The 71,857-nt window shown below is 44.3% G+C and overlaps 3 protein-coding genes across 4 annotated transcripts; all 3 read right to left on the bottom strand.

Moving 5' to 3' along the window:
• Positions 1-12,620: 12,620 nt before the first annotated feature.
• Positions 12,621-20,421, bottom strand: LOC142558450 (putative serine carboxypeptidase CPVL). Its single transcript, XM_075670585.1, has 3 exons — positions 20,221-20,421; positions 17,285-17,615; positions 12,621-13,453 (listed from the first exon to the last, which is right to left on the bottom strand). Exons 1-3 carry the CDS (start codon positions 20,419-20,421, stop codon positions 12,621-12,623), a joined length of 1,365 nt encoding a protein of 454 aa, XP_075526700.1.
• A 6,673-nt stretch (positions 20,422-27,094) lies between these two features.
• LOC142558095 (putative serine carboxypeptidase CPVL) lies at positions 27,095-40,740 on the bottom strand. 2 transcript variants are annotated; one of them, XM_075670256.1, is made up of 4 exons: positions 40,403-40,740; positions 37,728-37,911; positions 33,367-33,697; positions 27,095-27,181 (listed from the first exon to the last, which is right to left on the bottom strand). In XM_075670256.1, the coding sequence occupies exons 1-4, from the start codon at positions 40,462-40,464 to the stop codon at positions 27,105-27,107; spliced, it is 654 nt and encodes a 217-aa protein (XP_075526371.1). In that variant the 5' UTR covers positions 40,465-40,740; the 3' UTR covers positions 27,095-27,104. The 2 variants fall into 2 exon arrangements, with proteins under 2 accessions (XP_075526371.1, XP_075526370.1); XM_075670255.1 differs by lacking the exon at positions 27,095-27,181 and adding an exon at positions 29,905-31,124.
• A 10,643-nt stretch (positions 40,741-51,383) lies between these two features.
• Positions 51,384-60,799, bottom strand: LOC142558449 (putative serine carboxypeptidase CPVL). The gene is made up of 3 exons (XM_075670584.1): positions 60,596-60,799; positions 55,759-56,050; positions 51,384-52,186 (listed from the first exon to the last, which is right to left on the bottom strand). The coding sequence occupies exons 1-3, from the start codon at positions 60,797-60,799 to the stop codon at positions 51,384-51,386; spliced, it is 1,299 nt and encodes a 432-aa protein (XP_075526699.1).
• Between the last annotated feature and the right edge of the window lie 11,058 nt (positions 60,800-71,857).

The raw sequence follows: 71,857 nt of genomic DNA, 5'->3' as shown, positions 1-71,857 counted from the left end.
AAGGGGCTTATACTTTACTCCCTACATGTACGAGCCAAATGCGAAGAGCCGGCCTCTCCAAGAAGCAAAAAAATGCTGGTGCAAGCACTGCTTTCCACGCGAACGAAGGCAAAGTGTTAGAATCTCCTTGTGTTGGAAATGTTCTTTGGCGAGTATGTTTTTTGCTAAGCTGCACTCAGCGTTCCGGTGAGTACGTTTCCGGGCAAACAACTGTAGTGTTATGTTCCTGCATGCCTCCTCGTAGAACGTGGGCGGTGATGCGATCTTCGGCATTTGTGCGCTGCCCCAAAGCTGTCGGCAATCTACACAGACGGTTTAAACGCGGGAAAAGTTTACCGGCTGTTGTAGCACGTGTAGTATAGAACCTTCATCAGCGCGCCATGCGCACGCTACTCGTAACCGGCGAATTCCGTCAGCTACGTGAGATGGTCGGTTTCTCTATGTGTGCGAGAGAAGGGGGAGCGCAGCGTCCTGGCTTGAGTAGGCTTTCCAACACATGCAAACTTTACGCTTGTACTGCGTTATGGTAGCTGCATGAAGGCTGTTTCACAACACACGTGCGAATAGAAAATTCGCGGCGCTTGGCGATGAAACCTGCGTCAAGGGTGGGAGATAAACATGCACCTTCCGTTCAGCGTTCTAACACGAAGGAGAACCCAAAACACGCATTATTGATAAACTCCGGTAGTAATCGTCACGGAAGTGGTTAGAGCATAACACTGTTGTTCTTGAGCGCTTGAAGTTATTTCGGTTCACAGCAGCCGCCCACTTAGCTGAAAGCTTCTTGCCTTGTAGGAACTAATGGAACATCGAAACATCGTCGCGGCCGCTGGTGTTCGTGCAAGCGTATTAGGCTGCACAGAACGCCGGCATGATCGGCCTACAAGTTCAATTGATGCTGCGCACGTCAACTACCACTCCTATATACACGCAAACAAAGAAATGTAGGGTCGAGCGAAGCAGATTAGGACGGCACGCACGCAGAAATAAGCCCGGTCAGGCACGGTCGCGGAGACTGCGAAGGAGCGGAACACCAGTGTTGACGTCACTACGCCGCGGTTTCCGGTCTCCACTCGCATCGTCAGCGTCAACAGCAGCGCGCGGCGCTCGATGGGGGGCGGAGCTACAGCGCAATTTTAACCGACGATTGCATCGCTCCTTAGTGAAAAATCCCCCCAAAATTTTACCTTCATGGTTTATAAGGTTCCCGCATCCGTATATGAGCGTCTTATTGAATTCGACAGACTCTTCAGGTTCCCTTTAAAGAGACTCAGATATGGCGAGGCTGGTTGAATATTAATGAACAATGGTTAAATAGATGCAACAAATTCGCATATAGGTTCTGGTGTTAACAGCGCGAAACGTAGACGGGAGACGAGAAGACGCCCCACGAGCGCTGTCGCCTTCACGTCTCATGTCCCCTTCTACGTCCTGCGCTGTTAACACCAGGACGGAAAACCAACAAGCCCAAGCTGCTGTTATAGCATATAGGTTGCCTCGAAGCGAGAAATGTTTTTTCCGTGGCTGCAAATTATTGATGAGAAGTTACTTGCCATGTGCGTTCTATCACAAACTGGGTGCCTCTGCTCAACGATCGCTGCTCTCCTACAGCAGAATCGTTCGAAAAAGTCCTCAGTTTCGTGATCAGACTTTCTCCTTCGAGACCCTCAAAAGTGTTGTTATTAGCTACGTTTGAACTGTAATAAATATTCGTCACTTTACAATAGTGAATTCTCGATTTCAGTATACGATTCGAAGAGCAATAACTATTCGATTCGAACTCGAAATTGTGACCATTCTCCCAGGCATAACATTAAGCGAACCGAAAGTAGATTGACAGGCGGTGGCGCCCCCGGGAGCCGACTGCTTCCAAACCGAAATCGCGGTGACTGACCGACTGACAGAACGACCGACCGATAGAAACTATCGAATTACGTCACCGAATCGATTGCGTCACTTCGACAAGGGCATCAACATCAGCACAGAGCCTTGTGCGCGTTGGGCGTATGTATCTCAGTGGTATCAAAATGGAAAATAGTGTGCCATCAGGTCGCTGACGTTATTTTGGTGGTGTTGTGATTTTATCATCGGTTTCTATGACTTCGAACGGTCGCATTGCTGGGCGAGGAGCCAGGCACGCCAGGAGATTATGCAGCACTTCAGAAGCAGCCTAACTGGTGAGCATTATTTTTAGCCTTCTTTTGTCGTCCCGTAAAAGCACCGGCCTTGCCTTGCACCGGCATTGCTCCGCCGGCTTGGCGTTAGCGTGAGACAGAAATACCATCGTAAAAAGACCTAACGCTTCGCACTCTGCCGTATGGTAACTCATCCGCGCTGTAAGGCGTTTCTAAGCAAAGCAGCTAGTAGCTCGGCTAAGCTTGCGTCGTCGCACCATGATTCGAAGAGTTGAGGCCAGCTGGAAGCATGGAACTTCGATAACAGGTTGTCGCCGTCGGGAATGGATGCTTCGCTGTAGCTTTGTTCAGCTGCTAGATGCATCACCTTTGGGCAACGGAAGACAATGGGTTTCACCAGCATATGTGCATGCATGCACTCGATCTACGCTTGAGACTTCGCCTGCCACCCGGTCCCTTTGGTCACGAAAAAAACTTTGTGTCGTTGCATGTGGTCGGCCTTACGAAGCTCATTCATTTGAACAATTTCTCACTCGAGTGGTCAACAGCGTTATGCATATTTGTAGTTCAATGAAACTTGTTGTTGGGCTAGTTGGTCTATACTGCCGAGGAAATAACAATGCGCACAGCAGACGCGGACGAGATGACAGACACACGGACTATAGCGTTTGTTCGTGTCTTTGTTCTATCGTCTTTGTCTGTTTTGCGAATTATCCTCTTCTTAAATATACATGCAATTGTTCCGATTTTCAGGAAACTATACAACGCATCTTGCGCCACGGCACGTCATCCGACGATCAACGAGGTTCTTTGCTTGCTAGTCTCAGTTGCTTAGGTGTAGACCGTTACCCGCCACGGTGGCCTAGTGGCTATGCCGTTGCGCTGCTGAGCACGAGGTCACTGGTTCGACCCTGAAGGGATCGGAATTAATCCGCAGTCTCTTGCTGCGCCGTGCCTCATAATTAGATTATAGTGCCGGAGCGTAAAACCTCAGTGTCTATATTAATCCATTTTTTTATGACAGACCGCTTTTGAAAGACGACCCTTTGGCCGAAGATGCCATCTTGGCCGATGCCACCGTGCATGCGTTTGGCTACTACAGAGCTCTACTGCGCTTGTTGAAGGCGACTAGGCGATACGACCACCTGTGATTCTCAGGGAGATCAACGGTTACAGCGAGCCCACGATGCGGCCAGGGAGTTACAACTCCCGGTCTCAACGTGGGAATAGCCCGCTCTATGGGACCTTGCGTCCCGTAGCTCGCAGGACCTTTCATTAAAGTTATTCCGTCCATCCATCCATCTATCCATGTGCATGTGCCGACTAACATTTTTGTATCGTTACTTTTCTCTTTCCGATGTGCAAGGTAGCTACCAAGGCACGACCATAGTTAACCTTTCTGCCTTTCCGTGGTGCTCGACAATGATAGCGCTCGACATAGCGCTCGACAATGATAGCGGGCTATCTTTGATTGAAGCAGCACACTACATAGAATTTTATGATTGTTTATGTTTTCGTTTTCATTAACGTCTGATACATTAATTAGCGAACGAATTTATCTTATGTTCTAGAGATAAGGGATGCTGTCTTGTCTGTTTCAATTGAGTTTACATTGGAGCGTCTTACTCACGTTGGCTCTGCTTTCGAGACTACAGGGACTAATATAGTCGAATAATACTGTTATTCTTAGAAGCTGCACACCAAATAAGGGCGAGTTGTCGAGCTACTGTAGTGTCTGACGTATATATGAGTGATTGAATCATACCGTAAAAGAGAGAAAGGATGCACACAAAGGCAGGGAGGTTAACCAGAGGTTGTTTCGGTTGGCTGCCGTAACTGTTATGTATCAGTACGGGCCTCACTGAAATACAATGGGCGGGTTCAGGACCTCGAAAAGGAAAATAATAAAATTATCAGTATATTGTCAAACAAAAAATCACTTCATATTTAGTAAAAGCCCTCAAAAGCCTAAAAATATGCGTAGCCCAATGTTTTGCGAGAAGCGAATTTGATGTGCTAGAGCCACAAAAGAAGGGAAAGAAATCGTAGTGTGTGCAGGGCTTTAGGGCATGCTTGCAGTGAAATCAAATACCCGGCGTGTCATCGCAGTGTGCGTGCGCAAATGCGTTAACTGCAACGCGGCCGTCTTGCGGAAATTCAATACTCTAACGTCTGACGTCATCTTTTTGAGCTGCTGCACATACCTTAACAACGACCCTTACACTGCACGTCACTCTTGCTTTTTCAATGACATAAACGTAGAAGCAGGCATGCACAGTATATATGTTGAACACTCTTCTAAAAAAAGGGGCGAACATAGCTGCACCATTCTACTATTTATTCGTGCGCTTTCTTGCCAGAAAAGAATTGAGACCACTCACGATTCCCTCTGCAAATTGCCGGCTTAGCCTAGATATGTTGTTTCACCCAGTATGCTCTTGAGAAATTCCCAAGGAGAGACCAAGAGACCGGCAGGTCTTGATCTTGCTGCAGACACTGAGTGATGCTTTTTGCATGCTCTTCGCATGTTTTTCATTCATCTGCAGTCACCATTAGTTCCAAGCGCCTTACAAGTTCCGTACGCCTTGCTTCCTGTGCTGACATGCCTTTACTCACTAGGCATCATGGTTTTTCGTAAACCAAGATCGTTGAACCATGCCCGTGCGCTTCGCTGGCGCAGAAAGCAACTAGAAATTTCCTGCAAAACCTCGAGTCGGCAAGTCTCTGCGAGTATTTATGCACTAGCTTGGCTTCTTGACGTTTGCGCGCAACCAGTGCCCTTTCTCTTCTCCTCTTTTTATTTCTGTATCTTGCATCTCTCTCTCCCAGCACAGGGTACGAAACCGGACGTGTGCCTAGTTAATCTCCTTGACTTTGCTCTCTTTCATATATATATATATATATATATATATATATATATATATATATATATATATATATATATATATATATATATATATATATATATATATATATATATATATATATATATATATATAGGCATTTTGGGTTACATACTTGTGTCCCGAATATGATCACAGTAATTGTGCTAATCAGGACTTGTATCTCAAAATGTGCACATCGATTGCGTGGTTCGACTTATTCGCCAATGAGGCTCCGCGTCCCTGCATATAATTGCGCTCGCTCAAAACGCGGAGCCTTGCTCGTTTCTGTGAAACACTCAGGTGACAGACAACACGTGCCGACTCGCGATGTATGCTTTGTCTTGGCTGGCTTGGATTCACGATTTGTTCCGAGCCGTGTAGCTGGGCTAGGAAGAAAAAAAAAGTAGCAGTTTCTCACGAAAGGTGAAGCATCGATTGCGATGGCAAATTACTAGACAGCTCTACGAAGTTATGATAGTAGCTTTGTCGGCCGTATAAACTTGGAAACATTCGCTTACTAACTGAAATGACAAGCTTGGTGTCCGCGCGCTGAAGCATGACAAACACATTACACTAGCTGTCAAAATGCTGGTGTGAGCAAGCGCGGCAACAGCAGCGAGTGAAGTGACCTTCGTGTGGTGCATCGGCTTCATCGGAAGAACGGCGAATACACAGCGCGAACAGAGGTATGAGCCGTATGCAGATCCCTTTCAAGATACGGCGCCGTGCGCGGCTGTTCAAAGTACGCACACGTGTTCAATATGGTACGCATTTAGTGGCGAAGTCGAAGCCGCACCCCTCCCGCACAGTCTACCCGCTTTTCTCCATATATAGCGCGCGAGATTGAGCAGCGATCGTCAGTTCTCCTTGCTCCCGGTCGCGAAATACGCAGTTGCTGCCGGAGCCCCCTCTCCCTTCATCTCAACCCCCTCCTCCTTCACGGCCTTTCGCGCGACGGAAGACGGCGCGTTTGCTCTCCGCTTGCTTCCTTTGCGCGCGCCAGGTTGAGCCGCGATCGTCGGCTTCCCTCGTGTGCTTTCACTCGCACATACAGCATACGACAGCTTATTACGTGCACCAGAAATCCAAGCTATTCAACTAAATAAAAAAGACCCCTAATTGTGAATTATTTACTTTACGGCGCATATTGCAATTTACGGATTGTAGCCGGTGGGATCGCAAGGCGTATGCACTTGGAATTAATTTCCATAATGACACCAGTCCGCAGCTACGTGCTATCAAACTCGCCGAAGAAATGAACTGTTGTTCCACTTATGTTTTTAACAAAATGACCTTTTATGTTTTGAACCGCAAACGTAAACGGCACGCCCATATACAGGGTGATTATATTTAAGTTTTATGGAATCTATAAAAATTGCTTGTGGCAGACAGCATCATTCTTGTCCTTGAGCTGGATTATACGAAGAGGCGGACATTGCTAAACAAGAAATCGAAACACTTATTCAATTAATGAACACAAATTCACTAATTAACTTCTGAAATAATTACGAACTGTAGCCAGTGAGCTTATAAGACGTGTCCACTTGAAATGAATTTCCAAGATGACGCCAGTTTCGAGATATAATTTCCCAAATTGTGGAACGAAATACATGGGCGTTCCAGTTAGTTTTGTGCTTCAATGCATAAGAGAGCGTTTCGTTGAAAAAAATTTCATATTGATGGCAAGTTTGATGGTCCATATCTCGAAACGCGCCAATCTGGAAATTCATCCTAAGTGGATACATCATGCAGTATCACCGGCTACAATTCGTGAATTGCAATATGTTCCATTAAGTACGAAATTGGAAATATTATTAGTGGATTTTCTTAATTAGTTTAATGTGAGCTTTGATTTCTTGTGCAAGTAATTCCCACCTGTCTGAATAATCCTGCTCAAGAACTAGAATTATGTTATCCGCAACAGGCTATATTTATAAATTCCGTATGACTTAAAAAATGATCACCCTGTATTTCTTACTACATTTCTGGAAATAATATCTCGAAACTGATGTCATCCGGGAGACTAAAGTGGATAGATCTTGCGATCTCACCTGCTACCGTTCGTAAATTGCAATACGCGCCATAGAGTAAATTAATTAGTGGAAAATGTTTGTATTTCTTGTGCTCGTAACGTCCGCCTCCTCGAAAAACTCGGCCCAAGGACAAGAATTATGCTATCTGTCACAGGCGATTCCTAAAATTATGGAAAACTTAGACGGTCACCCCGTAGGAACACGTGCACTATTACCCGTTTTAATGTGAGCGGGTTGCATTGAGGTTCTTAATTCCCTGCGACTTCCCTTTGCAGCACGTGGTGTGGGAAGACGTGCTGCCGATCAGGCCAGCCGTGCCATAGGCACTCTGAACATAAGTATCCCGCAGGATTGAGAACTGCATGCACCATTATGTGTCAAAGACATGTGCCAAAGACATTATGTGTCAAAGACATGTCAAAGACGCAGCGATTACGTTCTGTAGTCGTTTAAAAATCTTCGGGGGCATGCTCACCGCTTTCACTTTTATACTGTGGAAAGACGTGCTGTCGGCCATGCCGGCCGTGCCATAAGCACCATGAACTTAAGTACCCCGCAAGACTGACAACTACATATACCATTCTGTGTGTGTGGGCCGCGGGGGGTGGGGGCGGGGGGGCTGTCCAAGAGTACGGCGCTACCTGAAAGACGCAACCATTACGTTCTGCAGTCGTTTAAAAACCTTCGTGGGCATGCTCCCGGCTTTGGCCTTTATACAAAAGAACTTGTTTTTCCATTAATACGACGACGACGACGACGACAACGACGACGACGACGACGACGACGACGACGACGACGACGACGACGACGACGACGACGACGACGACGACGACGACGACGACGACGACAACAGCGAACTAGCGCTAATTCAGGCAAGCGGACATAGTGACGCGTTTTGAAATTTTTAACGGGGTTCTGAATATTGACGCACTTTGTTTGCTCGAATATGCATACTGCCTTACTAGAGTTGTGCAACAAACGGCACTGGGATGCGTGAAATGATTTGGCAACAAGCAGGTGAAAATTTCCTTTTAAGTGTTAATTATGTTGTCGCACGAGCCTAACGCATGTGCAGATTTGCGCTGAGGTCTCGTTGGTACAACTTGAGAAGACCTACGCTTTTCTTACTGCGACAGTCGCGCTCGTGCTTGTTTGCCTAGCCTGTTGGACGCAGGCTGTACCGTCCCGACGTATCGGTGCGGGCGGATTCCGTACGCAGTAAAATTCAAAAAGAGCCGTTCGAGCAATAACAACAAAATATTTGCCGCGCGCTTTCCGTTACAACAGCACGGGCTGAAGTTCTTTCGCAGCTTTGACGCGCCAACCATAAGTATGTATTTTAATTGCTTCGCAAACTCTAGAACGGAGGGGAAGCGATGGGACCATTGCAAGTAGTCACATAAATTTGATTCTTGTCGACAAGCACTTTAGAAGCGTGCATATTTGCCGCTCCTTCTGCAGCGGTAGCGAGAAAAGCCAAGAACGCTTCAAGTTGCACCATCATATGTTTGCTGCTCCACCAGCTGAGCTGTCAAGGAGAGAGCGTCAATGTCTGAGTGTTCAAGTTTTCTTGCTTTTCAATCATTCATACGTCAATTGCGGTTCTTCGGGAACTATTCCAATCAAATTCTAAATATACGGCTAGCATTTCGAATATGCTCTCTACTGATGTGTGGACCGAATCGCATAACTGCCGTATTCGTTTCGCACGTTCGAAAACTTCACGTGTTCGCAACGACCCGGCGTTATCTACATCAAGGCTGCAGGTGTCAGGTATGCTGCCGAAGTTTTACGAAGCGATCAACATGGTAGCCCTTCAACCTCTTCTCAGAAGGGAATAAGAGTTACTCCCAAGCGATTTTACTCCTGTTACGTGCAAAAATCGACTACGTCTTCAATAATCAGCTGGAAACGCTACCATACCGTCAATAAGCGACCGCCGAAGGCACTTTCGTTCGGGGACGCGTGCAGCAGCGCGTCTGGCCAGGTGGCGGTAACAACTTTATTGAGATTCTGCTCAGTTATGATCTGGCAGGCCCGAGTCCTAGGATTGCCCCTCACGAGGAGCTACCCTTTCGCCCCAGGCAACGAGGGCTTTTTGTAGTTTTTCATCCGGCGTTCTGAGCAGCTCCTTTCACGTCTGTTGTGAGGGAGCAGGCAGGAGCGACCTGGGAGGGGGTAAGCCCTCGCACCCCCAAGGAATGTGATTTTGGGTAGCCAATGTTTGATTTGTGCAGTTTTGACATATTTGGGCTCCATTTCCCGTTGGTAATTGTGGCCAGCCAATGTGGGCTGGGGAACGACTTAGTTTAGATTCGACGCAGGATCGAGGATTGCGCTCGCGTGAGGCTTGCGTTTGGAGGCGGGTAGATTCGTCTTTTTTGCTTGTAGTAGTTTGTTATCTCGTAGTATGTGGTCGGTGCCTCATCCATGGCATCCGAGTCTGAGGGGTACACCTCCCGGTTGATTAGACCTCGGGCTACCCAGTGTGCCTCCTGATTCCCTCGATTCCCCGAATGGGCAGGGACGCATACGAGTCCAACAGTATTTTCATTTGTAAAGTCCCGTTGGAATCGCGCGGCACAGACGCCTATGCTGCCTCTCGAAAAGTTGACGATTTCCCTTTTGGGCATTCCTGTTTGACCTGGAATGGCCTGGAGTGGGCGAGCAGTGGACGAGGCCCTAGAATGGCCCCGTCTGCACTTCTTCGAGGGACGATAAACTGCCCGTGCGCCCAGGGAAACGAATAGCTCGCTTTGATTTATTGCGCACGGTTCGTTTTATTTCGCACACAAAGAGGAAACGCGTGTTTTCCGCGTGTACAGCGAAGAGGAAAAAAAAAGAAGCAGCGAAAGTAAGAACAAGGAGTCGAACAGAGTTTTCGCTTATCTGCACACGTCGCCCTTCAAAATCCGTTCCTTCACCGTGGCGCGCAACTCGACGAACCGCATGTTCTAACGCGAGTGTTCTGAACTGCGTGTACGCAGCGGTAAGGCGTCGTACATAAAATTTTATTTCGAGGGCCTTAAGCATGTGTAAGCGACACAAGGATGAGACGACAGTGGCATAGCCTACTGGATCTTCAAGGCTTGATCTTCGGTTCCCTCCAAATGTTTACTGTGTTGTGTAGAATGCAAAACACGCGTAAAAAAAGAAGAAAGAGCCATTGGATAGAAAGAAGCGTCTGGCAAAGACAATACGAGGTCCGTTGACGTTTCCCTGCGCATTCTTGCGTTCAAAAGGTACTACAGTATGTAACGTTGTTCTGGACAGAGGGAGTATTAGTATAACGTCACGTATGTCATATTGTAGTCATATTCACCGCTTTCATAGGGCGGCTGAAGATTAGCGGATCCAGATAACGCGCACCTTTCCGCCATGTGGGCTGCACTACAACATGGCGACTTTCGATGACGTCATCGCATGTCCCTATACACGCGGACAACTCTCTGTGACAATGAAGGGAAAGCTATGATTACTGAGCTGCTGCGTTACAATGCCAAGTAGCGCCCTTTCTTTCTTTTTTTGAACAGGTGCTGAATCAGCGTAGCTTCCACCAGTGACGGTTTCACATTTGCCTCAAGGCAGAAGAAAAAAGCAATAAAAGAATGGTAGGTGACCCCAATCTTCGACTTAATGTCTCTTAGTGGCACTCGAACTTCGGCGTTGGTGTTCTTTAGGTTAACTTTAGGCGAACGCAACGCACGAACCGAGCTTAGAGCAACTGTTTTCCTTAATTAGTCAGTTAAATATCATGTCACCTTCTTGTGTGTGACGTCATTAGTGACGTCAGTACTTCCGCTTTCTACTTCTGCGTTTCCAGGAATTTCGCCAAAATCTTGCGCATGTGGCGGCTCTCTAAAGTTGACAATTCTGTGCTCTGGTGTGCAGTAATCAGTCATCTCTCATTAATTCTCTTTATTCCAGACACTTCAATAACGTAGTTTGTAACTCATGCTCTGATATCATATCTAAAACGGAACCCGAGAATTTTGGACTGTACTATTTTTTCTTTTCTTCCTCGTTTATTTTGAATTTCGTCCCCAGTCGTCTCAGAGATTTCTAATTATTTCTAATTATTCTAGACACTTCAGTACCTCAAATTGTAACTGAACTTGTGCTCTGATATATCTATAATGAAACCCATGAATTTTGTACTGTACTATTTTTTCTGTTTTTTTTTCTGATTTATATTCAATTTCATCCCCGCTCGTCTTCAGAGGTGAAGCGGAAGTGCTGCGCAAGGAACAAGCGTGTCACTCGATGCTCGTGCCATTAATAAGTCAAATTTTATTCTCAGTGGTGCACTTTATCTCATTTCGCTGTTGTATATAAAATGTTAATGTGGGACTATATTCAGGAGCTCCCTTAGAGGCGTGCGCTTTGTCTGCGTTGCTTTCGCATCGTTGCCACAGTAATTTGTCCGCAAGTATACTGTATACGTGCGTGAAATTGTCTACCGTATTTGCATGAGTCTACCGCGCCACCGATTGTAACGCGCAGTTATATCACTGCCCAAATATATAAAAAAAATAATTTGGTGTCTATTCTAACGCGCACATCAAGTAACGCAACCTCAGTTTATGCGTACCGTGTTGAAACACAGCTTCACCTTAGCGGCTAGTGGCAATCAGAGTCCGACGAGGTCTCCTTTTCGTTGCCGACCGACCGCGGAAAGGTCATTTTCACTTCCATTTAATGCATTAGGAATGCCACACTTCTGGAGGCTCGCGCAACCACCGTCTGCGGGAGGGCATTTCAAGCACCATGGACCCACCTCGCGATGTCTCCGGGCGTGTTTTTCTTTAGGTGGGTAAAACTGCGGCTTTCTTTCGTTATGATTGACCTTTTAGTATTTCAAAGCACTCGTCATTATCTAAATGCAGTTCAGTGTACGTATTCGACTTTCTTTTTTTCACAAGGTTTAACGCACTTGTTCCAGTCTTTATTTCCCCTGGAAAATAAGCTTTATTGGTGAATATATTTCCCCAAATTTGCCTTCACCGACCGTATGGTAACCCCTGAATCGATGGTAGCGTACCACACAGTGCAGCGACCTGTTTGTTTAGAAAATGTGGTCGATCCTCTTTCTTAGGGAGAGGAGATATAAAAGCTGCCTCAGCATTGATTACGTAATACGACATCATTTATTTCTTATTAAGTAATACCACTTAACGTCGGTGCATCTACCTGTATATCAAGTGATTCTGCGAACTTGGAACGTTCCGTGCTATTTTCTGTATACACAGGCTCATATTTTCTGAAGCGTGCGCGCAACTCCCGGGCTCTTCTGATCCAATGCGTCAATAATTGTCGTGCAAAAAAAAAAAGAAATGGGAAAGGAAAAGTAGGAACAGTAAAAGGAAAACACCATTATGGTAGAAGCAAGAGCCTTTTATTAAAATTGCTTCGCTGTTGCGCTTAGTATATGTGTTTAATATGGTAAAGATAGGGAGCCCGCATTAAATTTTCAGATACAGGTGTTCGGGATGAATGGAGAGCACCAAGCCACGCAAATAACCACGGATTAATTTAGCGCTACACGCACGCCACCCGGAATACCAACTTTAGGGAACGAGTGGGCACGCTGATGTTGGCTTATGAAACCTAGAACTTGAACTAATGAAATTGTTTATGAGATAGTTGACCTCATCAGATTTGTCTAGCGCAGCGTAGTGACCCGCTCCGAGTACCACTGCCTCCGCCAAATTGCGGGCTCGAACTATGTAGCCACTTAAGCCGTCGGAACCACTGCTCGCCGTCCACCCATCTCGAGGTGCACTTCGGTATTCCGAAGCACCACTCCAGTCCAGGCTACGCAAGTAGGCTCGCTGATTGGTTGGAGGAAACAGAGTGTCCAGCTGACCCATGTAGACCAGCATCTTACTCGCACTGAGGAGCAGCTCCACTTCAGCAGTGATGTCTCTAAGGAAATCAAATGCCAGGCTTGTCAGGAGGTCTTGGTTGGTCGCTTGAAAATTGGCGTCGAGCCCTACGTGAATTGCTTCCCTCAGTCCCGTAGAGTTGGCGTATTGGTAGAATTCAATCATGATTGCCGGTATCTCGGAGTACAGAGCGCTCGCTTGTTGGTTATACAACGTGAGATTTTGAAACAAGGTGGGCTCGGTGGGGTTAGCGAAGGTGGTTTGGGACAAGATTTGCAAGGCTTCCGGACCCTTGTCTTCGGCCAAGAGGCTCCTCATGGTTGAGAACTGTTTCGCGAATTCATCGCCGCCTTCCCGTGTGAGCATTGAAACTTGGTGCAGGAATTCGCTGGAGTCGGCCACGTCGAAGAAAGATCCCATGAATCCGTCTCCGACAGCTGCTCCTTGAAGATTCAGGGGCACACGCTTGACTTGGTCGGTGAGCAGCCGGTAAGCGATTGCAACGGTGTATCTCACTGTAAAAACACGATTACGGAATTAGTTTGTAACATTCTGTTACAAGGCTTTTCCCCTACCTTGTGCAATATATATAAATCATTTGAATAATTAGTTATGCACTTTCTATTATTCGACTTCATCAAGCATCCGCCTTCGGGCTGCTGCTCTTGCTGTTGTGGCTATTGTCGCGGATGGGGAAGATTATTCAGTGGAAGATTCCTTTCCCAATAATCCTTAAGAACTTTATTCAGTCGCATGGAAAGATCTTGCTTAAGTGAACTGGCTTAATTTACAACTGCGTTGTGGTCTTTTGCGGAACCGGTTTAATAGAAAACGATGCCGTGTTATACCACGACAGAAAAAGAAAATTAAATTATGGGGTTTAACTTACCAAAACCACTTTCTGATTATGAGGCACGCCGTAGTGGGGGACTCTGGAAATTTCTACCATCTGGGGTTCTTTGACGTGCACCTAAATCTAAGTACACGGGTGTTTTCGCATTTCACCCCCATCGAAATGCGGCCGCCGTGGCCGGGATTCGATCCCGCGACCTCGTGCTCAGCAGCTCAACACCCTAGCCACTGAGCAACCACGGCGGGTATACCACGACAGAGCTGTTCCTGTGCGATTCCCGTACCTCCATCGGAACTGACGTTGACGCATGAGGTGTGCACGTCGATGTGATATTTAAAGACACGACCATGCGTGCGGCTTATAACTCCTCGAATGCTTGGCAAGTTGCCCACCGCATCATATGCACAGTCATTGATAAAAGTGACTTTAGTAAGGCAAACACTCTCAAGACAATGACATTTAAAATACAACATAGACGCGAAAACAGGTGGGCATGCAAAAACAGTTGATTATATCATCGAGTTAAACATCATGTTGCAATGTGTGTCGGTACAATCTGCGTGTCTGACCACGAGGCAGCCAGATAAGGCGCAGGGTGGAGTAGAAATGCTAAAAGGATAATTTTACATAGGGGGCAGCTAAAACATGGTTTACGTGCTTCATAACATATACATCATAGAAGAATTCTGAAGTGTTTAGATTCGGTTATACTCCAGCAACATCTCGAACATCCGCAAATGCTGAACTGCCAACAATGCTTGATTCGCCACCTTTCGCTCGGTCATAGGCCTCCAACACATTATGTAGTACATCACACCCAAGAAGGCAGCTTTGGAAGGAAACCTTTTACTGAAGAATGAGGTTTAAGAACTAGTGCACTCTATGTATACGACAGATTTTTCTCGGTAGTGCTGTCTCCTCTCGCTGTTTGCGTTTTTACCTTTTTCCTATAATTCTAATGCATGTTGTATAAGGACAGCTGCTACCACTGAGCAGGAAAAGAGGGTATACGATGCGCTGATTTCCGACCCCCTGTGTAACGCATCAAAGCGAATAGCTTTCTTTCTTTTTTTTTTTGCTCTTTCACCTGTTTTCATGGTTGGTGGTCGGGCTTTCACCGCTGCTACATACGAAGGCGCCGATGCTAAAGTGCACATGCGCAGGCGCAACCCAGTTGTGCGTGTGTTTCCGAACGTCGACAGTCAATATATCAGATTAAGACACCTTCGATGTGAACGTTGTTCTCATAAACTTAACAATCTTATGTCATTTGGGAGGATAAAATAAATGTTTCCTCAATATCGCTAAACCATCAAGGCTGTCGCGAAGGTTGTAAAAATAGGCGATGGGCTACAATGCGAATGTAGAATTCTGCTGCGTTGCAGACATGCCTTCGTAACACCGTTCGCAATTGTACATGTGAGAGAATAGCTGGATCTGCCGGCACATACTGTCGCGCGAGAGCTCGGAGGCACCTGAAGCTCGGCAACTAGGGTGGAGCGCTCGGTTTGACCAGCCTTCCCTTCTTTTTTAACGCCTTCGCTCCATGTGGCAGCTGCGAGCGACGTCTCCAGCACCACTATACAGATGGGCCGGTTAGCGACTCTGTTCGCTACAGAATTACGCTACGAAACAACAAATGCTACCTACCTAAATGTTCTCAATACAGCAAATATGTGCCTTCAGTCGCGTCATTCCTTTAATTAAACGAATAACCTCCTGGCTGCTTATACTTACATTCAAAACCATCGTTGGTGCTTCCTGCGTATATGTGTTCTCTCGTGCCTATCTGATTTTGCTATGTATGTACAAAGCAAAAGGCAACTAAAGAAAATGTCGTTTTCGAGAATGACCGGCCTTTTGCCTTGCTCGCAGGGGGCTTTGGAAACGTACGTCATAAACGGCAAGGGTTAAGTGGCCGTGAAGTTACACCACTGAGCTCGGTGCGTTGGTTTGGATTCCATGCTGTTGCGGCAGCATCGTAATGGCAGTCAGACGTGGAAACGACAGTTGACTTGGGCATTGCTGCAATTTAGATAACTCCAGCTGATGGAAATTAACACACGTGGTCTTAACGTCGATTATTACATAAACTACATCGAGGCTCTAAATCTATGCGAAGCACTATATGTGAAGCAAAGCTTAAGTCGAGCAATGTGCATTGAATTCCATACATTGATTATGTGCACTGTAGTGTTTAATCCGACGCAGCTTGCAACTTAATTCAGTGTTTGTGCTTATCCAGTACAAACGTCGCAACATTTATCTGAAGTAGGTTTCATGTTTACATGCGCATCACTGTTCTCAAGCTAGGTCGAAATAAAAACACCTGATCAGGTGAATGCACAGTGTGAGACGTCTGCGCAGGCACGTTATGAAGACGAAAGCGACGTATGATGATTGTCGAGGAAAGAATTGTTTCTGTACTTCTCATGTCAGAGTAGCACACGCCCATTCTGTAGGATCGGGTAAAAGAAATGGGCATGGCCGGTGGCCCCTACCGAATGGCAGATGAAAGAAAATCGAGCAGGTTTAATAATTACCCGCCGTGATTGCTCAGTGGTTTTGTTCTTGGGCTGCTGAACACGAGGCCGCGGGACCAAATCCCGGCCACGGCGGCCGCATTTCGGTGGGGGCGAAATGAGAACACATCCGTGTACTTAGATTTAGGTGCGCGTTACAGATCCCCAGGTGGTCGAAATTTGTGGAGTCCTCCACTACGGCGTGCCTCAAAATCAGAAAGTCGTTTTGGCACGTAAAACCTATAATTTAACTTAAATTTAAGTCTAATAATTCGCGAAATTTAATTCGTTATTCAGTCAACACATCGGTGAGCTTTATAGACACCTTTGGGTCGACATTATACGCATGTCTACAGGTTTATTTTGCACGAATTAAATTTTTTTTACATGCTTGCTAGTACTTACGCTGTAATATACGCGTAAGCTAGGCAGGCGTACTGAAACTACTTTGTCGGTCAGCCGTACGAGGGCCATATAAGCCAGTTCGCTGCCGCTTGCATTCGGCACGCATATTATATTTGTAAATATATTTGAAAACATGTTCACCGAGATACGAACCGACGCAACAGCAGAAGCTGCCACCAAACCCGAGAGAACAGGCAAGGAAAGATTCGCTGCAAACAAGGCTCAATTGTCTTTAGACGAAGAAATGAGAGTCTGAGCCACTGCTCTTTCAAAAATATTAAAATTAAATTAGGCGATTTACGTGCCAAAACCAATTTCTGATTATGATGCAAGCCTTAGTGCAGGACTCCGGAAATTTCGACCACTTGGTGTTTTTAACGAACACCTAAATCTAAGTACACCGGTGTTTTCGCACTTCGCCCCCATCGAAATGCGGCCGCCGCGGCCGGGAATCGATCCCGCGACCTCGTGCTCTACAGCCCGACACCATAGAGAGCAACCACGGCGGGTTTTCAAAAATATTCACGACCGCGATAACGAGCACGGTATCTGACACCGATGCCCACCTCCGTACGACTCTCCGGCGACGTAGAAATCTCGATCCGTGTACTCAGAGAAAAGCGCCAGAAATTGTCCCAGGAATTCGGCGATCTCCGCGGCGATGTCCTCGAGGTTGTGCGGGTAACCAGAGGTGTCTTTCGTGAAGCTGTAGCCAGCTCCAACGGGAACGTCGAGGTAGATGACGCTCACGTCACTTTGCATAGTGTGGAGCCGCTTGTAAAGCTTTCCATCGGCGTCGAGGGCCAACGGTCCGAACTCGAGGAACTGGCCGAACAGGGAGGAAATACCTGGACCGCCTTGCATCCATAGCATCAGTGGCGCGGTTGACGGGTCTTCCTGAAATAGTTGCCATTTATAAGGTGGCGCAGTGTAATATATTTTCATACGCGGAATCGATAACGTTTAATTATATTTTTGTTTTTACACTTGTGACCACCAAACAGAGTGAGAAAGCGATGCGAATGCCACAGCGATAGCGAGATGTATGCATAGAGGGTAATTTATGTAAGAAACGGCGTACTGTTGCTTCAGAGGAAGTCTCCTGCCACCTTCTACTCGGCGCAGCGGAAAAGTAAAGGGAGTGAAAGGGCGTTATGAGGGGGAAGGCAGTGCGGGTAAATAAACGCAGTGACTAGTGAGGAGAACACTGCGATGACCACTTCGGCGATACGAGCCAACAAGCTGACCTGAATTTGCTCGACCAGCCAATCAGCGCGCGCCTGACGGCCATACTATCGCCGAAAGTGATCGTCGCGAAATATACGTCCACAGATGAACTTATCCCAGCCGCTATTCAAGCAAAACCTGCGCTCAGCAAATAATGCAAGCAAGGCTCAAGTTGCAGGACGGGACACGGGGTTACAACATGTAGCGCGCCATCTTGGCCTCTTGGTGATCGTTAATATACGGTGACTCTGTAGTTAAGCGCATCAGTGAGACATAAGGCCAACACTGGACCTTAGTCCAGTTTTGGCGGTACGCGCAGGATAGAGGTAATTGGAGATCCCAGGGAGAGGCCTTCGTCCTGCAGTGGACATAAAATAGGCTGCTGCTGCTGAAGATGATGATGATTCCCGCCCATGCAAGTGCTCCGATAAAGTGCGCCTGTGTACGTAAGCTTATGGTGAGGTAAGGCCCTAGCATTTATTAAGGAATGTTTCTTTCTGACCGTCGTGCCTAGGGATACGAAGCTATTTTAATGGACCATAATAGCCGCACGGCCTAATCGTGTCCGAAATGCGACCTTGGTGCGCGAACCTGGAAATGGTGTGGAATCTCAGCCAGCGTGGAGAATGCCACCGAGAAAAGAACAATTTTCATCGAACAGTTTGCAAGCTACTTTGCTACTGACAAGCGTTTTGACAGGCAGCTACGTAGCACCTCTGATGATCGTAAATTTGTCAGGTTTAGAAGCACTTTGCCTCTCAGTTTATGATGCTCTAATATAATACAACTTCTCCAGGGCGGATGGCAGACAGGAAAAGTAAGAGTAAAATAAGTTACTTCGAACGATATCTCTTTATTTTTGTTTTTGGCAGCCGCATCTGAAGGAGACCTCATGTTTACAAGCTTGAGGTCGGAGACGGCAGGTCAATATGAGGTCAGAGAACAGAAAGGGCAATACTTACGAGCAGTGAATCGTAATCACTTACAACAATCCAAAGTACAGGAATATAGGAGAACGACATACATTGACAAAGAAATGTAAAAGTGAAGAAGCTTTTCTGTAGTAAATTTCGAACTACTATGCAAATTGTTTGCCTATTGTGGAGAGCCGCAACATTTAATAATTCTGGGAGTGCTAGTCATGAGAACTTTTCGAGAGCGAACTGCCGCACGAAAAAATTGTAAAAAAAGCAAAAGAAAAACGAAGTTAATTGGAGTCGTTTTACTGGCAGCGGCAACTTTGTCTTTCGTGACATTTACAAGTAGGAAAACGGTGATTTATTTGAAGGCGCAAGAAAGGTTGCGAGATAGATCGGAACGACATGCGTTGACAACAAAAGGGATTATCGAAGAGACGCCTCTGTATACTACATAATCAACTACTGCAGGAGATTCAGGGCAACACTGGAGCATGGCAGCATTTAATAACACTGGGTGTAATATCAGCAGAATTTATTCGCGGAAAGGTAGAGAAGTCCGATGGAGGATGAAGATGACAATAATATTGTACGATTTGATGCTAGTGGTCTACGGCAGTGTATTTGAAGTCGGTCTATAGTCCTCTCTCGTGAGAAATTCGTATAGAGTGGACCCTTACTGTGGGAGTAGTACGTTTGAGTTGGTGTTCGGGACCCAAAAGAAAGTCCTTTGGGTATGGTCTGGCGTCATGAGAGGGTAAAGCTCGTCGTTCCTGTCTTCACGCTGAGCGAGTGCAGCATATACTCGTTAGCGCTTCGGGTACATGATAGAAACCGCAATTAGGATTAGCTCCCACGGCTGCTGAGGTGAATGTAACACCGAGATGTCGTATCTTGCACACCAAGTCCAAGCTTTTTGTGGCAAGCGAAACTTAATTTGGTGACGATATTGTGGAGGCGCCTGTGATGAGCCAGATTAAGCAAAGTTATCGAATGTGGAATTTTCGTATGACATGAAGCGGTGTGCGCTGGATGCATGAAAGAAGACGAAGAAGTGGACTAGGGGAGAAGTGAGGACGAAGAAGTTGGAATAAAATGGCGGACGACACCCGCCTCACTGAGATTATGTCATTTCTGCTGCCGTTCTATGACATATGCGAATTGAGAATTTACAGCGGATCAGGAATAAACAATGCGAACTTTGTAGTTATCACACAAGAAACGGCTTTCCCGACAGCATGTACCGAGTTTGCCAATAAAATTTTATTTCGTGACCCTATTGCGCCCGTGAAGCCCATATGCTGGGCGTGCTGCACATAAACCTTTGGAACGAGGTATAAATCAACGTAAAGACTTACCTGTGCCTGGACGTAGAGGAAGAACATGTTGCTTCCGAGTGTTTTGTTCACAGTGATGAAACCAGAGTGAGCTGTGGCGTTTGCCTCTTTAGCGAACAAGTCCACTCTGCTTTTGGCCCTAGCTTCGTCGTATTTCTTTTGCTCGATTAAGGGCGTCAGAAACAGTGGTCCCGAATCTGTAGAACTAAACGAGAATGGCATTTGTTGGTTATTCGGCTAGGTAAAACTTTGTGTGTTCATTGCTTGGTATTGTAGGGAAGAGTCCGTTTCATTTGCAAAAGAAAAACGTGGAAGAATGCTCCTGTGTGTTTCTAAAAAAAGAAGACCATTGTGGGCACCGAGGAAGAGGAAAGCCTTTAGAAACACGAGACTCAATATATTTAGTGGTAGCGTAGCTCTGACGATATTTGAATTGTCACCAAAGAGAAAGTACCAGACAAAGCAAGCAGACGAAATAGAAGAAAAATCACCAGGTGTAATGTCTTCTCTAGTCGTGTACCTGTGTGTGTGCGCACGCGCGTCTGTCATTTATCCTATTTTGCTGCAGCCTAAGCTGAACGACAACAGAAAGGCCCATTTGACACACACGCAACGCTACCGTACCTTTCTGTTGTTTTTGTCGTTCAGCTTGCGCTACAACAAAATAAGATATGTCGTACCAAGAAGCCCTATAGCTATCTTCGTCGTCTGTCATTTACTTTAATTTCTGCAGTTGAAACAAAGTAGTAAATATGACGCTCAAATATATGATGCGCTTCCATTCAGCATTTGTGACGGCCTCTTAGCTTACCAGTAAGATATACCAATTCGTTTTATAAACGTTGTAAGATCTTAAGCCATTGACGGTGCCTTTGATCGTGCCTGCTTGTTGCATACACATTCTTATTTTCGTGGTTTTACTGGTGCGCAAACACTTTTTCGTCACAGAGTATATCGTATTTGCTCATGCATAAGGGACACAGTAATTGTTAACCTCTAGTGAATTAATTAAATCTGTGGGGCCAAGATATATCAGGACCGACAGGGCCGCGATATTGTTAACGATGGCTTTTCCGATGCTATTCCTTTTTGCACTTAATCAGTGGTCAAAGCAGCGCTCCGCCAATGTTATCAACTTGGATCTGCCGGACGTCAAAATCGCGCCCCTGATGGTGTAGTACTGAAATCAGAGTTTATAAAATAGAATTAAGAGCGTTGTTAAGGACAGTGCACTAGCCGGGTAAAAAGTTTATAGCTTTTTGCATTGCTTACAATGATACATCACATTTCATACATACGATTTGCCTAAAGAACCCTCTTTTGTATGATCGTGCTGACAGTTTACAAAATATATAGATTTGGCGCGAACTACTGATATGCAAAAAAATTAAATATAGATTGTTGGGTTTTACTGATACGCAAGAAAGATAGGCTGGTGAGTCACACAATCTTGACCATCCACATTACCATAAGGCGAAGTGGCTAGCCAGCATGAATTATTATTTAGAAAATATAATTAGAAGACGTCAGGACACGCCGAACTTTAGGATCATGGTTAACAAGCGTTTTCGCTCGTAAGTGGTGCCTGTCGTTGATCAACTACCGTCGGTGACGATTGCTGCACGGTATCTGCCCAAGGAGAATTGTAGCTTAAGAACGTTTTCTAAACACGGATTTAGATTCAAGCAGCGTTATACTGCAAGCGTTCTTAAAGCTTTGAAGAAAGCGCAGGGTTTCATATACCAAGGTATCGCGGTTTTAAACGAAAATATAACCGTTTAGTTGTCATGAATTCAACTGTACACACCAGCAAACGAAGTCTAGAGAAGTTACGACCAGCAGGAGTGTCCAGGCGCTGGCGGGCTTCATTTTGCTTTGACGTTCAAATGACTTGGCTTCCCTGATGTGGCACCAGCTGGAAGGCCTCGAGCACTGCACGTGTAGGGAGCTTTTTATTTCATGGGGGCGCTTTTAGGTGGCGAATACGGCACAAGGGCAACTCCGACGTCGGTGTTGTGTTCTTCAAACTTCTATGCGTTTGGTTCGTTGCACTCATAGAATACCGCCTGCGCAAAGCGGATTTATTTATTTTTATATTTAGCTTCTCGGTGTTTCCGAACGCCCGGCGAAGTATACGATCGTGCTCAGCTGAACTGCCGCGGGCACTTTCATCGTGAGGCAAGCGAGGCTTCGATCTGCAATAAATTGAGCGAGGAGTATGTAAAAAATCGTGCGTGAAAGACGTATGCTGGTAGGGTCGGATGCGGGATGCGGGTCACCATTTACGGCATCGATGCAAGTAAACAACCTTTTGTTTTGTTACTGCTGTGCTTCCTGGCCTATTGGCATAGACTAAAAGGGACTGACCGAGACTCGAGGGAATGATACAGAATGTTTGGATGGATCACGTCAGGAGTAACCTATTTATTTATTTATTTTTTCCAAACGCCTTTAAACGCAAATGAATTGTAGAGGGGAGTGGTTTCAAAGGGACGGTAAGTCCTACAATGTTATACAAGAGAAACGGTAATACAAAAACAAATTAGGCAGAATGCAAGAAATTACAGCAAAACAAAAAGAAAACAAACAGCGTGACACAAAGAAAATTTCTTGCAAATTGGCAGAGTTATTTACAATGAAAAAATGTAAATAAGAATTTTCTGAACAAAGCATGATCCGTGATGGAAACAAGATTGGCAGGAAGGTGCTTCCAGTCACGTGAGGTGTTTGGTATGAAAGGCTGTAGAAATGTGTTTGTGCGAGAAGATGTACACCCTACTATACTAACGTGGTCAACCCGCGATGAAAGTTATGTAGGTGAAGGGAAGAGGTCAGCGTGTAGATGATGATAGACTGTTTCAAATAAACGTAAGCGAAAAGTTTTTCTTCGTAGCGATAACTGAGACAACGCTAAACTGACTTTCATTGCTGTTATGCTGGACGTAGGAAAATAATTGGCTAGTATGAAACGTGTGGCGTTATTCTGAATCAGTTCAAGCAAATTAATGAGGTTATCACGGTCAGGATCCCAAACAGCAGCGGCGTATTCTAATTTCGGGCGCACAAGGGTTTTATAACGAAGCAATTTTAGTTCTGTTGGAGGTTTGCTGAAATTTAGACGTAAGTATCCTAGCATTCGATTTGCGTTAATAATTATTACGGTTACATCAGAAGTTGTACTGATTCCTAGATAAAAGCATGAAGTTTGTTCAAGCGTACTACGTTTATGTTTATAATTTGGGCGACCTTCGTTTGTGCGAGAAACACGCATTAATTTTCATTTATTAATGTGTAATTCCATAAGCCACTTATCGCACTAGCCGATTATGGAATCTAAGTCGGATTGTAATATGTGTTCATCGTGGTCACTGCTCATTTCGCGATATATAACACCATCAACGGCGTAAAGGTGAATGTTAGAGGAAACACAACTTCTTAGATCATTAATATAAATTAAGAAAAGCAATGGGCCTAAAACTGAGCCCTGAGGCACGCCAGATGGAACATATGATGGTGAGGAATCGTGGTCGTTAACCGTGGCATACTGAAGTCGATTGGCAAGAAGGTATTCTAGCCATGCGAGTAAATTATGACCCAAGTTCAATGCTGAAAGTGTGACCCTAAGAAGTGCGTGGCATACCTTATCGAACGCTTTGCCGAAGTCTAAATATATGCAGTCAGCTTGGGAACTTCTGTCCGGTATGGTGTGCAAGCGATGTGTGAAAAGTAGTAGTTGTGTGTCACATGAGTAAGATCGCCAGAAACCGTGTTGAGCACCCGTGAAGAAGTTATTTGACTTTAATAAGTTAAAGATTTTAGAATATAGTCTATGCTCCGTAATTTTACAAGGAATGCTCGTTAATGAAATTGGGTGGTAGTTAAGAGGACCGTGCGTGCTACCAGATTTATGAATAAGAACCACCTTTTCAATCTTCCACTCCGATGGTAAGGAACCATGATCAAGTGATTGTTGAAAAATCTCAGTAAGGAAGAGAGCTGAGCACATCTTTGTTTGTTTTAGAAATTTTGAGTTGATGTTATCTACGCCACAAGAGGAAGACAATTTCAGAGAGATGATTACCTTTACTATACTAGCATATTCTATCGTAACAGCAGACACAGGGGGAAGAGTTCTATGAGAAAAAGTGCGAAGCTCGTCTGGATCATGAGAGGAAACATAACTAGTGAACGCTCTAATAAATATGAGAGGGCAATCAGCTAATGATATGAGTTCGCCTGAATCATCATTTAAAGATGTCAGCTAACTTTCATCGCCGTTAACAATGCTCCAGAATTTCTTCGGGTTATTACACAGTAAGTTAGGTAAAGTAGAGTCATAGAAATATTTCTTAGTTGCGCGAACAATATTTAGGTAATCTTCTGCGGCTTTAAAGTACACTTCCCAGCGTTCAGCAGCGTTCCGGAGCTTTGCCGAACGAAACAGCCTCTGCTTTTTATTACAAAAACGTTTAAGCATATTAGTAAATCACAGTGCATTAATGTGCGGTACCACTTTTCTAGCAGGTACATAAAATGTCAATAAATGTCAATGAGTTGGTTTACTTTCATAGTAAATATATTGTAGTTTTCTTGAATATCTCGAAGGTCATAGTTCTGGAGATAAATGTCCAGGAATTCACTCAATTTTTCATTGATAAGGTCAATGGGGTATAAATAACTTCAATTAGGTGCCATGAAAAAGCATGAATATATGATAGTAAGAAGTGTGCGCCAAGGCGAAATAAGAGAGCAACAAGTGCTGATGTACAGGTGAACTTGTTCAAAAAACAATATTCGACAGTCAATAGAGAGAGATTTTATTTCAGGGAAAGTGGTCAGGTTGAAGTGGCCTCCGTATCTGCACAGGAGGAAGAGAAGTGAAAGAGGGTAAGGGGGAGTGATGATGAGTACAAATTAGGGAAAGGGTAGATTTACCACCGTGCAACACTGCTGATGGCGCGAGCTCGAACTCATTTTTGGGGAGTGTTCCAGGATATCCGTGTATTGAACTTGTTGCACATTTTGGTAAGTGACCACTGGCCGAACGGGAGGCCCATAACACGAAGGTTAAGCTGGGGGTAAACTTCGAATTTCATATTCAAATGTTTAAAACGTAAAACTTCACATGCTTTGATGAAATAGCCGCTTGACCGATTATAATATAATCTCATACATTTGAGAAGTAGAGAAAAATTCTAGTAGCTCTAGGAAGCCGAATTTTGATTGACAATGTGTAATTCACAAGCCTTTCTGAAAATTGGTAAGTTATAGCGAATCGGAGTACGAAGTTTGCAAACCTTTAAATCTGCGTCACAAACAAATATCGCAGTTCTGTAAACAGTATTTGTCAAATACGTAAAACGGACAAATTTGGTGTATGAATTTGCAGCTGACGTGACATCGTTACGTAGGTTACGACGGTTTTTCAAGAGTCCTACTCCAAAATAAGCGGCATATTTCGGAGTGATATAAAACAAATAAGTTTTGTCCGCTTTAAACGAAATTTCTAAGCAGTTCACAGAAGTGTGATATCGTTTCTTTATTGCTGAGTAAGAGTTGTAAATTTAATGGTTAAGTTTATAAAATTTTGCAGAGTTCTCGAATTGTTTTTAATAAATCTACGGCGCAAATGAAAAAAAAAATCTGCTGGCTACAGTCTCTAGATCATACCTTCACTTAAATGCCATAAACCTAATAAAATTCGGACCATTGGCTGCGGAGAAGCAAGACTTCTTCGCTGTGTACCTTTAAGAATTTTTTCCCCAATGTGTAAAACATCAATTAATGCCGTTCAATACACCGTTGCGAGCAGTTTGTTTCATTGACGTTGTCTGTCAGCTGCTCCACAGCCAGCAGTACGGCACGCGCATATAGTTGGGACTGCCGTATCGTTGTTGCTGATGAAAAACTGACTCCGTCAGGTGTCCTTATCATTCTCGCTGTATTGCCTCCCGTATAGCGTGTCACACCTACAGGTCACGCAGAAGAGAAAAGAAATGTTCGGACGAATTGTGAGTGCATTCAGGCAGGAATTTATATCCTAAAGTGTGTAATATTTTAATGCGCCATAAGTGTTCATCAGTTGTTTAATTAAATATTTTCTAAAGGCCTTTATAAGACACACGCATGTCTCACATTGTAGTTCGTTCATAGAGCTATGTGAGTCTAATCTTTCTTCCCTTGTGATTTGCACGGTTTGCTTGATTCGTTTAAAAGGGTACCCTTTCTATCCTTTCTTGCAGCGCTGTGACCTCATTATGCTCTTGTATGTGTGGTATGACCTTAAACCATACATGTAGACTTTGAAGTTGTCTGTGAGGCTTCGCCCAGCAAGGCCCAGTATAGGACCGTTGAGAGAATTGTGACATGCTTGGCAGAATTCGAGAGATGTTGGATGTTTCTTGTAAGAAACTAGCGATTGAACCTTATTAGATGCAGTACATACATTGCATAATCGCCTTTCACGCATTGCCGTCGCAATTGTTTTTGTGGTTGTTGCTGTCGACTTTAGCATATGGGACTGTGCCTGCGAGGGGGGATTGGCCAATGTCCGTAATGGGACTATATTAGAACTCCTTGCTTCCCGTTAACTTAGTGGTCCGTACTACCTATAAGTAACTAATAATGATTATGAATTCGTAATATTTGAACTGCATTGACCCTCCGCTTTTCTTCCCTCTTGTTCTCCTCCATCACGCTATCTTTAAGATGACAGTGCCTTACGCGTCAGGACATCTTGTTTTTATTCCCAACAAATACTTTGTCTCGTTAAAGGCAGGAATTCTCAGTGTCTTTTGAAAATGTGACTTATGAATAAGGGCGGTCTGATGTACAATTTCTAAGTGTTGAGACATAATAAGGATGAGATAGAACACATAATAAAGAAGAAAAAACCCTTCAATAAATTACCTTTGTTTTGGAGCAGATAGAATTGCTTTTCCATCGCAGTTATTACGCTTCTTTTGATGACACATCAGAGAACCTGCAATAAGTGAGGAGTGCTAGAAACTGTTTTTAATGCATGGAATTTGGGAGATGTTGGCACCTTTAGACCGGGCGGACTGGTCCTTTTCACGTAGACATATAAAAAATGAAATCGGAAGCCGATGCTGAACAATATAAAGACCACAAGAACAGTAAGAGTGAGCCAGAGAATCGGGTTATTTTGTTCTCTAAAAATAATTAACAACATAAATAAAATAGACCACACTGGAACGTAATTATGTCACGTAAATATAGAAACTACAATTCGTAAAACAGGCCGCAGACCACCACAGGCCACCAGAGCTTAAACTCAGCTCACATTCATGCAGAAAGACAGTTTGCAACAGAGGTCACAAAAGTCACACTGGAAAGAAAGTCAGCTCTTATGGTTACACTAAATACAGTAAAACATGAAGCGAGCTCACAGAAATTCACAATAAGTTTGGCACATAAAGTAATAAAAACTGCAATAAGAACACGTCACAATATTGCCCCCTTCCAGAAATATCTGGAGGTCCACTAGCACTCGTCCTTGTATGCCTGTGATCTTTTTAACGCCTATTTGAAGCCATGGGCCTATTACCTTTTAAAGCTTACGGGCCTATGGTCTATTGCCAAGACAGTGCGCATTAAATGGCGCATTTAAATACCATGACGTGGGCATTCTAGTAACACATGATGCATCCATTCATCTGGATGACTAGAAAAGGTTTGTGGTCTAGCAGTGGGATAAATTTTGTGCAGAAGATAGTTTGTAAATGCTGTAGCAAGCATTAGGCGATAAACTACTCTTTAGAAAGGTGTACTATTCTTTAATATGCGTGAGATATGATTTTCGAAGCAAGGGTTAATAGTAAGTATTACCGAAAATTTTCATTTTTGATAAAGGCCTGTTTGTCTGCAATAACGGGCTGAAGTTCTTGCGGAAATATTGCTCCAAGGCACCTTCTCACAGAGTAAGTCAGGTTTTTACATTGCCCTGATGTCCTTGTTGTGGGTCCTCTTCAGAGGCAACATTGTTAGAAACTCTGTTATGTGAAGTTCTTTCACGGCTTCTGTAAGCACCTTTAGAGTTTCAGAAACGAAACCCGAGTACTATGAACCGATGACATAATCAAGAGATGATAGCGCCACCTGATAATGCCTTTCTTCATTCTTTTACTGTATTTGTTTTGTACCTTAGCACTGATAAGACAAGAAGTTAGGCTGCAGTCGATGTCGCGTGAAATAGCTTATACATCTGCTTATGGTTTCATTCTAGAAGGACATGTGCGGAAGTAGGCCAATTACCTTGATAAGAACCATTTGTATCCATTTGAGTGTAGCCTGGGAATCTGAAATACATCCGGCGGCATGCCAGTTGTGCTTCAAACATGAACATGTCTCTTGTGCGAATTATTCTTTCACCAAAAAGCAAAAATTTTGGGTCCATGGTCGCCGTATAGGATATGAAACATCTGCGCCGTAAAATTAGTGATTTGGCAATATATTTTCGCATGTCAGAATAACGATATTATTGGGAGTCCTGTCTCTGTCATCAAGTGCTATAGCTAGTGAATGTCTGTCAGTGTGCGCCGAAATGAGAAAAAGATGTCTGCGTGTTTCTACCATCCTCATAATAATGGATGGAGGGAGGCGTGCTTCTGCAAATTACTAAAAAACTGTATGAAAGTTACCCGAAGAACATCCAAACATACTTGAATGCTCCTGGGTATTAACCGCTGAAGCCGTACCTAAGATGCGCCGGAGAGGCCGCGTATAACTGGCGAGGAATGTGCTATTTTTGTTTTATAAGCTTGTTATGGTACCTCTAGCATTGCTGAAGGTGAACATCCCCGTCTCGTACTTGCAATTTAATATTGAATACACTTTTTCATGTGCTTTATTGTGACGATTTCAAAAGAGTTGTCGGTCGAGTATAACACCAAACAATCTGTGTTGTTTTGCTATGACCGAAGGCTGTCCTTCGCGGCGAAGCTTAAAGTATTTCAGGTGTCGTCGATGAATGGTAGCACAGATGTTTTAATGTGGGAAAGGAATGGTCTCATTCCTTCTTCCTGAGAAATTAATCCACAGTGCTATTGTCGTCCTGTAACGTTGACTGAACAAGGCTGGTGCGTGAAGTGGGAGCCGAACTAGAGAGGTCACCTGCGTATAAAAAGTAATGTAGTCCAGATAGTGGCCTTCGTAGTAAGTCGACCTTCACACATTTAAAAAGAAACGGACCCGGCACACTGCTTTCCGGGACTGCTTGGCTGAGATTATGGTGAAAACTTTTCCTCTTCTTCGATGAATAAAAAAAATTCGGCAGAACACATCTCAAGATGACGGTCGACGGCAGTGCGTTTAGCATTGAATCAATATAGCGCCACGACGTATTGCCACCGTCGAAACGAATTATGTATGAGACGTGTTCTGCCGCCGGACCTGTCTATCGCGCTTCCCTAAGAACACCCAGCGCCATCTAGCGGTGCCGCCGCGAAGCGTGCACGTGGCTTCCGACATGCACGGCGTGCCAGTGCGTAGAAACGCCTATAGCAACGCGTCATCTGGCAGCTGAGCTCCTCTGACGTGCTTCTTTCTGGGCACGCTGCGCCGTCTAGTGGCGCAGACGAAAAGTACGCACGTGCTCTCTGAGAAGCGAAGCGTAATGCGCTGGTGCGTGTGAATGCTCGGAATTGTTCCCTCGCTTGCCGCAGACTCAGTGACACATATAGAGGCACCCAAGTTGGCGAGATGTTTATTGGAGAGTTGCACATCGCAAGTGCATTTATGGCACAGCTCACTAACGCGCTGACGTGAAAGACGTTCGCTGAAAAGCGACACATACCCAGTGCATTTCTGGCGAAAACGAAGACTAAAAAAGAAGACGAAGACGATAGCAGCGGCTGCTTTATTAAACCAGAATTGTTTTTGGGCCTTTTCATTTTCTTGCTTACAAAAAACTAACGAAGCCTGCAATGTCGTTTTTCTGCAGCAATAATTATTCGTATGAAAGCCACGTATCTATTTAAAGAAACCCTTTTAGGTTTGCAATTCGAGTTGGCGTGCTTTGCAGTTTTCGGAGAGCCGGAACCAACTCACATTGTCTTATGTTGAAGAATATGGCCGCATGACACTGCTAGCCTTGCGTGCGCGTTGTGCTAACGTCGAACTTGAACTAATAAAATTCTTTATGAGATAATTAGCTTCATCTGGTTTGTCTACAGCAGCGTAGTGACCCGCTCCAAGTATCACTGCCTCGGTGAAATTGCGGACCCGAACTATGTAGCCACTTATTCCATCGGAACCTCCGTGTGTCTTCCAGACATCTCGAGGTGCACTTCGGTATTCTGCAGCACCAGTCCAGTTCAAGCTACGGATGTAGGCTCGCAGATTGCTTGAAGGAAACAGCGTGTCCACTTGGCCCGCGTAGTACAGCACTTTACTCGTATTCAGTAGCAGCTCTACTTCAGCGCTAATGTCTGTGACGTAGTCAGGGGCTAGGCTGGCCAAGAGAACTTTGTTGTTCTGTTGAAACTCGACGTTGAACCCGACGTGAATCGCTTCTCTGAATCCTGTCGTGTTGACGTACTGATAGTATTTACGCATGTTTGCCGGCATCTCGGAGTACAGAGCGCTCGCTTGGTTGTTGTACAGGGTGAGGTTTTGAAACAAGGTAGGGTTGGTGTCATCAGTGAATATTGTATGCAGTAAAAGTAGCAAGGCTTCCGGCGCCTTGCGGTCTGCCAAGAGGCTCCTCATGATGGAAAACTGCTTCGCGAAAACATCGCGACCTTTCTGAGTGACCATTGAAGCATGATAAAGAAATTCGCTGGAGTCCGCTATGTTCACGATAGGTCCCAGGAAACCGTCTCCGGCAACTGCTCCTCGAAATTTGAGAGGCACGTGTTTGCCTTGTGCAGTGAGCAGTTGGTAAGCGATTCCAACGCCGTACCTTGCTGTAAAAGAATTATTGAACGATTAGTTCTGAACCTTTCATTACAAGACTGTTCTCCTACCTTGCAATCTTATACAGAAACCTCTTGATTAATTTTCCATGCTCTATTCGTTAACTGCGACATAGATCTGCCTTCGAGCAGCCGCTGCTGCTCTTCGGCCTCTGTTCGACTCAACGCGGATTCCACTCACTTGCCTAAACGAACATTGGTGAATTCAAGCTTTCTTCCCGAAGAATTCTAAGGAATTTTGTTGCAGTAGGCTTTAGTACGTCGGATGTCAGCATTCTCGCAAAGTAAGTCGACCAAATTTACGTCTGCTTTGTTGGTTTTATGCAGAAGCATTTTGATAAAACATTTGCCTCAGTTTATCGGGAGAGAAGGATCATAGTGCAATTCCGTTAGCGCCATCGGTACTGATGCCTGCATGTCAACGTAAAATGATGATGTTTCCATGTCAGCTTGAAATGTAAGGATACGGCAACGCGCTGGGTTTAACTTACACTTCGAACGCTGGGCCATTTGGCCACCGCATCATGCGCGACGCTATTAATACAGGTAATTCAGTTATTCAATTAATTTCAACAAATTGACACACACAAGTTACCATACCAGTAAGAACAAGTATTTAAAGACACTTGACTGTATTTTCGAGCAAAGATTCTGCCGTAACGCGTACCGTCACAATGGTTTTTATCTAATCAGAAGACAGATTACGCAGGGCCACATGTGGAATGGTACAGTGAACAGTTTAGAGGAGCTGCAGCTATGAGTGCATGTTTCAGAAAAAGGGGCATACGAATAGTGTCTAAGTTCAATAGTACTCCAACATCGTCTCAAACGTTAATACGGAACTGTCACCGATGCTTGCCTCGCCGCCTTTATCTCACTTATCTCTCTCTTAATCTGCAGTACGGGCCTCCGGCACATTCTAGTACATTTTTGCAATACATATTTGGAATAAAATCTGTCACGGCAAAGTTACAGGAGGGGCGCTCATTGCGCACAAAGCGTTGTTTCTGTTAAGTTCTTCCTCCTGTCCTGTTTATCCGTGTATTCACTTATTGCTAAAATTCTAATGCATATTGCATTACCACAGCTGCTCCTGTCAAGTATAGGAATAGGTGTTCAAAGTTATTTGCTGTTACGTGCTTCTGCATTTTCCATGTATGCATCAAGCAGCCGGCTGTCACAAAGGTGCTGTATTCGTAAACGAATGTGCCTTTGCCTTGCTTGCATACAGCGCTCCAGACCTGCGTCCTAAATTATGAACGACCATGAGGTTACACGCTGAGCTCAATACCCTCGGTTGCATTTCACGTCGCATTCTTTCCTTCCCTCCTCTCTCTCCCTGTGATCTTTGCTTTCCCCTTTCCCATTCCCCCGGTGTAGGGTAGCCAACCGGACGTTATTCTGGTTAACCTCCCTGCCTTCTTCTTTTCTCTTTCCTCCTCCACGTCGCGGTTGCTGCATTCTAATCAAACTCAAACGGGAAAACACCAACTCACTATGATTACGCGGCAGGTTAGATAGCCACAGCTGATCTCATATAAACCAATGTGCCGCACCGTGCATTTTGCGATAGGATATACGTCTAGGGTATATGCGTAAAATCCCATCAGTAGCTACTGTTGAACTTCATTACGACAATTCGTGTGCTTATTTCAGAATGTTTATCAAATAGGGTGAGAAAAGAAAAGAAAAACACTCGAATTTTCGCCCGAAGGGCGAAGCATCGATTGCGATAGCAAATTAGAATACAGCTATACGAAGTAAGCATATTAGTTTTATGGGCCGTATAAACTTGAACACATTCGCTTACGAACTAAATTAACAAGCACGGTGTCGCGCGCGCACATGTAAACATGAACACATTTCGTTCAATGACCGCCGAAAATCGCTGTCAGGACGCTGGAGTGAGTAAGCGCGGCAGCAGCAGCGATCGAATTGACCTTCGTGCTGCCAAAGCGCAATTTGGGTTCTTGAGTATATGCGCAAGCTGCTCGTGCCCCTACTTTTAAGCTCTCTATTACATGTGCGACCTGTGTTGAGCTATTCGACTAGGCAGCGACGCCGAGCAGCAGCAGCGGTCAGACTAATCGGGGGGAACTCGCGAAGAAGATTTACCGTTAAAAAGGAAACTCACTTCTACAGAATGAAGCAATGCGATTCTCAACCAGTGCACTGTGAATACACATTCAAGAACGTGCAGATAATAAGCGCGGTACTTGACGGCAATGCCCACCTCCATACGATTCTCCGGCGACGTAGAAATCTCGCTCCTTGTATTCCGGGAAGAGCACCAAGAACTGTCTCAGGAATTCTATTACCACTGCGCCGATGTCCCCGAGGTTTCGCGAGTAAGCCGAGGGGTCTTTCGTGAAGCTGTAGCCAGCCCCGACGGGAACGTCGAGGTAGATGACGCTCACGTCTTTTTGCATTGTTTCGAGCCGCTTGTGTAGCCTTCCGTCGGCGCCGATGGCGAGGGGTCCGATCTCGAGAAATTCGCCGAATAAGGAGGACAGACCTGGACCGCCTTGTGTCCAAAGCATCAGTGGTGCATCCAATGGGTTTTCCTGGAATATTTTTGCTCTTTGTAAGACACCAAAGTGCAGGGCAAATTTGTACAGGGAAATTATTACGTTGAATTTACGTTTTCTGTTTATAGTAAACCTGTTTATTTTCTGTTTCTAGTCTATAGTGATTGTTAGGCGATGTGAGGCATTTGCACGGCTGCCACAGCGAAAGAAACTAATAAGTGACATATACAGGCGCATACAGGGGGTATCGGTAGGGTCATCTAGCCTGCTACTCAGAGCCAGCAAAAGAAAGGGGCGAAAGAGGGTCCTCTGTGAGTAGTTACGATAAAGAGGACGTGATTGAATACAATCACTTTCCATTTCCATTCCAAACTTAAGATATTTGCTAGTTAATGAAGACATCTGATCTCTGCTGCTCAACAATGGCACGGATTGCTGAAAGGGACAGGTTTTAGAATCGGTAACGCAATACAATTGCCCCTTGCGCTTGATGCAGTACAGCATCCTTATATATAAGGACGTAAGGGCGATACTGGAATTTTCGTATTCCTTTCTTGTAAGTTTTCTGACCGAGTGTCCTCGGGTATCTTTTGCATTATGATTGATTGCATTATGTATGAATGGGTCATTAGATATGACAACCTTATCATCAGGAGTAGCGGGCTCATCTTGCGGCCAGATAAACCTCTGGCATCTCATTAAAGAATGTAATCTGTTTACCTCTGCAGGGATATAGAATACCGTAAGTTTTTAACCATTTTTTTTAATCTAGTGGCCAGCAAGTTATTTTAGCGACATGACAGTACCGTTTAGCATAACATTGTCCGAGATCAGGCTAGTTGGTATTCGATTATAAAACTTCTTGGCACCGAAACAATGGAAAATACAGAGGGGGAAACGATATACACTATCTTTTAACTAAAGCTTTATTTCTGGTAACCTGCTATTTTTGCATAAGAAGAACGCAGGAAACTTATTTCATTTGCATAAAGCACGAAAAAAAAGGGCACCAGCAGTAAGCTATACCGATAGACACCCCCCTACAATTAATATTCCTGGTAATACTGCAGCGGACGCAGCTGCGAATCGAGCGCACAATAACGCAGAGACAACCAATCTTCCCCTATTGCGTAGTGAAGTCCGTCTGATCCAGAGACAGATTTCTTGTCGTCTCAGCAAAACTACCTGGTTTGACCAGCAAACTAAGAACTCGGAGTTATACTCAATAGACGCATGTATAAACTTATCAATGCCGGAAACTCTAAGAGACAACAGAAAATTTGAAACTTTGGTACACCGGCTGCGTCTTGGTACTGCATTTACGAGACACTTCTTGTACAGAATAAAACGTGTCTCTAGTCCGCAGTGTTCTTGTGGCCATCCAGACGAAGATGCGCATCATCTTCTTCCCGAGTGCTCGAAATACGATACACAAAGAACGGTACTGCAAGCTAATTTGTTTATATTAGACAGAAGACCATTCACTCTGAAAAAGATACTCGGCCCATGGCCAACTGCGGGCCTTCAAAAAAGAGCGCTTCTTGCTCTGAAAAAGTTTTTAGAGGAGACCAACATATTGGGGAAATATTAAGTATTGGATGATGCGAATACGCTAAATGAGTTACATAAACGTTGTTCGTGGTGCGTAGTTGGTTTATGTCGGGATCGCAACTTTTACGCAATACGTATAATTCTGTCCTGTACTTGGAGTGTATTACAAGTGTTGTGTGTTTTGGCTGTTCATAACATCGGACTTCATATATGCGTACGTGGGCTGAACTCATGCACAGAACTTTGCGGCTCATGTACTGTTGGACTGTATATTTTTTATTGATCCGGTGTTCTACTGAGTCTTATATTTAGTGTCGCTATTCTCCCTTTTTGCGCAAATTTGTTTCGTCAGCCAAGTGACAAGGAGTAGCCGGTGCCACCACACAAAGGCGCCAACCTCTCCTAACATTCACTTCAATAAAAAAAAAGTGCCAAAAACAGCAACCATCACAATTTTGCGACATATTAGAGACTTCGAATTTAAGAAAGTTGATTCGAAAGTGGCTTGCTAGACCCGACTTCATTATTCACAAATTGCAAGTTGGTGGCTGAAATTGTTTCTGTGGTGTGTGGGCTCTGTGCCACAAAGATACAACAGTGGCCTTTAGTCACCGAGGGTATAAACCGCGGTTGATCGCACTGAGAGAAACATGGCTTCACATAATCCTGCAGAGATTGTGTTTCTTTATTCTTTATAAATATCGTTATAGTACGTCACACAGCTGCGGATTGTAGAATTTTACTAAGTATGTTTGATTGGTGGAATTCGCAAGCGGAGAAATAAATTAAGTTACCAAAGTTATTGAAGTAAAGATAATGATGAGATCTGGAATGCCACAGCTGAAAAACGAGACAACAAATGTAGCTCGTCATTCCCTTGTAAGCTTCCTGACTTTGATTTTAGGTGGGCATACGTTTGACTGCGCCTGGGCTGAAGTTCTCCTGAATCTGAACGCACCGCATCTATTTCACCAGGCTTTCGGTCAAATCAATGCAATACAGTTTTCAGGCGGATGAAGGGATGGGGACACAGTAATTAGCTTGCATAAGTCACGCCATTTTCAGTGCGACATTAATGTCCTGATCAAGCGTATTTCGCAGAATTGTGGTCTCGTTTTACGAATCCTGAACACTAGAAAATTAGCAGGCACCTCCTTGACTAAGCTGCCTTTTTGTGCTGAAAAAAAAAAAAACGATCTGTTTTTTCTTGTTAGTTGTGCTGAATTCGTCGCGTTAAATTCTAAACGTAAACTAAGAATTTCCGCTGTGGCCATGTGTTGTTTGTACGTTAGTGCAAACTGAAAGCCCTCTAGACCCTTCTGGTAAATACCTGTTTATTCCTCGCCGGCGCCGGAAATATACCGAAAGTCTTCACGTTCGTCTAGATACTTATACGGCAAGTCCGCCTTTGTTAGACTGCTTCAAAGCAGCTACGCCGTTTAATTTTAATTGACAGCTTTAGCGACTTCTTTGTCTCAGTTTGGGGTCACGCCCAAGAAAAATATTTGCTATCATCTTCCCAAGTTTATAAGAAGAAGTACTTTTCCACTCAGTTTATGATGCTATCAAAGAAAAAAAAGTTCGCTTCAAATGACCCAATTGCCAGCCGCAACTGAGGCAGCCACTGTCTTATACCATATTTACAAACAGAAAGAATGTAAGGTATGCGCGAGGCAGTAATAGATCTCGGAAGGGATCAGATATACGTTGGCAGTAATACAAATTAGCGAAAAGCCTCCTTTGCAGCACTCAGTGAAATGCTGCAGCCAGTTTTGTGAGTATAATAGAACTGCGCAACACCTAATAATGCTAGGTGACATAAAGTTTAATTGGTTTAATATTGGGGCGAAGGTGCTAGTGGTCACCACTTAAGCGTGTTCAAATTCTTGAGGCTATAGTCCTGTATCGTGTCCCTTACTGTTATGTAGTGCATCGCAGTCAGAGCCAGGGACAAAGAGCATTGTCCTCTTCAGATGACCCAGCGCCGATTTGTCGCCAAAGAAGAGGAGGAAGACTGTCGTTGCAGTGTACACGTTGGGCTGGCATAATATTAATTAGTTAGCGTCTCTGGTACATGGCAGCAGTGACAATAAGGTCTGTTATTGCGATTGTTCAGGTGCGCATAGGCCCGGGTGAATGCGACACCAAGCCGTATCGCGTACAGCGATTTTCTGCCGCAGCGTCCGAATTTCGATCGCATGCAAAACTACATTTTGTTGTTGAATTTGTTCAGCTGCCTGTGTAAAGCCTGGTTGGACAAGTTGATGTAATGTGAAGGTCCGTAATACATACGCGAGCACGAACATATTATCGCGCGCAAAAAAAGGACAATGCCCACTATGTTGCTATCATGAAAGCATCTCTGGCTTTGATGATATTACGTTTGCCTTTAACAACGTAGTGCTGAAGTAGCAACGTAAATTTAATCTTGTAACTCTTGCTGTGCGATGCCCACAGGCAAGGTATGCGGCCCAATAAAGCTTGGGGCCATCTATAAATTGATATAAACATTTACCTGCGCCTGTACGTAAAGAAAGAACAGGTTGCTTCCAGCTGTCTTGTTCACAGTGATGAAACCAGAATGAGCTGTGGCATTTGCCTCTTTTGCGAACAAGCCCACTCTGCTTTTGGTCCTTGCTTCGTCGTACCTGTTCTGCTCGATTAAGGGCGTCAAAAACAGTGGTCCTGAATCTGTAGAACTGAAGGAGAATGGCATTCGCTGGTTAATAGGCTAATTAATGGGCTAGTTAATAGTTCTAGTTATTCCGTCGAAGTGAAAGAAATAGAAACACGGGGCTAAACATATTTTGTGATAACAATGCACATAATAAATGCGGCTGTATGCCATTTGAACCACAGCATAACAAAGCAGACCAACTAGAAAAAAAGAAGGAGAAAATTCATGCCGCGCGCACGCACTGTCAAAATCTATGCGAAGCAAAACTTAAGTAAAGCGGTTAATTAAATGCTTTGCACCTAATGGCGATGCATACGATTCGGTGAGGAGAGATGGACGCACAGAAATGTACAACGCGTATTAAGCGTCATTTAGGAATTCTGCACTTCTTGCGTCAGAGTGAGACATGCCAATTCTGGAGGATTGGCCAAGAAAAGGCAAACCCTTAGTGGAAAATACCGAATGGCTTAAAGAAAATAAAGTAAGGCAAAGAATCCGTAAAATATCATTACGCGTTCTGTTATCAGATTGGTGTGCCTCAGAGATGCTTGTGAGGCGATAAATGTTATTTCGTGTAGAAATTTTACATACTAATGCACGCCCATTGTGGAGGATCGGCCGAGAGCGCAGTGGCACATAATCAGCGGCAAAATAAAATAAAATAAGGTAAATCAAGAAAACCGTTAAATATATTTAACTATTCTAATAACACAGAGGTGTGCTTTAAGGATGCCGGTGAATATGACAATCAGCATCAAATATGCATGAAAGGTTTCTACACACCAAAACATAACGTGCAAGGCAGAAAATAATAGCAGGAGTTATGGCAGTTCAAACCATAGTAAGTTTTACACAGACAGTGTAACCAAGAGAAAATCAGGAATGTCATTCTCTTCAAGAGGGCAAGAAACAAAAATGTGTCATATGACTCAATACCGATGACCTCAGCAGATAATCTTTCGCTTTCTTGAATAGTTTCCGAAAAAGAAAGGATTTTAGGCAAATCTGTCTTGCAGGTTATTTGGCATGTTTTTAACTCGTGGTCTACGCGTTGGAACCAGTAATCAGGCTGTTCATTTGTGTAGCCAAGGCACCACGGTAAATCGAATGAAAAAAGCCTTAGGCGTAACCTTCTCCGTCGTCCTTCTAATTTCTCTCATCTGGAGCTTTCTCTGGCGTTCGTAGCACTGAAATTGACACCGTGCGCATTTTAATCTTACCGTACGCCTAAAATCTCTACCATCTCAAGTTTATAGTGGCCGCGCCCTGTCAGAGGGTACGACACCACTGGCACAACCAAGAGCGTGCCTCACATAACCTTTATATTGTATTTCTCGTGCGGACTGAATAAATGCTCTAAAGCTTCAACGCAAAAAAAAAAACCCAAACGTTTTTCCGGCTTCACCGGTTACATAGATAACTTGTCACTGGCTTGATAATTATGGAGTGTACCAAACGGCTAAATATTTAAACTTTGTAACTATCTTTACTGCACAATCATCTACAGTGCCAGAAAAGTTGAAGGTGTGACTTTTTTGAGTATATGTAACTTATTTTCTCCTATTCAAAGGCGGTCGTAAAGTACAGGGGTCAGATATAGAGGGAGCATTCTTTTAGCGTTGTTCACGGCCATCTTTCCGGGCTTACAAGAGAAATTGAATTATACCTTTTTTTCACACATTACTAAATGCGTAATTCCACGTGTGACTGTGTCCTCACTTGTGGCTGTCTATTGCGTAGGAATTGCTAATTTTACGTTTCCTACTGCACTTATACTTTCTTGTCACGAAATAGAGTATATTTTCCCCGAAATAAATAGCAGAATAACATCGCACTCTATTTGAATGGATTAAATCTTAGGCATCGACGGTCACGGTGCAGGGTCGTGTCTCTGTTAGAAAAACGTTCTCCTGGAATTAGGGTCGCTAAATTGAATTTGAAGTATTATGAATGACAGTCCGTTATCTTGAGAAAAAAGAAAACTTTAACTCTCCTTGTGTCGTATATGGTTAGGCGGCACACTTCATGGGTAGTCTACATAAAGAACCTAATTTAAGGTGGTTGTGCTGAAGGGATAAGAAAATGTATACATTTCGTGCCAATTACTCGCGCAAGAAAAAGAGGACCGATGAAACACACTCATGACTAACCACGTCACCCGAAAAATTAAACCAACTAGCCAACATGAATTTTATCACAGAGTATGGTTAGAAGACGTCAATATTCCTGAACTTTAGGGGTAGGATTCGCAGAGGTTTTTCGCTCCTAAGTGCTGCTTGCCGTTGGCAAAGCGCCATCACCAACAAAATGCCCACCGTCCCGAGTGGCTGACAGGGACTCTTCCGAACAATTGCGGCGCAAGAAATTTTGTGAACACATGTCCAGATTTCAGCAGCGCTGTAACACCAGCGTTTTTAAAGGTGTGCAGGGGTTGCAGCGTTTACAGTTCCGTGAATTCACGATGTCAAACGAAAACATGATGATTAAGTTGTAAGGAATACAACTGGACTCACCAGCAAACAAAGTCTAGAAAAGCTACGGACAGCAGGAGGGTCCAGGTGTTGCTAGGCTTCATTTCAGTGTGATGAATAAGCTGCCTTGCTTACTTGATGTGGGACCTCTTATATAGGTCTGTTGTTGTAAACGGGGATTGCGGAAGTTCCGCGACCAGCAGAGGAAAACCGATACCGCGGTGCACATTGACCATATCGTAATGGTAGTATCTGCATAATATGCGAAAGTAGTGGGCCTCTCAACAGATACGATGCGTTTGTTGTAGCTGTTCTGCTCTTAAAACTGCATACGACTGCAGTATCTATGCACTAAACAGTATCCTTCCTCCTGTAAGGGCTTGATGAATGGCCGCGAACTCTACTTGTATAGAGAGTTTTTATCTTATCTGGACACTCGGATTTTTGGCGAATGCAGCGCATAACGGCGAGATCCGTCGTCTGTGCTATGTTTTATAGGTTTCTATTCGTTAGTTCCTTTGCAGTGCTGGAACTTCGCTTGCGAAAGTTTTTTTTTTTATGATATCCAGCTTTGGGGGGCAGCGTCTGGGAACGCCCGGCTACCTACGCTGGTTTTCAGAACAGCTGTGTTGGGCGCTTCCAGCATGACGGGAGGCATTTATCCTAAATAAGTTAACTACGCAGGTTACGGAACTCGACTCCGGTCTGCAACTTGCTTTATAGCTGAGAGGGTTCCTATGCTGATCTCTACAGCGATATCATGTGATGCAGATGCCGGTACCATTCATGCACGTTTGGGCGCTTCCAACACGACGGGAGGCATATATCTCAAACTTCGCAGCTTGCGGAATTAGACACCCGTCTGGAACATTTATTTTAGATGAGAGCGTTCTTATTCTGATTTCTACAGTGATATTGTGTGTTGCAGCTGCCAGTACCATTCGTGCACATTTGGATGACTAAGGAGAATGTAAAATAAATGAAAGTGTGCGAAAGAGACAGGTTAGAAACGGGATACGGGTCACCATGCGCTGTATATCGATCCCAGCAACCATTTTTTTGGCGCAGTGATTGTTGAACGTTAAACCTATTGTTCATATCTACTTTCCCGAGTGGCCAAAACGCGAGTTAAATATTCAGAGTGTTAGGAGAAATTAAGTAAAGAATAACGAAGATGTAAATATTTGAAAATTATGTAGCATGTAACAGTATGAAAGTGCATTAGTACAAACTGCACGATATGGCGAAATACAAGAAAAACAAGCACTGTATCGCATGTGGGTCTGTCAGAAAAAAAAAAGAAAAAGCAGAACGCTTGTTCAACGGTTAATAGAGACTTGGATATTATTGAAGGAAATGCTGACACCCTGAGCTAGTCTACTCTGCACAGCTACTCTGCACCTACTCTGCACAAGAGAAAAAGGGAAAGGTGAAGAGGTGGTGTGATGATGAAGAGAGATTATAGGGATGCGAAGTGTACAATTGCGCAGCATTGCTGATTGCGGTGATCCACTTAGATGTTGCGTAAATTTTCCAGAGCATCTCTCAATGCAGATTGTTGTACATCTCGGCAAGCGAACACTGACGCCAGGGAATAAGCTTAAAAGACGTGCTCGATATCGATGCGCACGAAAAATATAGACCAGGACACTTATTTGCGGGCATATAAGAGGCGCATAAAATTCGAGTTTTGTAATGCTATGCTTAGGATGCGGTCGTCACGTTGGCAGAGCAGGTATTTGTAGTGTTTACCACATTAGGCGTGGCGCTACGACTGTAAACGCTGTTGATCGTTCATATTGGCAATCGCATAATCTACGCATATTATGCACGGTCAGTCAAAATTCCAGGTGTCTAATCGACGTTTGTCCAGTCAGAGAGGTCACACAAATACAATCGTCAACGCAACGCGTGACCGTAAAACGCGACGCAACCGAAAGCGCGCAGTGCCGGTGCTCTGAAAAGATCACATGCATCTCTTATAACCGCCGGTTGTTGTAAGCGGGGATGCCGGAAGTTCCGCGAACAGAAAAGGAAAACCGATACTGCGGTGCTCATCTACCATATTGTAATGATCGTATCAGCATAACACTCGGAAATAGTGGGTCTCCCAATGTATACGACGCTGCTGTTCGAGCTGTTTTGTTCTTGAAACTGCATACGACTGCAGTATCTATGAACAAAACAGTAGCCTTCCTTCTCCTGTACGGAATTCCGTTTGTTGCAGAACATCTCCTCATTTCGCACATAGTCTGAACGTAGCTTAAGCTGTTACTGAAAAGTTTCATTGAGAGGTTCTGGTACGACAGAAACCTCTACAGTGGGCTTATCAGCCAGCGTTTTAAAATCGAAAAGCATAACGCGCCTAGTTCATTATGTCTCACTTAATGTTATCTTTCTCGCTACATTGAAGCCCTCTATGCCCGACAGCGCCACTTGATTCGTCAGCTTGTTTGTTTCATTTTGCGCTAAGATGAAACGGTAAACAATGGCGTATTATATACGGGTTCGTATGGTAGAAAAGGCCATTCGACGTTCGCAGCAGAAGTTACGAACAATGACAGCCTCGCGGTCTCATGGTAAGAAAAGGGGTCGAATTAGGTATAGCTTTTTACCTGATTGACAAAACGTCACGTGGTAGATGGGGATGCTGGTCTGGAAGGAACCCATTTCAATAAATAATTTCAATAAAACATGTTACGTGCCTGTTGGTGTCTGTGTATTGTATGGCGACTACGGTGGTGGAGAGCTGTTACAGCTTCCCCGTGCCTAGAGTGGTTTGGAATCACTTTCCGAAACTGTCAATTACATGTTTATTCTTCGTTAAGTCGCTTTATCTTGCTTCATTGTTGCCGGAGTAACTTGCTCACTTCACAGCGCCTTTGCAGCGCTTGCCTTCATGGCCAATGAATACGATGACAACAGGCTGGTGAAAGTAACAAAGAAACCTTCGCTTTAAAAGCTCATGAATGTCGGGTAAGCAAGGGTTTAGAGAAGGCACCAGCTTTATAGCTATATATGAGCTGTCGATGTATCTTGCATCATTGATAGTAGCTACATCGTTGCATTGCCATTCTGTGGCGCTGCGCATGTCGGTAGAAAAGGACAGACAAGGATGATCGAAAAGATGAAAAGGATGAAAAGGATGATCGGAACAGACAGAAAAGGATGATCATAAGTCGGCCTACCATTGAAACGCTATTTTAAGCCGATAGTTTCGTTGAATCTTCCCCCACACTTCGTGATTTGTATGCCGTTGGCCGCTTATGTGACCTTGAGGGTCACCCTCGAGCGCACACGCACTCACATGCACACAAACACGCCCACGCATATGCGCACGCAGACAAGCGCACGCATACTAACACACGCGCACACGCAGGCGCACGCAGATTCATGTACGTGCACAGATGTGCAACACACACGTACATGCGTAGAGTACGGTCCACTCTTAGGAAGAACCCACATGGGCGTGGTCGGTGTTTCGCTGCCCTTCCGCTGTTCCATTCGGCTTTTTTTTATATGTGAAAGCATTATATGCCCCACTACACGAAAATCCGGCGTTGTCGGAGGTGCGACCGAAAGATGATACCGAAAATTGCCGACGGCGCGATGAATGAGAACACTTCAAAAAAATGCTCGGATTGACGTCAAATTTGTCAGGCAGGTTTCTGTAAACAAAGTACATTAATGCCTTTGAAAAGAAACTAAGTAAATTTCGGTCTGGCTGGGAATGGAAACCGGGCCTTCGGGGTGAGAGACGAGCACGCTTCCCCAACGCTACTGTCTCTGCATGGTTGAGTAAAGTTGCGCCTAGTGCGTGCGTCATTGCACACGCCACGTCACTGCCTCCCACGCGTCACTTGCTCTTCGGATTTCATCGGGGCTGTCTACTGCGGTGCACTCAGAGGAATCAATCAATCAATCAGTCAGTCTGTCTGTCTGTCTGTCTGTCTGTCAATCAATCAATTTTATTTCACAGCTGTTCCTCTTACAAAAACAGGGGGAAAATGTTTGAACAGGAACAAAAAGCTGCAGCAAAGTAGCTGTCATTTCTTTATTTACTCTCAAGGCCGTATATATAATATAATTTATAATATTTGGGGTTTTACGTGCCAAAACCACTTTCTGATTATGAGGCACGCCGTAGTGGAGGACTCCGGAAATTTTGACCACCTGGGGTTCTTTAACGTGCACCTAAATCTAAGACCACGGGTGTTTTCGCATTTCGCCCCCATCGAAATGCGGCCGCCGTGGCCGGGATTCGATCCCGCGACCTCGTGCTCAGCAGCCCAACACCATAGCCATTGAGCAACCACGGCGGGTACTTTCAAGGCCGTACAGGCTTTACAGAGAGAACTGGCAATAGTAAAAAAAAAGAAAATGAATGGCTAATGAGGCAGCACATGATCACAGATAGCCGACTTGAACACATCATGATCTGTGATAGCGACAATGAATGTGGGTAGACGATTCCAGTCTTGATTTATTTTCGGAAAGAAGTGCTTCGAGGTATGCATTGCTTTTCCACTGACGCACCGCAACTTTGATTCGATGATCCAGGTTCCTTGACGAGCTTTCTGCCCACGTCTTGGGATAGAGGATAACAAGCAAACCGTACAATTTATACAATGAACATAATGAGTACTGATGAGCAGCGCATATAAAAGTGTAGTTATATACATTCTCACACAGGACATTACACCAACAGAACACATTCATGATAGAATCAATTCACATACACAGTAAGGGTATACATAGTGGAACGCGTAATGACGTTAAACTTAAATACATTCGTACAAGCAATGCAATTATGGAATTATTTAAAAACATATATAATAGGTGTATTAGAGTCAAACATATGGGGATATTAGTTGAACGAAATTAATATCGTACATGACAGTTTAATAAGTGCGACATTTGAGATGTAAAACTTGAGCGCAATCAATTTCTCTTCAAAACAAGAAATCTCTTAAACTCTGTCCTAGTAATGCTGCACAAATCAATTCCTTGGTAATGTAGCTGTATTAGGTGAATGGGTATGCAGTCTTCTAGTCTATTTAATCCATGGTTTTGCGTGAAAAAGGAAGTACCCATTGGCCTGTGTTCCTAATATTATATTGGTATGTGTGAGTATTTCTGAGATTACGTAACATTAAGGAAAGTTTATTATTAAATTGCAATCTCTGCTTATATTTTATAATAACATTAAACTGGAAAATGTGTTGCAGAGGAAGCACGGTTAGTGTGACAAACAGCTCGGCCTGGTGCGCGTCATAAGAAGCATCTGCAATGGGGCGAAGGGCCTTCTTCTGTAATAAAAGTAGTTTATTAATGTTTCTTTTAGGTGTTTTCCCGTACAACGTTAAAAGAATATATATATATATATATATATATATATATATATATATATATATATATATGAGAGTGTGTGTTGCAAACATGACAATTAACCTTCGGTGGAAGTACTTGCCAAAATTTACATAGTATACCACAGGCCTTTGCCGAACATTTTGCCGCACTATCGACATGTGTGTTTCCGTTCATCATCAGCAGCAGCAGCCTGTTTCATGTCTACTGCAGTACGAAGGCCTCTCCCTGCGATCTCGAATTTCCCCTGTCCTGTGCCAAGCGATTCGAACTAGCACTCGCGAATTTCCTACTTTCATCGCTCCAGCTTGTCTTCTGCAGTCCTCGACTGCGTTTCCCTTCTCTTGGTACCCATTCTGTAACCCTAATGCTCCAATGGTTGTCTAACCGGTGCATTACATGACCGGCCTAGCTCCACTTTCTTTCTCTCAATGTAAAATAGAATATCGGCTACACCCGTTTGCTCTATGCTCCAAACCGCTCTCTTTGTGTCTCTTGACGTTATGCCTAGCAGTATTCGTTCCATCGCTTTTTGCGCGGTTCTTAACTTGTTCTCAAGCTTCTTTGTCACTCTCCAAGCTTCTGCCCCATATGTAAGCACTGATAAAATGCTCTCATTGTATCCCTTCCTTTTCAATGATAGTGGTAAGTTTCCAGTTAGGAGCTGACAATGTCTGCCGTACCTGATCCAAGCCATTTTTATTCTTCTATGAATTTCCTTCTCATGATCAGGGTTCCTTGTGATTAATTGACCTAGGTAAACGTACTCCTTCACAGACTCTAGAGGCTGACTGGCGATCTTGAACTCTTGTTCCCTTGCCCGGCTTTTCATTATTATCTTCGTCTTCTGCATATTAATATTCAACCCCACTCTTGCACTTTCTCTGTTAAGGTCCTCAATCATTTGTTGTAACTCGTCCGCAGTATTGCTGAATAGAGCAATGCCATCGGCAAACTGAAGGTTGTTGAGGTATTCGCCGTCGATCTTTACTCCTAAGCCTTCCAAGTTTAATAACTTGAATACTTCTTCTAAGCACGTAGTGAATAGCATTGGAGAGATTTTGTCTCCTTGTCTGACCCCTTTCTTTATGGGTACCTTTCTACATTTCTTGTGTAGAACTAAGGTGGCTGTGGAATCTCTGTAGATATTTTCTAGGGTATTTGCGTAAGTGGTCTCTACTCCTTGATTGCGCAGTGCTTCTATGACTGCTGGTATCTCTACTGAATCAAATGCGTTTTCGTAATCTATGAAAGCCACATAGAGAGGCTTATTTTACTCTGCGAATTTCTCTATGACCTGATTAATGATATGAATGTGATTTATTGTAAAGTATCCCTTCCTTAAAGCAGCCTGCTGCCTTTGTTGACTAAAGTCCAGTGTTGCCCTTATTTTATTGGTTATTATTTTGGTAAATATTTTATGTAATACTGGGAGTAAGCTAATGGGCCTATAATTTTGCAATTATTTAACGTCTCTCTTTTTGTGGATTAGTATATTGTTGGTATTATTCCACTTTTCTGGGACCCTTGCTGTCTATAAATGCTTCGTACAAAGAGCCGCCGGTTTTCCAAGCAATATGGCTCCTCCATCTTTCATTAAATCGACTGTTATTCCATCTTCTACTGCCTCTCTTCCTCGTTTCATGTCTTGCAAGGACCTTCTGACCTCATCGCTAGTTATAGGAGGAGTTCCTGTATCCTGTTCATTACTGTTTCTAATTGCGGTATCCTGACTCCTCTGGATACTGTATAAGTCAGTATAGAAATTTACCGCTGCTTTTCTTATATCTTCGAGATTGCTGATGATATTACCCTGCTTATCTTTCAGTACATACATCTTGGTTTGTCCAATCCCAAGTTTCTTTCTCACTGATTTCAGGCTGCGTCCATTTATTGCAGCTTGTTCAGTCTTTCTCACGTTATAGTTTTAATATGACTTATTTTAGCCTTTTTGATCAGTTTTGACAGTTCCGCGAATTCCACCTTATCTCTTGAGTTGGGCACTTTCATTATTTGTTGTTTCTTTATGAGGTTTTTTGTTACTTCGAAGAGCTTGCCTACTGGTTGCCTTGGTGCCTTGGTGCCTTGCCTCCCACTTCAATTGCTGCCTCTCGGCGCGTTTATTCAGCCTGGTTATGTCATTTACGTAAATAATAAATGGCAGTGGCCCCAGTATGTTTCCCTGCAGAACTGCAGAAGGTATTTGTAACAAAGAGAAACAATTTACGTCAATTACAACGCACTGCTTTCTATGTTTTAAGTACCTCAGAGGCAGCTGTGAAACGTGATCGCCCACGGAGGCACGCCTCAGAGGACGAAGCAAGGAACACAAATAAGACGACATAGTCACGGCAGACCTACCACATTACGCATAAAATAAAATTCATGGTTCTGCCGCAAAATGGTCCGACTGTTTCCAGCATGTGGCCAACCTATACGCAATCGCACACGCTGATCCAGCAGAAACAACTTTAAAGCATATCGAAAACATAAATCAAAACATTTCACCTAAGCGAGTATAATGCTTTCGCATTCCCACACGTAAACAGTCTTAAGTATCTGTACTGAATAATTTTTTTCACACTGTGAAGCAACTGATACCCATACTCTGCCTCCCGCTTGTTGAATAGGCGGATATACTGTGGTTGGAAGAGCAAGCTCGCTATGCTCGCTGCACCTAGCTTCAATTTCCTTGTCCGTTATCAAAAGTGGCCAGTTCCTGCGAGCAGCATTTGAAAAACATATGACTAGCGTATTGGGTAAAAAAAAACATGTTTTTTTGCTTGCTTATTACCCGACGAGCAGCAGGCAGAGTGGCGGCTAGATAAATCGCACATAGGGAAAGAACGGAAGCGCTTTCCAGCGCTTGCATAGTGCAGGGGCAAAATAGCAGACGAAGCGGAGGGCACGCGCTGCGCTTATGACTCTATGCGCATGCGCCGCGTTTCCAAATTTCGCCGCCGGTCAGCGCCGCGCGGGCCACCGGCAACGCGCTCGTGCGTTTACTCCAAGAGTGGACCGTACTGTACACCCGTGAGAAAAGTATGCAGACCAGGGATTGCGTGATAAAGCCGATCTTTACCACTGCCTATGAATGGAACTTGGAATTCAGGACTGCAATCCAAACTTGGCATTGAGTGCTTTCCAGTGGGCTCGTCAATTTGAGTTTATGCATGTTACTTACAAAGAAATTTAGTCTTTTCGGCGACCCTGTCGTCCGTACACTTTTGCTCACGGGTATACATACGCACATAACGTAAACGCATGTATACCTACATGCACCGATTTAATACCCCTTTATTCTATGTTCAATTTGCTTGCTTGCAGCACAGAAGAGATTCATTACTAAGATAGAAATGCGCAGAACAGGCGCTGACTAGGAACTGACCAACAACGAGGTCTCTTGTTAGCGCTTCTCACTCGTGCTCTCCTATTTTTTTATTACTTCCCTTTGCGCTGCATGCAGCAGAAAACTTAACTCGCCCAGTGGTCTCATTTGCCACCTGTTATTTGTATAGGATTCTCTGTTGTCGGATGAAACCTGATAATTCCCGATTTGTGCACCCCGAACAGGTTTTATAAAAAAATAAAATTAAACACGATTTTCCCCGGTACATTCGTCCTTTCGTAATGGGTAAGAATAAATGAAGGTGTTCAGCAACTAACGAATGCGACCCTTGTTGCTTGCGCAAGTGGTCAGAATTAATCAAAATAACATAATGAATCCACATAAATAAAATATGATACATAATTTCTCCTTGCTTAACCTTCAAGCATGAACCGAAGTACTTATGCGGTGTATTAGCGCCTGGCGACTTTCAGGGAACGCAAGCTTGTTAGTCCTTTTAGTAGCCGCGTTCACGCGAATACGACAGTTTTACACCGTACTGCATTTTGCACACGTCAAGTGCATGCAAACTTTTATGATGCGCTATAAAGCTGACGTACTGCTCACGCTTCTCTGCATTGCAAACTATAGCTGGAAGATGAGAGAGCGTTTACTCAACTGTGGAAGGTTAAAAAAAGGCTGGCTAATTACCCTAGTTTAACATTAATCTTATTGTGAGAGTGTGTCGACGCGAAGCAGTGAAACAAGAGAACAGACAATTAGGACGGATGGCCTAACAGGTCTAGGATGAACACATACACATGCGCTTCACGCGAGCCACGCGTTCCCGTGTTCACGCTTTATTTCTGAACAATAAGCGACGCAACCTGTGGAAATGCATCATCTGCCGCTGTTGCTAAACGCGCTGCCCGAGCAGAGGCTCAGCGCCGCCGCCAAGAGGACCCAGTCGTTCAGAATAAAATTCTTCGCCAAAGGATATATATATATATATATATATATCGCGAATTTAAAACTCCTAAAGAGCTGCGCTCGAAACTGGCATTAGGAAGTATTGTAATCATCGGGGAATTGGTTTGGGGCAAATAATGCCTACAAGGATTCGTAAGGACCTGTTTGTCACATGACTTACAAGTAGCTATGTTACGATATGTTTGTGTCAGTAATTGCACTCGTGTGAAAATCGCTTTGCGTCCAAATGCACACCATTGCCTACGTTTATCCTTTCTGATTGTTCCCGGAAAAATCCTGGACAATGGGCTGCCAGACAAGAAAACCCCTCAATTCCGCTGTGGTTTCCCCCAATTTAAGAAAACATAAAACCCGAAAATGAAGGTCCCTATAGTGTGGTGGCACCATTCATTGGAGACTTCCACATATGTTTTGTTTAGTGTGTAAATGTGGCTTTTGACATCAAATTGATCCTGTGGCGCTTTGCTCAGGAGCACCCAGCTTTAGACCGCGGACGCATGGTCGCAATGTGCTTGTCAGATTTTAAAGACTATTTTGCAGTTCTTTCAGAAGAGTTGACAATAGAAGACGAACACTGTACCAGCAGGACAGTAGTGCCTTGGGCCCATATATTGCTTCATCTTTTCAACATCACTGTCATCTTTGTACTTCACTCTGCTTTATTCGTAGTAAATACTCACTGTGTATACATTGAAGGGGACGAACATCGCTGCGTGTTTTTATCAAAGTGAGCGATGCTTCCACGCCTAGTTTAGTCCCAAATTTCTGGCTGTGAATATGCAAGATAGGAGAATGTTATAAAAAGGAACACGACAAACTTAATTATAATCGTAATTCTGGGGTTTTACATGCCAAACCACGATATCCTTACGAGGTACGCTGTAATAGAGGGCTCCGAAATATTTAAGACCAGCTGGAGTTCTCGAACGAGTACCATTACGTGACTGTTTTTGCATGCCTTTTCCAAGGAATGCGGCCAGCCTGGGGAGAATCGAATCCCTGACCTCGAGCTCTGCACCGCTGCGCCCAAACCACTGAGCTACCGCGGCGTGTGAAACGCAAGAAAATCTTTTATCAAAATGATCTTTGTTCAGGCTCATTGAGTTGTACGATCTACACGATTCTTCTGATGGCACCCTCAGCAACCTTCCGACAACAATGCGTGTGACAAATGCTTGCAATTAGCGTGACGTATATTGTTGAAATAATACGCTGAATAATGGAACTTGACTAGTGTCTTTCAGAGCTTTGAAAGAAGGATGGTGCTATGAAATTATTTGATTTAATTCAACGTTGAATAGGCCTATCAGTGACGCAACTGTTTCTTTCGCGTAAGCGTTAGGCTAACGTGCTCCTTGAATCAATGAAATTTGACATCAAATAGTAGGCTTCATCTGGTTTGTCTACTGCAGCGTAGTGACCCGCTCCAAGTATAATAGCCTCGGTGAAATTGTGCACTCGAACTATGTAACCGCTTATGCTGTTAGAACCGTCCTGCGCCTTCCATACACCACGAGAAGAGTTTCGGTACTGCGACGCTCCTGTCCAGTTCAGTGTACGGAAGTAAGCTCTCAGGTTGGTCGATGGAAACAGCGCATCCACTTGGCCCGTGTAGAACAGCACTTGACTGGTGTTGAGCAGCAGCTCTATCTGGGCGCTGATGTCCGTCACGATGTCCAGTGCCAGGTTGGCCATGAAGATTTGACTGTATGGCTCGAACTGAACGTCAAGTCCAACATGTATGGCTTCTCTGAAAGCCGTCGTGTTGACGTAGTGGGAGTACTCGATCATGTTTGCAGGCTTCTCGGAATACAGGGCGCTCGCTTGATTGTTGTACAGCGTAAGATTTTGAAATAAGGTGGGGTGTGTGCTATCGGTGAAGATTGTCTGTAACAAAAGGTAAAGGGCTTCTTTCACTTTACGAGACGCGAAGAGGCTTCTCATGACCTGGAATTGCTTCGTGAAAGTGTCGCGACCTTCCTTAGTGAGCATTGAAGCACGGTACAGAAATTCGCTGGAGTCAGCTATATCGAAGATTGGCCCCAGGAATCCGACCCCAGCAATTGTTCCTCGGAGATTGAGAGGTACCGGTTTGACTGTGTTTGTGAGCAGATGAAATGCGATACCAACGGCGTATCTTCCTGAAAAACAAAACAACAAGAAATTCAAAGTTAGATTTGATTACATGGCGAATTCTGCAGAGTTTTCATATCTTCGTTGCAAATTAAGGCTGACGCGTTTTGTGCCGTGTTGTACATGAGCCTGGTAAAACGAGCACAAGTTTCCTGCAATAAATGCGTGTGAGCAGATGACTGCACAGCACTTCTTTCGTTTTATTCACTGAAGGTTGAGAATGGGGGGGGGAATGCGTACACTAACTAAAGCTTGTACATGAATTTAGAATGTTGTGATGACAGACGGATTATCAAATAATAATAATAATAATAATAATAATAACCTTATTCAGATCTCATAATATAATAATAATATTATAATAATAACACGTTTGATAATATAATCAAACTGACAATGAGTACGAGCCTGTGCTATCAGCATCTTGCAATCGTTTGCCGGGGTGGAAGGGATGTGGCCTTGTAAACAGAAAATACGTCGACAAAGGCCATAAGGCGTGCTGCTGGCGTGAGGTACATATAGGAAGAAAGAGCTTGAACTTGTCACAAAATCAGAAGTGTGACAGCTTTTAATTTGTCACAGCACCAGAAGTGTCACAACATTGTTTTGGTGCAACTTTGGCATGCCACAACTTTGGCATGCCGCAAGATGGTCCTCAAATTTGGCTGACCGGAACTTTGGCCACAACTTTGGCCGGCCCCCAAATTTGGACTACCAATAATTTCGCCTGCTACAACTTTGGGATGCCACAACTTTGGCCTCAACATTGGCCTGCCTCAACTTTGGCATGCCGCAAATTTGGCCTACTACAACTTGGGCCTGCCACAACGTCGGCCTGCTACAATTTTGGCTTGCTGCAAGTTTGTCCTGCCACAACTTTGGCCTCCCGCAACTTTCGCATGCTTCAATTTTCGTATGCTCTAACTTTGGCATGGTACAACTTCGGCGCACCCCAACTTGGAAGTTCTCACAAAACAAGACGCGTCATACCTTCGAACTTATCACAGCATCAGATGCTTCACAACTTTGGCTTGTTACATCTTTGGCCTGCCACAACTATGGCCTGGCACAACTTTGGCCTGCCATATATTTGGGTTCCACAATTTGGCATGCAAAATTTTGAACTTGTCACAACTTTGGCCTGCCGCAACAGTGGCCTGCCGCAACATTGGCCTGCCGCAACATTGGCCTGCAGCAACATTGGCCTGCCACAACATGGGCATGCCACAACTTTGAACTTTTTACAATGCCAAAAGTATCGGAACTTTGAACTTTCACAACGCCAGAAGTGTAATAATTTTGGCCTTCCACAACTTTGGCGTGCCACAACTTTGAACTTGTCCCAACAACCAAAGTGTGACAGCTTTGAACTTGTCATAGCACCAGAAGTGACACAACTTTGTCCTGGCGCAACTTTGGCATGCCAAAACTTTGGCCTCCCTCAACATTGGCCTGCCCCAAGATTGGCCTCATATTTGGCCGCCGGAACATTGTCCATAACGCTGGTCTTTCGCAACATTGGCGTGCCACAACTTTGGCCTGTCTCAACTTTGGCGTGCCGCAACTTTAGCGTGCCGCAACTTTAGCGTGCCGTAACTTTGGCGTGCCGCACCTTTGGCGTGCCACAACATTGGCCTGCCACAACTTTTGCGTGCCACAACTTTGGCCGCCACAACATAGGCGTACCTCAACTTCTGCCTGTCTCAACTTTGGCGTGCCGCAACTTTGGCGTGCCACAACATTGACCTGCCACAACTTTGCATGCCACAACTTTGGCATGCTACAATTTTGGCATGATACAACTTCGATCTGCCAAAAATTTGGACTGCCTGAACTTTTGCATGCTAAAATTTTGGCACGGCACTACTTTGGCATGCCAAGAATTTTATGCACGACAACTTCGCAGTCGTCACATCGGAAGTCTCAAGTCTTCGAACTTGTCACAGCCCCAGGAGTTTGCCAACTTTGGGTTGTCACATCTTTGGCCTTCCACAACTTGTGCCATGCTAAAGTTGGGGCCTGCCACACCTATGGCGGGCCACAACTTTTCTATGCCACCACTTTGGTCTTCCTCAACGTTGGCCTGCTGAGACACTGGCCTGCCACAACATTGACCTACCACAAATTTCGCCTGCCACAACTTTGTCATGCCACAACTTTGGCCTGCCACACCTTTGGCTTGCCACAACTTTGGCTTACCATAAGTTTGGCATGCTACAGCTTTGGCAAGCCACAACTTTCAACTTGTCACAGCACCAGAAGTGTCACAACTTAGGCCTGCCACTGCTTTGGCATGTCAGATCTGTGGCCAGCCACAACAATGGCCTGCCGCAACATTGGCCTTCCACCATATTGGCCTGCCACAACTTTGAACTTCTCACAACTTAGGCCTGCCACAGTATCGGTCTGCCACAGCTTTGGCATGCGACAAATTTGGCGTGCTACAATTTGAACTTGTCACAACGCCAGAAGTATCGCCACTTTCAACTTGTCACAATACCAGAAGTGTAATAACTTTGGCCTGCCACAACTTTGGTGTCCCACAATGTTGAACTTCTCACAACACCTGAAGTGTGACAGCTGTGGCATACCTCAACTTTGGGCTGCCGCAAGATTGGCCTCAGATTTAGCCAGCCGGAATCTTCGCCCTAACTTTGGCCTGCCGCTAAATTAACCTGCCGTAGCTTTCGCCTATCACAAATTTGGACTACCATAAATATGGCCTGTCACAACTTTTGCATGCCACAACTTCGGCGTCAACTATTGCCTGCCTCAGCTTTCGCCGGCCTCAACTATGGCGTGCCGCAAATTTGGCGAGCCACAACTTTGGCCTGCCAGAACATTGGCCTGTTACAATTTTGGCCTGCTACAACTTTTACCTGCCAAAAATTTGGCCTGCCACAACTTTGGCCTTCGGCAACCTTTCCACTCCACAACTTTGGCCTGCCATAGCTTTGGAGTGCTACAACTATGGCACCTCTGAACTTCGGCCTACCACAACTGTGGCCTTCCACAACTGTGGCCTTCCACAACTGTGGCCTTCCACAACTGTGGCCTTCCACAACTGTGGCCTTCCACAACTTTGGCCTGCGACAACATTGGCCTGCTACAACTTTCACCTGCCAAAAATTTGGCCTTCCACAACTTTGGCCTGCCAAAGCTTTGGTGTGCCACAACTATGGCACCCCTCAACCTTGGAATGTCATAGATTTGAAGTTGTCATAACACCAGAAGTACCACAAATTTGAACTTATCAAAGCACCAGAAGTATGACAATTTTGGCCTGCCAAAACTTCGGCTTGCCACAACTTTGAACTTGTCACAGCACCTGAAGTGTGACGACTATTGAACAACGAGCAACATCACCCCAGGTGTCGCACTTCCGTGGTGAGGTGGTGTAATGCAAGGGCTGTATAAATTTGACTCCAGGTTTGCTATCCGTTACGCTCCGCCCAGTGTATGTACGTGTTAGACCCACACAGCTGCTGAGCAGGAACGCCAAGGGGCGTGCGCATCACGCTCATGCGAGCAGCGAGGAGTTTATGCATGTTTATGAAACCAAATAGATGGAAATGTGCACCTCCGTACGACTCTCCGGCGACGTAAAAATCCCTGTCCTTGTATTCAGGAAAGAGAATCAGGAACTGGCCCAGAAATTCAGTGACAGCCGTACTGATATCCTCCAGGCTGTGTGCGTAACCCGAAGGATCTTTCGTGAAGCTGTAGCCCGCCCCAACAGGGACATCAAGGTAAATGACGCTGACGTTCTTTTGAATAGTCCGGAGCCGCTTGGACAGATTTCCGTCGCTGTTGATGGCCAATGGACCGATTTCGAGAAATTGCCCGAATAAGGAAGACAGTCCTGGTCCTCCCTGTGTCCAAAGCATAAGCGGAGTGGTGGACGTGTGCTCCTGAAAAAATGGTTTAGCTGTAACGGTGAAAATTTCCAGTTTTGGCTTCAATTACTATGTTACAATATAGTACTCTATTTGTTAGTATTGTGAGTTTGAAGCACTGCGGTATAGCTGTGATACAGTGCGCACGGAAAAAAGGAAACTTGAGTGCATAGCTTCGTTGGAACTGCACACGAACCGACTTGAAGAATGTGAGCCAGCGCGCAATTTACTCACACATTATATATTACTTAAATGATATATATTATTTATATTTTGCGCTCTAACAGAAAGCAGAACCACAGGCCGAATCCACCTCAAGAGTGCAGTGTCACTGAAATTGATTTGTTGCATGTAAAGCTGGGGGAGGCAATTTACTGGAAGCCTGTTTTAGTTTACTTTTGTTTTTACTTTTCAATTTTTGCCACGTTTTAGAAAAACTTGTATCAACTTAAAAGGCTCTCAGTTCTCTTTTGGTTTACAGTGTAATTAAGAACTACAGTACGTCTGAGGACATGAAAAAACCATGACAAACTTTAAGTTTCTCTTTTCGACGGCGCTGGACGCCGTAGTCAGAGCTATATCGCAGTGTTTTTGATAATTTGTGGCGGCAGAACATGACGGGATAGCGGTTTATGACGCATCGTAACTGCTGCGTGAGGAGCGCGTTCGGCAGGTTTATCTGAAAACCCTTTTGGTAGCAATATTAAAATGTTTCAGAATGTTGTTTGTTTATAGTGAAGAGCTTATAGTGAAGATGTATTTGTGTTTTCGGATGTGGAGCAGTGAGCAGCTGTATGATCCCTGGTTAACAATACGTGCTGGAGGTGCTGAACAGAAATAATCGGGCGAAATACTTGTCGTTGCCAGAAAAAGCATGAGTTCAGCTATTAATCAGCGGTTAGGATTTAAAATTCAATGGAGGTTCTCGCCCGTGCCTTCTGTCCGTAACGGTGGCGAAACTTTTAAACCTGTCCTCTGGTACTTCTGGGGTTACTATATAGTTAGAAATGAAATTTCTGAAAGGTTACGAGCTTATGCGGAAACGGGAGGCGAGCTTGGAGCTGCTGAACGTTCTAAGCCAGCGGGGAGCCCGTCTGCGCGTTGTGGGCGCCTCATGTACTTCGAATGTATCTGGGATCTGCTACCTGTTCCAGCATGCCAGGCCTTGAGCCCGGCTAACATATACAGCTTCTCATTAAATTCATCATTTCTTTGTGACGCAAGGACCTTTCGAGTTCCCCAGTTTGCCAAGCAAGAAGAATTGGTCGAAATTATTGTTTTGCAATACAAGTAGGACGAAACGTAACCTTGTTTACTGTGTTATCAACAAGAAAGAAGCCGTGACCCTAAAGACAAAAGGAAGGAAATCACGGGGTTTTGTTATGGAACACTTAGCCCATTGATCAGTCTGTGTAGAAAACACATAGTAGACGTGAAATGTTAAGAAATGAAGGACGAAAAAGAGCGAAAATGAAGAACAACGCACATGTTGAAATTGCAATATAATTTTTTAAAGATGCATCATTCAACTTAAGGCATCTCCCCAAGAACGCCCCAGATGTTCCTTTTAGTTATCTTTACTAAACGTTTTCTTTTTCTCCCTGTCACTGGCATATACCATTTGCATACGACCGTGGCGCAAGTGGCTTTTTATAAGCTCTGAAATAGCTAAGAAAAACATTATTCGCATTGCGAGATGAAAGCCTACTGTAGACCAAAGGGTTTCCACAGTGTTATCTAATGAATGAATCTTACGTTGCGCTGTGTCTCGGCACATGCGCATCTTAGATATTCTTGATCAGTAACTGCGCGTCATTCTCTCATTTCCTATGCCGCGAAATAAGCTTTTTGTATTCACCGTGCTTGGAACATGGGTCACTTTGCATTTCGTTTTGATTGTATTGCAAGAATTCTCCCGCTGCAAATATAAATAAAAATATTATCAAAGTCTCTTTATTGGTTTGCAAGATGGTTTTCAATACTCGTTCTTTCCTTCGTGTAACAATATATGGAATGGCCTTCCGGACTGCACTGTAACAGCACAAAATGTTAACGAATTTTAGACTCTATTAGAATTGTATTAAAGGCAACGGGATAATTAAGAATTGATCATGCTTACTGTTATTCTGCGTATACTGTGTATATTTGTTCATTCTCCCTCTAATTTGTGTTTGACAATGATGTATAACCTTGTATTGTCGGTGTTAAAATTTATATATTTATTTTTTCCTCTCCTGTAATGGCCCTCAAGTGAGGGCTACAGTATTCCTAAATAAATAAATAAAATTTCGAATAAAAGCTTCTCGCAATAGCAACGTTAGCGTTGTCGTATTCTTATGTAAATGAAATAGCATGCAGGTGTAGAGCAAACTGGCAAGAGAGAGAGAGAGAAGGGAAGAAGGAAAGGCAGCGAGGTTAACCAGACTGAGTCCAGTTTGCTACCCTACAAACTGGGAAAAAAATCTTTAATGGAAATACTGCCGAAATGTGAGTGGATCAAGGAGTGGGAAGAAAATCGGAAAATGGATTTATACATACGAAAAACATACCGAAAGAGAGCGTCAAGCTTAGTATTTCTCTGCAAGAAGTACCATACTCTACGCTACTCTTGAAAGAAAGCTCACGTAGCCTCTGCCTTACATGGGTATCAGCCATTGCATTTTTGATTGTTTACGGCCGTAACCATTGCTTACGGAGGTATGAACCATTCTTTAGGGGGTATGAGAAATTACATTCGTCTTACATGACGGACGGACAAATTTCCATATGAGTAGGCATAGAAATGCATACGCGTTTAAAATTTTGACAACTAGCAAAATGTAAGTCAAAGCTTCAAAGCGCGAGTCGACTGCACACATCTGTGAAAACAAGAAGCTGATGATTTTACGCTATTATTAGGATCAAGATCGAAGCCCAATATATTTTATTGTGGACCCAAAGTCGAAGCAGAGAGAACATAATGGTTGCATAAGTACAAAGAAAGCTATGTGCAACAATTGATGCAAAAGAAAAAAGCAAAAAAAATATTCAGAGCCACTCTGTGAAGGTGGATGACCAACGGAGCTGTATACAACTATAGCCGGGTGCTATGGCCACGTAATGCGTCTGCTGTTCCAGTTCGGCAACGTGGTTGTACATGTCGTCATACACTACACTTGACTAATCGCGTTAATCACAAAGGCGCACTGAAATGAGTCGGTTGGGTCCTCGACGATGACCGTCTTCTCCATTTCGTCTTGTACTTCGTCATTTGTTTCATCTTTTTTCTCGGAAATCCTGTATTGTCTCCTGGTCATCGCGCACATAATATTTGTATAACGGCCTGTTGACCAAAAAGGCAAATCAGGCCTTTACGTTGCCCTTCTTGACGAGACCCTTTCTGTAACTGGGCTATGACAACAGACGTTGTTTTATGTGTACTTCAGCCGCCATGTCGTCGATGCAGCGTGGAAGACATTGAACTATCTCCTGCACGTCAATGGGCACGTTGATTACCTGTCCCTTGATTCCGAACTGCGCCCCCCCCCCGTCCGTCAGATGTCTGATGTACATGAAGGGAAGGGAAGTTGCGATCCAGGCAGTCTCGTTGGAACCTGGCCTTCCCACCTTTAAACCGATCGACTTTGACAGTATGGTGCCGAAGTAACCGGGCAGCATTCTTCGCCTTGCAGTAGGCGTCGTCATGTCTGGCGGCTCGCATACTCTTGGCGTTTGCCGCACGAGCTTTGTCCGCATTCATTGCCGCCCGCCGTCGCCGCGCACATTCCCGGTCTATTCCCGCCGTTGCTCTTCGTACGAGCGCTGCTGTACCGCAGTTCGGTTCATTCCGCATTTCCGCAGACGACACGTGTCTTACTCATTGAAGGGTGAAACGGAACTAAGAATCATAACCCCTACGGGCTCACACCCTTCTAAAGCGATATCTCATACCTCCGTAAACGCGGCCCACACGATGACAGTTTTTGCACACGCACATCACGAAAGGCTGGACACTAACTTAAGACAGCTCCGATGTAAAAAGTAAGCTGTGTAATTATTAGTGTCATTCTTGGTGAAAAGTCAAGCATTTCCACGCGATATGTGGTAGCTGGTTTGGCCGTGTCATTAAGATCTGCGTTCGACCTGAATGCGCTTCAACAACATTATGGCTGTGCCAACAGCTGTGCCAAAAGTAACGCAGTATCGCCATTGCATAAAGAAGTCGGCTCATGAAAGGGATTCCTAGTCAAAACCATCGGCGGGAGGCCTGGTAACGACGCGGTATACACATCGTGGAAGCTTTGATCGTCCGTGTAATCAATACTTTAAAAAGCGAAGTGAGTGCTGCTTCAATACAAAACAATAACGAACGGGTGTGAGGTAAAAGACGAGAAGGGAGACAGGAGGCATGGATTGTGACAAGCAATACCCCAGAGAGGGTACGTGCCAGAGAGGGAACGAGAGGGTACTTTGTTGCTCTGCGCTTTCTTCTTTCTCGTCCGCTCCTTTTACGGTGCATTTCCTTGTGAAGCGAATATTTACCTGGGCTCGTAGGTAGAGGAAGAAGAGATGACTCCCAAGTGTCTTGTTCACAGTGATGAAGCCCGAGTGAGCAGTGACGTTCACCTCGTTTTCGAACAGCTTCACCCTGCTTATAGTCCTGGCGTCGTTACAGTTGTTCTGTTCTATGAAAGGTGTCAAGAACAGTGGCCCAGAACCTGTGGAGCTAACGAAGATGACATTCATTGGGGACAACAGCTAGTAAAGAGTCAGACTCTTATTTATAGTCTCGTAGATTTTGGCTTAAGCACACACTGTTTTTGTTTGGTGGAAAATCCAACCGGAAATTCCTGTGCGTCTTCAAGACTGCAGCATACTAGAGGGAATGAGGTGATAAGAAAGACGTGTTCACATTCATTTTTGCGAAAACAGATTGTAACGCAATTCGGCATCAAGGTGTTCTAAAGCAGAAAGGCGTATTGCTCGAGTGGTGCAAACTTTTTTATAGCTAAAAATGCATATTTCTTATTGTTACTGTCAACCAGAAGTTAGATGAAGGAGTAATATTGATATGCGCACTTTTTTATCTTTTAGCGGTGACCGCGTTACACCGGCTAACAAATGCTAAATGTTAACGCTCAGGGCAAGACGCGCCTTTCTGTATCTGAAGTTTCTCGAATGTTATCGCTGGTTCTATCCATTGTCTAAGGTCACAGAACCTTGTGTAATCAGATGGTGTGTGCGACATGAATTGCGCAGTACTTTCTGGAAGGCATGCGGGCAACAGTGATTACGCTGTAACTTTCAACAAGTCATGTATAAAAACCGAGGCGCTTGACCCGCAGATCAGATTATCGAGGATCGATGAATGTGCTCGGCACTATCGTTATGCTGAGTGTCAGTTCTTTTATTGGGCACAGGGTCGCCCGATAAGCAGTTAGTTTCGTCACATGTGTTGGACAACTATGGTTGTTCAGCTTCACAGCAACGTGACAATATGCAGGCAACACGATGCAGTTGAATTTTGCGCATGCTTACGCAGCCAAAAATTTAAAAAAAGACACACAATACTGATTGAAGTATCGTCATATTGCAGCATACAGTGCAGAATAGAGAACCGCAAAATATTTATTCGCTTGCACTGTGCCAAGCGAGTTTACTTTTTCAAAGAATAATGTCACAAGGTTTAATATGCGAGTGTGAAATTAGGTATGATTTCACGAAATAAAACATTACTTCTGTTTGCGTATAGGCGGGTGCCCGCTAAAATGAGGACTTCTACCTTTAGTGTCATCTCAAGCAAACAATAAATTTTAGCAAAATACCGAACGGACGACTGTTTTCAGGAAGCCGCTGCGGGGGTTTCTTTATATGACAGATTCGAGTGCTCATTTTATTGTGCAAGTAACGAAGCGGCATATTTCTGTGCGGCCACAAAAACAAAGCATCAAAAATAAATAAAAATGGAAATACACACCGTAGCGCAGGTGATTAATTTATTCTATTTCAGCGGGTTACAGCAATCTTTACAGGTAGAGCGCTTGAAGGTTCAATGAGATGCCACTTTGTCTACTTGAACTACCTCTAATTTATCTGCAGTGTTTACGGAGACATTGCAGCGTTATTGGACTCGTGCAGTTCGAAACTCGGCTAGTGACTGAGGCTTAGCTAGCACTTTTTTGTCCCTATAAAAGGGATGCTTTTTAGCGCAACAGTATATCAGAAATTATTCATCGATGCCAAGCGCAAGTTGCTTCCTTGAACGTGTTATATGGCACCTCAACTTTTCTATATATCCTGTATAAAAATGTCCAGAAAACATGAATTCTAGAGCATTGAGAGCGGGGCATGCGCATTTAGTTTCTGTAAGAGGCATGGTTTATACTACATATATAACTGGTTTCAACGTCTTCCAGAGATCAGATGATGTTTATGTTGCAATAACGCGTGCCTTTTTCCGCATCGAGTGTTACCTTATAGGATATTCAGGGTGTCCCAGCTAACTTTAGCCAGAATGTAACATGCCAGCTATAGCTGGACAGAAGAAAGATAATGTTGTTCGCCGTCGCTAAACTAAAACAATTATTTTCATTCCGCCTAATTAAATAATTAGTTTTAATGGATTAATCAATTTCTCAAATATTATAATTAGATGGAAAGTGTTAATTAGAAAATTGTATAGCGACATTAAAAACTCCAGATACGCTTTCTGTTGCTAAACACGTGCTAAATAAACGTGTTTTTCCGAGCATGAAAGAAGCCTGCAAATGCGCGAAAAATTGCCGCGCGACTTGCCGCTCCAGGCACTTTCGTTTATTCGCGGGCATCTTTCACGCTCGAAAAAACACTTTTATGTAGCACGCATTGAGGACCAGAAAGGTGTATTGGTAGCTTTTGATGTGGCTTTGAATTTTCTCATTGACACTTTTCATCTAATTATAATATTGGCAATGTTGATTCATTAATTAAGGCTAATTATCTCATAAGGCGGAATGAAAAAAATACTTTGAGTAACGCAAAGCAACGGAAAACAGCATTACCTTTGTTCTGTCCAGCGACGCGGCATTTGCATATTTTTTAAGGTCTGGCTAAAGTTAGCTGGGACACCCTGTATATTGTGTCAAGCACAGTATACAGCTGTCTTGATACGGGTTTTATTGAGCTCTCAATTTGAGATATGGCGCTTAACACACTAGTTTTGTTAGTGCACTGCGGAATCAGTACATTTATTGGTTTCGAGCTTCTATTTTGCAGTCAAGTCGCTTCAAACGAAATTTGAGCTTCATTAGCGACAAACAAAAATAATTCTTGGATTTCACGTGTCAAAACTACGATATTCTTCTGGCGCACTCCTGATTAATCTTAACTACCTTGGTTCCTTTAACGTGTACCCACAGTAGGGTACGCGGGTGTTTTGCATTTCGCCGCCATCAAGATGCGGCCGTTTTGGCCAGGATTTGAACCCGCACCCTCGCGCTTAGGGGAGCAACGCCAAAGTCACGAAGGCATAACGGCGCGGATGAAGGAACGAGAGAAAAAAGAATGTACTTATGCTTTGGGTGAATGACTTTTCAAATAGGTATTTGTTGTGAAACGTTAGTTGTTTGCGCAATGTGCTGGCGAAAAAAGAAGAGACCGTTGCAACGACGAGAAAACACACAAGCGCAGCTCGTTGTACTGGAACATTAACTTAATAAGTTGAGCCTTTGATGGAGTTGGTAAGCTATGAGAGCACAAATTTTTTAGTGGGCCTCATATTATTGCTATTAGGAACTGCCAACTCGACGAAAGGTACAGCCAATGAGTATATATTATGCTTTGTCACGTTGATACTTAATAAATTATACATTCGAAAAGATGCGTGCATCTTTACTGATGTGTCAAAACAGAGTGAAATTCTCAGTAATTTATAGTTACAAGACTTGTAAAAGTGGAATTTTATGTCTGAGGAATTGGTTTCCACGAAAAGTAAATTTTTCTCTGGAAAACGCAAGTGTGCTCACCAATAAATGAACTCCAGGGTTGATGCGAAGACCACGATTATCCAGAATTTGGCTGGCTTCATGCCGTATGACCGAAGTAATTGCGTTTGCCCGATGTGGCCAGCACTGCCAGCTCAGTGTACGTTGGCACTGGGTTGTGAGCTTCTCCGTACTGCAGCGCGAGTCGTGAGCACTTTCTGACGTCACCGCATGACAAATTGCGGTGTCTGCTTTCGGCGTTTAGAGCCTTTGTGTTTTCTCTTCTTACTTTGGCCCTCATGACTTTACCATCTCAGGAACTGCGAGTTGTTTTTTATATCAAAATCCTGCCCCGCTTACAAATCGCGAGCCTCTCGCACAATTTTTTTTTTGAGGAACAATGGCTTTAGTCTCACTAAACAACTGGTGTGCTGCGTCCATGACGCAGAAGGTCAGTGAACGCGGCCCGTACATCTCTCCAGTATGCCTCTCAAACAGGAATGTTAAAAGCGTAGTTCTGGAAAAACTTGCTTTCAGACGACCGCAACGGAAATACCGTTTCCGTTTATATGTGCCGAATTGCAATGTTTGTGAAAGACCGCAGCTTTAGGTGGGTGCGAGCTTTTGTGTGGATGGGTAAGGGCGAATAATTGCGATTTTTTAACCGTTCGATAACATTACAGCGAACACGATTGGACATCTAGTTGGCTAACACTGCGAATACCACGTCTTTGTAACAGAACAAAGCTACTACAAGGTCTCGCTCAGTTTACCGACTGTTGTACTAAAGCACCCGTTTGCAAACCTCCTGCCAGAAAAAAAAAGTTTAAATAAAATCAATCATGTGAAATCCACAGTAGAGAGAGGCGAAACAGAGATTGACAAGAGGGAAACACTACTCTAGAGCAAGGGGAGGTAGAAAGATAAGAATGTAAGGTGAGAGAGATAACAGACACACGATCACATACGGCCCTCTTCACAGCGCAGGATTACGTGCAGCGCTATGAATGCCGATACAGGCTAAAGCTCCTTGTGCAGGTTTGTTGATGGCTTAGGAGGTTGGTACTACAAGTACGGTTTGCTCGAACAATGGTCTGGGATAAATGCAAGCTAAATCAGTCGTGAGCAACTGTCTCTGTACAGTGTACTGACTACCGTCAATGAAATTGACTTCAAGGGTATCCTCGTGACCACAGTTATCAGATGTAGTGTTGTCGCCCATTTTAATATGGAAGGCAAAATGTTTCGTAACAGCCACCCCTGGCAAAGCCAAAAAGGCAGGGTAGTCTCGCGTTGGCCTAGTTGAGGTTGCCCAGATGCAGTGCGAGGGGGCGCGAAGAGATACCTTCGTTGTTTTGAAAACTTGGGGCGTTTCATACGGATAACCGGACTTGTCGTGTAATCACGCTTAGTTTTCTAGCGACCTCTATATCAGGAGCAGGCTCATCCACACCAGTAGCCTTAATCGCACGACTGCGACCACAGCACGACGATTATAACGATCAGTCTCCACCATGTCTGACCTGTGAGCAAACCGGAATCAATTGCACGGTGTTTAGCATTGACAATATAGCTGCATCTGTAATATACACGGCGGGAGGACAACGACATGGCAGCTCTCTCGACCCCAACGTGGTCGAATGGAGTTTTCCATTGAATTCTCTGTAGGAAATGACACAACCATGAAGTTGGTACTCGCAACGAACCCCTATGGAACTTGGCTGAAATACGCTTTGACAGCTGTGAGTTGGTCATCAGTAATCAAAAGACTAGAGCATATAACAGGTACACAGACAGAGAAGAAGACAGGACGAGCGCTCGTACTTTCTTGTTCTCTGTCGGTGTCCCTGTTATATGCGCTAGTCTTATTATTAATGATGATACACCAACTAGCCCAGCTTTCTGCCTTTATCGCGGTGAGATGGTCCTTTGTGTTAACCGATCGTTATCATACGTGGATGATAGAAACTGCTTGTTGGCCTAGTTGGTGCTTGCTAAAAGACATGTTTTTTGCCGCAATTGAACACTCACAAAAGGAAGACACATAAAGACAACACAGGCGGCTTGACGTGGATGAACTAGGCATTGCCAGTCTATTTCGAACTCTAGTTGCGAGATGGGGCTAACCACGTGCAGCAAAATATTTGATGCTGAACCGCCAATTAACAAATTAGCGTGTGTGCAGAATATATTATCTCTGAGACGTAGCGAAACAAATTTTTTTCGCTCCTGTAAAAGCATTTGTAAGCGCAGTTTTTTTTTCCTTTCTGTGTTTCACAGACATGCCTTGGAGGTTCAATATTCCTTGTAGTGGACTGTGTCGTCAGATAGCCTCCTTTTTTGTGAATATTTGATCTATAAGGGAATGGTTGACTGATTTGTGTCATGACTGATTCGTCCGCGAACTCTTAGAGTGCGCGAATCCTCGTTGAACAATTGCTTCTTGCGTGCGTTAAATCCAAGTCCTTTATTGGTATTCCCTCTTTAGTTTTGCGTCTCAGTGATTACTACAACTGCATTGCCTGCGAATTATTTATCGCCTATGTTGTTTTTCCGCACATAGATATTCTTGGAGATGAACAGGTACAGTATGACAAGTTCTGCACTTTGAAGTTCCCTACTGCGATGGCGACTTAACTGTCCAAACGAAAACATAATAAGGACCGAGGGTGCTTGGGCTAGGCTTTTGCATGCGACTTATCATGGGATCCGCGTTGACGCCTTCTACATCGCTTTCTACGCCTTCTACGCCTTATACTATTTGCGCACATAACAAAGACATTTGGAATTGACCAAGCTGCCATTAGGGTGGGAGCCTTAGTTTTGATAAAGCTGGGTTAATATTTAAGAAGACGGACTATGAAAAAAAAAATCTTCGCCGTGTGCAGTGGAAATCAGACGGCAAACATCCACTGGACACAAAAGTAGGTTTCTTCCCTTCGCATAATATTAGGCAGTTAAATTTATTACTGTTGGTCCTTGTTGCACATGTCGAATAATCCCTAAAAATTCCAGCGCATATTTGTCTAACGTCGTGTACATGATATACGTTCACTTGCTGTGCAGCTATTTGAAATAATGCTGAATGAACTCGCTTACAGAGGCAGTGACAAGCCAGACGTTCGAACAGACACGAACGCAAGTGCTCCGAGAAGCGTTTCTCTGTTGTATAAATTCGCTACTAAACAACGAAGGCTACCCGCGTGTGAAACAACACACACATAGACACATGCACACTGACACACACAAAAAAGAACAGTGTGAACTGAATCAGCGCGTGTGTTGCTTTATGTATTGTCTTGAACAGCAGATTGTGAATAGAACATGCAAGTGTAATAATGTTTCTAGTTTTTTTATTCGCAACGGGCATTCTCAGCCTGCTTGAACCACTTTGTGCCAATCTACATATCTAGCTTCTTTTACGCCGGCACTTCTCAGTAAAAAAAAAAATGAGCTACGATTTATGCGGCGCTCTGCAGATTCGAACACACGTTCAACGGTTTCGCAATCTGCAAGAGACAAATCCAGCTTGGCCTTAACAAAGTCTCAACACGTATTAATGAGAGCGGGTTTAATCTAAATCCCCACAAAAGTGGCCGCGATCAGCGTGTGTCATTAGCTCCACCGCGACGTTTTGCAGTCACAACCTGCGAGTAGCAGTTGGCTAGAATTTTTTTTAATACAAGTTTTACCTATGTACTGAGACCTATGTGCCATTTATGCATTCCCACCAAGGCCAGTTTCCCAGCTTTTCTCTTGTAATAAATCTCCATCTTCTTTGCAACTACATCGATTCATTCGAAATATTCCCTACTCAAAAGGTTTGTGAATACAGGTTGCGCTGAAGTGTCGGTAAACTGTTGTCTCCGTCGATCTTACTCGCACTTAATCCGGGCCATTCCTCTAGCCTCCAGCACCTACGTACAATCCCCTTTGGCTTTGTGCAGGCATTGTAAATAGCGTTGCGATAGCTATTTCATATGAAAGCTACCTTATGCTCGAACAAGACAGAATTTAGAAGTTTTCTTGCTGTTACGCAATATCCGCTAAATTTGCGAAGGCAGTTTCCTCACCAGCAACGGTAGGCTTCTTCTTCTTCATCATCATGATCGTCATGATCATCATCATCAGCAGCAGCAGCAGCCCATTTTTGTCCACTGCAGGACGAAGGCCTCTGCCCGAGATCTCCAATTACCCCTGTCCTGCGCCAACCGATTCCAACTAGCGCTCAAGAATTTCCTAATTTCATCGCCCCACCTATTGTTCTGACGTCCTCGACTGCGCTTCCTTTCTCTTGGTACCCATTCTGCAACCCTAATGGGCGATAGGGTATCTAACCTGCGCATTACATGACCTGCCCAGCTCCATTTTTTCTCTGCTAATCTCAATTAGAATATCGCGTATACCCGTTTGATCTTTGATCCCAAACCGCTCTCTCTCTCTTAACGTTATGCCTAGCATTCCTCGTTCCATCGCTCTTTGCGCGGTCGTTAACTTGTTCTCAAGCTTCTTTGTCACTCTCCAAGCCTGTGCCCCATATGTCAGCAATGGTAAAATGCCCTGATTGGGCACCTTCCTTTTCAATGATATTGGTAAGCTTCCAGTCAGGAGCTCACAACGTATTTCGTATGCGATACAACCAACTTTTATTCTTCTATGAATTTCCTTCTCATGATCAGGGTTCCCTGTGATTAATTGACCTGGGTAAACGTACTCCTTCACAGACTCCAGAGGCTGACTGGCGATCCTGAACTCTAGTTCCCTTGCCCGGCTATTCATCATTGCCTTTGTCTTCTGCACATTAATGTTCAACCTCAGTGTTTCACTCTCTCTGTTAAGGTCCTCAATCATTTGTTGTAACTCGTCTGCAGTATTGCTGAATAGAACAATGTCACCAGCAAACCGAAGGTAGCTGGGATATTCTCCGTCGCTCCTTACTCCTAATCCTTCCCAGTTTAATAGCTTAGATTCTTATTCCAAGCACGCAATGAATAGCATAGGAGAGATTGTGTCTCCTTTTGTGACGCCTTTCTTTATAGGTATCTTCCTACTTTTCCTGTGCAGAACTAAGGTAGCAGTGGGAACCTCTGTAGATATTTTGTAATCTCTGTGGAGTCTCTGTAGATACAGAAGGTTTATTGTTCTTCAGTGCGGAACGGCAGGGGAACCTCCGAGGCTACAATCCCGGCTTTACAAAGTCGTTGTTACGGTAGAGTCTTTTTTTGCTTATAGGGATAAAATGTCCTCAGGATAGAGAGAAGTGGTCACTGTTGTTTTATTTAGTTGTTTGACACGTCACGATCACGTGACAGTTTTGCTTGCAATAAGCGATATATAAAAGGGACGAGAAAAAGGGATGGAGCGTCAACAGATCCTACCTTTGCGAGATGATTGCTGCAGCTCATGTGCAGCCAGGTATCTTGTCTGAGCTCATGGGGGAAAGGGAGGATGAACAATTTGTATGTTGGGTCTCTTCTCCGTGGAATATATTTGCTGGGTAAGAAGACCAGGTGAAGCTACATTGCCTGTGCTCTCGTACTTTTACAACGTCCGTGTCTTTTCCCGCCAGAAAAACGCCTTCAGGGAAACCAAGTATAGCTCAGCTGTCGTTCTTATACTACTAATCTTTCTGTGCGCTTTCAATAAAGCTGATAAATATAAAGACAAACATGAACCTCAAACGAGGTATGAAATATCCATTAAGAATAATTTTTTATGACCACCTTTGTAAGGAGATTTTATAACCCCCATAGGAGGGGGGGAGGTAGATTGACCAATGGCCAATCTACCTCCCCCCCTCCCTCTGAAGATATCGTAGCAAGTGAGTAGCATGCGAAGATGTACACACGTCTATCAAGAGTTTTAGGGCTGCGGGGCACCTAAATGGGAGATTATCCAAACAGCGTAAAGTGAAAACTTCTGAAAACAGAAACGAAACTTCTTTTATTGTGCCAAATTTTATGGGGTTGCGTTCATTATGCAGGCAAATGAGTTTTAAAGGCGGTAAACATGCAAAGCGGGGCATGCCAGGAAACCGTGATAGCAAACGAGATTATAGGAAACGTTCTTACCTTGGTCAAACAATTCTCATATGGATGACGGACTTCGTGAATAAGTGAAGTGACTTCGGGCGTTTGTTCCTTTTTTCACTGGTTATTCAGCTTCCTGTATGTATATATATATATATATATATATATATATATATATATATATATATATATATATATATATATATATATCTGTGTGTGTGCGTGTGCGTGCGTTTACAAACAAGCACTTGGGGACATAGCATGTTCCTTCACACCGCTTTCGGCACTTCACCATTACAAACATTAGCTGATATACACTTAGCAGCCTTGTGCACGTATCTTTTCGTGAATGTCTGACCTGCACCTGACTGCGTTGTCGAAGACATAGCCTGCATTATATTCGGCGGGGGGGGGGCGGACAAGGAAATCACGAAGCCCTACCGTGATTGCCGCTCTTACTTCGTCGATTGTTTTGCTGTTATTAAAGAAGTGAGACTATTTCAAACATTCGAACACAAAATTTCATACTGCCACATTCGATTTGGTCACATAATCAAATTTTCACTACGCGTAGTAACTAGGGTTGGGCGAATATCCCAAGTTTCGAATAGGAATCGAATACCGCAAGCAAACTATTCGTATTCGCAATATAATAGGAACTATTCAGTATTTCCGAATCACAACTACGGGCATCTGCAGTCAAGACAGGGAAGCAGCTGACGCTTTGGTTGGCTGCCGCTCGCGGGACGACGGGAGAGAACTAGCCAAATGCGTCGGCTCTGAGTCGTGTCGACGTGCGTCCTTCAATAGAGGAGCAAACTGAGCTCCAACTTTCGCTCTGGCGGCATCGTATACCCGCGTCGCGTGCTATTTCGAGCGAGCTTTCGCATGTGTTGAGGTTATTACTTCTGTCGCACGGGTAAATTTAGTGTCACTTTTGGCAAGTGTATTTTCGTGGCATGCTGCTACGCGATTAAGAAAGGTGTCCTTTGGAATTTATGGGAATAGCAAAGAATGAATTAGTAGGCAGAACATATATTTGTGATTTTAAGCATTGCTTCCCATATAATAGAGTAGTTTGCCGGGCCAGTTGGTACATGGTGAACGTATAATGGTTTCCAGCAAGTACGGACGCGAGCACAAGAAGTAGAAACAGACAGGACAACGCTGCGTTGTCTTGCCTGGCAACCAGCGTTGTCCTGTCAGTTGCTACTTCTTGTGCTCGCGTCCGTACTTGCTGGAAACCATTATACCTTTCCATATAAGTGTGCTGTAGCTAAAAACGGCATTTGGAGTAAACTTCAGTGCAAATGAAGTAATTCGTTGCAAGCGCAATGACATTATCGATCATCGTGAGCGAAGACAGGAGAGCGCCGCAGCCAAGGGGAACTTAGGAAAAATGGTCCTCCATTGCGGAAGGAGAGAGAGAGAGAAATGAAAAACTGGGAAGTTCACCAGTCTTGACTGGTGAACACCCCAGTGTCTGGCTCCCAGTGGTGACTGGCTTCGCATCGGTGCAGTCCGGCCGGAGGTAGGAGTTTCAGCGGAGGGCTTATTCTCTTCAGTCTGGTGCACTTTCTATGTGCGGTATTCCACTCAGCTAACGAAAGTCTGCGTGCTAGAACGCGAAGCTGCCTCGCAGCGTCTGTTCATGAGAGAGAAATGGGGACGCAACGACCTTCTTGGTTTGACGTCCGAGCTGCCTTACCTGTGTCATCCTTTCCTATGCTACCGCCATGACTTCATATCGATTAAAAAGCGATATCACTGCCTTTTTCTCTCAAGTGATGGATCTGTTCCATAATTTCGCACTT

Source organism: Dermacentor variabilis, chromosome 9, assembly GCF_050947875.1.
Source record: "Dermacentor variabilis isolate Ectoservices chromosome 9, ASM5094787v1, whole genome shotgun sequence".
NCBI lineage: Eukaryota > Metazoa > Arthropoda > Arachnida > Ixodida > Ixodidae > Dermacentor > Dermacentor variabilis.
The sequence above is the reverse complement of the archived record's forward strand: the minus strand, read 5'-3'. Positions and strand labels throughout refer to the sequence as shown.

Excerpts from the sequence above, each read along its gene's own strand:
- LOC142558449 (XM_075670584.1), bottom strand. The coding sequence starts at position 60,799 with ATGAATGTCATCTTCGTTAGCTCCACAGGTTCTGGGCCACTGTTCTTG. Across the intron at positions 56,051-60,595 it reads TCCTCTACCTACGAGCCCAG|GGAGGACCAGGACTGTCTTC; the intron begins GTAAATATTCGC and ends CTTTGGACACAG. Across the intron at positions 52,187-55,758 it reads CGCCGGAGAGTCGTACGGAG|GAAGATACGCCGTTGGTATC; the intron begins GTGCACATTTCC and ends TTTGTTTTTCAG.
- LOC142558095 (XM_075670255.1), bottom strand. The coding sequence starts at position 40,464 with ATGAAGCCTAGCAACACCTGGACCCTCCTGCTGTCCGTAGCTTTTCTA. Across the intron at positions 33,698-37,727 it reads TTCTTTACGTACAGGCGCAG|GAAAACCCATTGGATGCACC; the intron begins GTAAATGTTTAT and ends AAAATATTCCAG. Across the intron at positions 31,125-33,366 it reads CGCCGGAGAATCGTATGGAG|CAAGGTACGGCGTTGGAATC; the intron begins GTGGGCATTGCC and ends ATTCTTTTACAG.
- LOC142558450 (XM_075670585.1), bottom strand. The coding sequence starts at position 20,421 with ATGCCATTCTCGTTTAGTTCTACAGATTCGGGACCACTGTTTCTGACG. Across the intron at positions 17,616-20,220 it reads TCCTCTACGTCCAGGCACAG|GAAGACCCGTCAACCGCGCC; the intron begins GTAAGTCTTTAC and ends CAACTATTTCAG. Across the intron at positions 13,454-17,284 it reads CGCCGGAGAGTCGTACGGAG|TGAGATACACCGTTGCAATC; the intron begins GTGGGCATCGGT and ends GTGTTTTTACAG.